The 60948-nt window shown below is 41.5% G+C and overlaps 1 protein-coding gene across 5 annotated transcripts; it reads right to left on the bottom strand.

The window, feature by feature from the left end:
- Positions 1-6366: 6366 nt before the first annotated feature.
- On the bottom strand, positions 6367-60163 carry LOC133135319 (protein FAM53A-like). 5 transcript variants are annotated; one of them, XM_061252236.1, is made up of 6 exons: positions 60076-60163; positions 43127-43224; positions 42874-43011; positions 38597-38648; positions 28512-29383; positions 6367-7811 (listed from the first exon to the last, which is right to left on the bottom strand). In XM_061252236.1, the coding sequence occupies exons 3-6, from the start codon at positions 42988-42990 to the stop codon at positions 7509-7511; spliced, it is 1344 nt and encodes a 447-aa protein (XP_061108220.1). In that variant the 5' UTR covers positions 42991-43011; positions 43127-43224; positions 60076-60163; the 3' UTR covers positions 6367-7508. The 5 variants fall into 5 exon arrangements, with proteins under 5 accessions (XP_061108220.1, XP_061108219.1, XP_061108215.1 ...); XM_061252235.1 differs by having other exon boundaries at positions 42874-43224; XM_061252231.1 differs by having other exon boundaries at positions 42874-43224; positions 60023-60155.
- Positions 60164-60948: the final 785 nt, after the last annotated feature.

A 60948-nucleotide genomic window follows, 5' to 3' on the forward strand; every position in this document is an offset into this window, starting at 1 on the left:
GATCATGAGCAGTTCCTTTCCTTCTCCATACTCTTCTCTTCCCATCATTCTGGTACAAGTCGATCTTTGTCTCATCTGTCCATAGGATGTTGTTCCAGAACTGTAAAGGCTTTTTTAGATGTTGTTTGGCAAACTCTAATCTGGTCTTCCTATTTTTGAGGCTCACCAATGGTTTACATCTTGTGGTGAACCCTTTGTATTCACTCTGGTGAATTCTTCTCTTGATTGTTGACTTTGACCACAGTTGTTTTCCGTGGTCTTCCGGGTCTTTTGGTGTTACTGAGCTCACCGGTGCGTTCTTTCTTTTTAAGAATGTTCCAAACAGTTGATTTGGCCACACCTAATGTTTTTGCTATCTCTCTGATGGGTTTGTTTTGATTTTTCTGCCTAATGATGGCTTGCTTCACTGATAGTGACAGCTCTTTGGATCTCATATTGAGAGTTGACAGCAACAGATTCCAAATGCAAATAGCACACTTGAAATGAACTCTAGACCTTTTATCTGCTCCTTGTAAATGAGATAATGAGGGAATAACACACACCTGGCCATGGAACAGCTGAGCAGCCAATTGTCCCATTACTTTTGGTCCCTTAAAAAGTGGGAGGCACATATAGAAACTGTTGTAATTCCGACACCGTTCACCTGACTTGGTTGTTGTGGTGGTGAATAGAGCCAAAAAGAGGAGAATTGTGTCGATGCCCCAATATTTATGGACCTGACTGTATATATTAAAAAAACATTATATCCTGTAACCAGAGTGATTGAAAATTGTACCATGAAAAAATGCATGAATGCAAAAAAGCCTGAATAGAAATAGACAAAATAGCCAGTGTCAATGTATTGACAGCAGGTACTCCAGTGAATAAGCTAGATATCAAACTGTTCAAATGCCGAAATTGTTATGTTCTGAGTATTTGTCTGTTTGTTTATTTGTTTATTTCTTATTACTGTTCATTGCATTTCTCATCCCGTTGTGTCTGTGTCAGGATGCAATGAACAGTAATGGATAATAAACAGAAAACCAGATATGATGATGAAAAATAATAAATTACAAAAAATAAACAAATCGCTGCAAGTCACTCCCCTGTCTGTGTTTTGCACTATTCGGGTGGTGTCTGGGTGTTACGTCCGAGTGTTTTGGGCTGGGTAGTGCTGTGTTTTTGTGTTTCCCTATACAGGTGGAGGGGAGCATGCATTCCGTTGCTGAGAGACGCACTTGGACGAAGAGGATGCAGCATCTCGTCACGTTGGAGACCGGACCAGATGCAGCCGTTGCTAAGAATGCCGGCGGTCGTCGCGGAGCAACACATGCCAAGAAGAATGCAACTATATAGGAGCTGCACGCTGTCAAGAGCGTGTCTACATCAATTCACATGCAGCTGGAAGCTACGCCGCTTTGACTCCGTTACCAACAAGTTGTCTGTGACTTTAAGAGACCGAACTTTGGAGAAGTTTCACCCCGTTGTAGAACAACTTAGACGGTGAGATTTCCGAATCACGGACCTTTGATTAACAAGGATATTATTAGTATAGGACTCTGTTTAGCGTTGTAATTATTAAACATTCTCTTACTTCCTTATAACGCTGCGTACTGGTTACTTCTTTCTGAAGGGTTTGTGACAGTGAATGTTACGCCGTAATCAACTCTCTTTGTTATTGAAACATCGGGTGAGTACCAGGTCGTAACACCGGGTTTCAACGATTCCTTCTCAGCCTTGCATTTTCTGACTTCCTACTTTCTCGCTAGTTCATGCTGTATAGCACTAAACTTACGAATAATGACTAACATATATAATGTACAGTACTAATTACATTAAAACACTTTCTGTCTTTCTAACTAATTAACTAACAGTCACTCGTTTTGGGTAATTTAGATTTAAGCACGAAACTAACTTACTAACGTATCTCCAGTTTAAATTCTGCTCTGTAACTCTCTCTATTCTATCACTGATCACTTGCTTTGATTCAGCGAAGTGATCTCCTAACTATGCAAATGTCCACTCCCTAACGCAGAGACGTATGTTTTACGTGTGGGTCAATGTGCATCCAGTCCGCATTTTCGTTTCCCCTTTGTTATTGTGTCATTACCCTTTTATGTTCTTCACTCTGTGCCCCACCTAATATGTCACTTCCCCTCTTGTACTTAAACCTCAGTTTCTGCTTTGCTCTTTGTCAGAATGTTGATCAATTTTCAGTAGCCGATAACCAGTTAGCCTGATTATTTGAGATTCTTGAATGAAACCCTTTTGCCTTAGATTTTGAGTTTGCTTTGCCCTTCCTGTTTTGTTTGCCTGTTATTTTTCTTCTGCCTTCATCGACTTTGATTTTGCCTAGCCCTTTTGTACCGCAGCCTTTTGATTTAGCAGATTTTTGACCCCAGCTTTGTCTTTGATTACTCTTTTGCATCTCGATTCTGGCATTGTCTGATCTCTTAATACCTGGCTTTGATATTGGACTGAATAAAAGACAACGTTTTTGCATACTTCCTGGTCTGCATCTGGGTCCTCTGAACAGTACATCACTAAATCATTAAATGGTCTAAAGTGCTCCTGTATTTTACCCAAAAGGACTGCAACGCACATTTGCAATAAACAGATGTTCTTTAATGTCTTCTAATTTTATGAAGCTTCCGTAACTGTCAAGTCTGTGACGTTCAAAAAGATACTGACGATTAGAAAAAAGGACCCAATTATAGACCAATTCTTGTAGTATCTACTGCATATCTGACAGTAACACAGTTGTTTGAGGCTCATTTGATACCTTGGACTCCTAATGATTTAGCCAACATTTAGCCAACAATTATGTTCCATACTGTATCAGCATAATTTACAGCTGAATCTAGTACCACCCCCAGATCCATAAAAAGTTTTAGTATTGCTTGTAGGACAACCTGAAAATAAGATATCCAGACTCTGATAATGTTGATGGGTCACAGACATCAGGAGTGGCATGCAAAGGACATGCAACCAAATACAAAACATGACTTTTATTTGACATTATGTTAATTTGCCTCCTGCACACCTACTTATTCATGCGATTATCTAATCAGCTAATCGTGTGGCAGCAGTGCAATGCATAAAATCATGCAGATACAGGTCAGGAGCTTCAGTTAATGTCCACATTAAACAACAGAATGTGGAAAAAATATGATCTCAGTGGCATGATTGTTGGTGCCAGATGGGCTGGTATCAGTATTTCTGTAACTGCTGATCTCCTGGGATTTTTTGCACACAACAGTCTGTAGAGTTTACTCAGAATGGTGCGCAAAAACAAGAAACAGCGGACAGAAACACCTTGTTGATGAGATGGACAATGGACAATGGCCAGACTGGTCGAAGCTGACAGTAAGGTGACAGTACAACAGCATCTCTGATCACACAGCATGTAAAACCTCCATGTGGATATGCTACAGCAGTAGCTTGTTAGCTAGATGTTTACTTACTCGTCCTGGACCCCTTGGTTGATACTTCTCCCAATTAAACCTCCTCTTGCTGCAGAATACGTCGGCAACTACTGCAGGATGTAGCAAGGGTTCGAAGTTGGCAGTGATGCAAACTCATCTGTACACAACGCATCGAACCAGTGTAGCCTCTTTATTTCTGCAGAGGTGGGTAGTAACGCATTAGGATTACTTAAGTACGTGCTTTTCATTAATTGAACTTCTCAGAGTTCTAAGAGAGCAGGATAGTTTTTACTCTTACTCAAGTAAATTTGTAAACAAAACAATGTACTTGTTACATTCGGCTACATTTCCCACGTTTCATTTTAAACATAGTTTTATCTGGCAAGTTCTGTTCGATTTATTCTCACAGCATTTAAAAAAGCAGGACAATTATGCCATGCCTCTCAAATAGAGACAAACACGCGCAAAATAAAGAATCACTTCCGGAAATAATTCATCTCAATTCATTTCTGCAATGTCTATTTGAGTTTCGAGGCTGAACGTCCCGAGACCCATTTGACCCAGTTTTAGCCATGATCAATTGTTACTAACGTTTAACTTGTCATAAAATGTATTCTTACCAATAAAAGTCCCGACCTGTTTACATTCTGGACTGAGCAAATCACTACCTTCGATACCAGTAGCAACCTGTTCATTTTAGTGGTCAAACAAAGAGGTCAAACTTGGCCTGGACAAGATGGGGTCAATTAAAAAATATAATTAAACGTTAATAAAAGAAGGATATTACAAAAAGATTCAATTTATTAACACTTTGGATCCATACTTAATTCCAAAGCATGAGTGGACATAGGGATGTGAAAATTATTGTATTGGATTATCAGTTATTGTAAACATTTACCATCCTATTTTTAGACGGTTAACCGTCTAACCGATATTGCTTATGACTGCAAGTGGTCGTATCTCAAAAAACTGGAGTAGCCTACTAACAAAAATATAATTGCATTTTCAAACTTTATTTTCAATAGTTCCATTTAAATAGTTCCATTTAAATCTCAACATTGTTGGTCAGAGAATAACCTAATTTCCAAATTAAGGATTTACATTTACATTGACATTCCAAAAATGGGATTTATAAGTACAGATACCACAGTCAAATTTTACTTTTATGGTTTCTCTACAATTAGCCAAGCCCTTATACTCCAGAGGATTTGAAGAGCTAACAAGCCTCCAAGCTTTAAATCAATTTCTGGAAGGATGGGTGAAGGAAGTAAAAAAAAAAAGCGAAGGACAACAGTGCTGTAGTTGCTGTTAGGGTAAGCAGTTATAAGTTATAACTAACTTAGCTATCACCATGAAAAAAAAATGTATTAACAGTCCTTGTAACGTATTGGCTCGCTAAAATTTCTATAAACCTAGGACTTGATTTTCTAATTTAAATGTCAAGATTTTAATAGTAAATCATTAATTCATCAACCCTCTGCGTGCCATTTGTAGGACTGGGTTGCACCAGCTTGGTAACTTAACCATGATGAGAGAATGTCTTGAAAGTTGATAATCCACTTGTAATCCTTTAGTAATGAATTTATGTCCAAATCAGCAGTTAACTACAGTATAACCTAATCACGGTGCCACAACATATATTAGCTGATGTTGGACTTTACACTCGGTGCAACTTCACCTTAGGGGTTTTTTTCAGCTCACTGCCTCATGCAAACTTGAATATGAGGAAGTGATATGATACATTATAAGTTGCTAGCCTACATTTATCAGTGACAAAGTGATCCGAACACATTCTTATACAATAATTGGTGGTGTCACCTTGCCTTCTTATATTCAATATCCATTTTGCTCTTCTTTCCTCTGACAACCTTTGTGTTTCTTCAACCTCATAATCTTTGGCAAACATAAGAATGACTTGTTTATCTCCTGAAATGAACCATGAAATTCAATTATTTCTGGATTATTGCTGTATTTATAATCAGTATAGTTGACCTAAGATTGAATTATTCACAGTATTTATTGGGGAAAAACACATGCAGTTGTACAGACAGGTTGACCTCCAGCATAGTGGATGAGGCAAGGTTGCATGATTTGTGACGTGAATTGAGAACAAAGAATATGCTCTTGTACAATTAATCAAATTAAATTAAAAACAAAATAACCTGCAGACACTTCCTGCTTTCTCCCTACTAAACTTTCGTAAAAGAAGATATTTTTACTGCACAAAACCATAAGGTATTAATTACAAAAGCTTGTTGGATAAAGATTTTATTTATTCTTTTAAATTGTTTTATTATAATGGCAGTTGATTTAGGCCCTGTTTCAGATTTTGGACATTTTAATTATGTTGATCTTGCTCTCGTATGTACAGTAAATCAGGCTGTGATTCAGCAGTTCTGTAGCCATTGCACTGATTGTTCTATTGAATATTAAATCAGTTTTTTGGATGACTTCTTACTCGTACTCTTACTTGAATAATTATTTTAAAGTAAGAGTTCAGTGGTGTAGACATTTCTACACTTAGTAATTTGTAAAGGCAATCACTGTCCCTATGACAAGTCTCACATGGTGCCTTATAAATTGACTAATTCCCAAGCGTGGATGAAGACTTCTTCTTAACTGAACACCAATCCTTTTAAAGAATTGTTTGCAGTGGTTACTGTGAAAAGCATAGCAAATTTAAAGTGGATTGCCAACTATGGTTTAGGTAGGTGCCTTCTGAAAATTGTGCTTGTCACACAGAATGAGACATTCCAATCACTGCCTTCACCTGTCATTCTGTTTGGTGTCAGAAATAAATACTACTGCTCAAACCCATGTACACTGGTCAATATGTTGGAAAACTGCAGTAATCTTCCTAGTTCTCGACCGTATTGTGCTTGGTCCAACGCAGCATACAAACTGAAAAAAGTGGACATACGTTTTGAACAATTCTCCGTAAATAAAACCAGAACATGGAAAATGCAAAGCAGAAAATCAATTTTATTGTTGCCGACAACTCATTGACCATCAGGGCAGCATGAAATGATTCCCTGCCAAGGGTATAGACCGCACACAAGTCCAGTTTGTTCCAAGTGACCGTGACTGTGGGCTCATGGAGGAATCTCAGAATTAATTTCAGTGAAAGGGAATCTGGATAGGTGTAGTAACAGAATAGCCTTAAAGGCACTTTAGAAAAGACAGTCCTCTACCAATTAGGGGAAGTATATAGGGGGTAATGTCAAGGCAGTTTACCAAGGGGCAAGAATGGGAAGGGAAAAACCAGCAGCATTGGTGTTGGGGGAGGGCAGCTATACTGCAACCCCAACCTCAAGTGCTCATCAGGAAACCCCTTAAATATCACCGGGTGTACCAGGCAAAGCCCAGTCAATATGGTGGACAAAAACACCAGAATAGGTCCAAGCAAAGAGGTAATGTATTAAATGTATTAAGTGTTAAATCTGGAGACTGCAATGGAGAGCCCTTTTTGGGCATTTTCAAATTTCAATGGTTACTGCATCTCAAATCATTGCCAATGTAACAGTTTAACTGTCCAAGGCAGTTTTGGGTGCGGTCAGGAATACCCACTGGTCCTTTGATGCACAATGACATTGCCTGAGACAGTGGAGTCACCATGTTGGTGGTCAACTCTCAATTTTTTTCATTGTACAGAATACTGACTCAGAACAAGCATCAATTCTGCTCACACTGGCGCAAAGTATGTTTTTCAACAAATACCCTTTAAAATAGCTTGTGTTAACAAGCCGGTCATTTTATTCCATAACTAAGCTGTAATATACAACCTAAAATGTCTGTGTTTCCACTCTTTTCCAATTTTTTTATTATTTTTTTTTTAGTAACTCAAAATACTCTGTCCTCAAAATTCTGCATTCACTTAAGATCAGAATTTAGAGGCAAATAACAGTCTCTTCCATACTGAAACCTCCTGAGCTGGCCAACGCTCCTCCACCAAACGCTGGGGAGAAAAGGTCTGAAGTTTGGATTGGTGGAAAAGGGAATAGGGTGGGGTTGCATTTTCCATGTAGCTCAACCCAATGTGAAAGTCACCTGTCCCTAGTGTGGATAATAGGTACTGTGTGTGGTATCTGGAAGGCCAGGGTCCTGTCAGTTGTTCTCGATCTGCTCCAGGTCCAGGTCGGCACAGTCGAGCGGGAAGAGGGCCTCCTCCAGGCTCTCACAGTCGCTGGAGTCTGCATCCTCGTCACTCTCGCTCACAGCCGCAGCGCTGCTCAGAGGTCGCTGGTTGGTTCGCGGTGGGCCCAGCCTCAGCAGCACCGGTGCCCGCTCTGCCCCCGTGTCCAACAGGAGGTCCACCGAGTCGCAGGGCGACGACACCATGGTCTGGCCTTGCGGGTCTTCATCATCCTCGTAGTCCAGGGAGCAGAGGCTTTTGGAGTTTTTTAATGTCTGTAGGGAGAGGGAGCAATGAAGACCGCAATCATTACAAATCCAACTTAAAATCTGGTAATCGTTAAAAAATGTACAGCGCAATCCGTATTTGGACAGTGGTATAATTTATGGCCTTTTGGATCTGTTGCACATTAAATGAAACAATGTGAGATTAAGACGTTAGAAAAAATGCATACTGTCACCTTTAATAAGAGAGTATTTACATCCATATCAGGTGATTCCATGCCTTTTTATAAATAGTCTCCCCGTTTTAGGTGACCAAAAGTAATTGGACAGTTGGCTTCTCAGAGCAGTTTCCTTTTAGTCAGGTGGGGTCAGCTTCGGAGTCTATAATCGCCATTTGTCTACAAGACTACCAGATTTGTTCCAATCAAAGTCAAATAAGCCATAATGAGGCTAAGAAATAATCAAACAGTCAGACATAGGCCAAACAATAGGCCTACCAAAATAAAAAAGTTGCAGAACACCCAATACAGATGCAAATAACTTCCAATTTAAAGGTGTATGTCGACACTTAAAAGCTCATGTTCATAATTTCATTTCAAATCCAATGGAGTACAGAGTCAAAAGAACAAGTCATGATTTTAGTGTGTTGTGGAGAACAAAAGGACAGTAAACATTTCTTAGAAATATATAGGTGCATTGGTGGATATTAGGGGTGTTAACCTTTTAAATGTTTAGACAGATTAACCAAGTTGCACATGTTTACCAAAAATTGCTAACCGATAACCAATTATTTTTTTCTGAAGCTGAAATGGTAAGCACAGTTTAATTGAATGCACTTTCACCACCAGTAAAAAACAAAAAAACTAATTGGTCAGACAATTGAAAGAAAGATTGTGGCTGCGTAATAACTTCAGTTGGGCCAGTCCTAGCAAGCAGTCTATTTCAGGATGGTAAAAATGCAAACACCACAGGGAATTGAAAGCTGCAGTATTATAGTTATCAAATAATTTCTGTGTGTTTTAAATCTGTAGCTGTTGGTTCACTTATGGCATATTGTAAGGCGCGTCTTAAGGTTCACAGAGGACTATTCGTTAATAAGCAAATTCAAACAAATTCAAACAATCGGTAAACTATAATGTAAACATTACATATTGAATAAAATAGTTTTTATTATTACAACCTGAATATTTAGTTAAAGGCAAAGTAGTGGAATAAGACCAAGATAAATATTTGATTCACATTTTTTAAAATAAAATTGCACAGGTTTCAACAACAATGTATGAATTTACTTGATCATTTTTTTTCTGTCAAACCAACAACAATTGAACAATATTCAAACAAAAAGTCTTTGATACCAACTCTAAAATATCAACTGATGATTACATCATCAATCAACAAACAAAATAACCAAGGTCGTTTTCTCAGCTACAGTGGTAGGCAAAACGCCAAGTTTTGGATATAAAATGTCATCACGTCATAATTTTATCCTATTAGATGTCTGTGTGAAATTGTCATAATTAGTGTATGAATTATCGAGCCAAAAACCTCTTCTGTGAGGTCACAGCTACCTTGACCTTTGACCACCAAAATCAAATCAGTTCATCCTTGAGTCCAAGTGGACATTTGTGCCAAATTTGAAGAAATTCCCTCAAGGCATTTCTGAGATATTGCACTCACAAGAACGGGACACACAAGGGATAGATGGGCAACCCAAAAACGTAAAGCCTCCAGTTACGGCTGTCACCGGCATGGAGGCATATAAACAAATAAAGCAATGCAAAATTGAACAACAAGGCAAGTTGAAAAATAAAGGCTATTACGTGTAACCACTTTTCATAATTTTATTGAATATTTGTATTTGTATTGAGTCTAAATTACTAAGCCTAATAGTGCAATCACTATCCAACATTTTTTAAAAGTGTTGTGTTCTGTATATCTTTGCCTTAAAATACATGGTCCTGGAAAATGCAGTTGACTATTTCTAAATGAAGTAGAATTGCTGGCATAAAATGAAAATCCTTAGACCAGTAGCCTATCGTATCCATTGGATATTGAAAACGAAAATTCCATACTTTTGAAGGACCACATTAATCTTGTCACCAAAAATCTTGCCCTGCACCATATCAAATCAAATGCATTGACAAAGTTTACGGTTACATAAAAAGCCATATAGAAATCATTGCCATAAAAGTAAAATCATTAGACCAGCCAACTATGGCATCTGTACAAAAAAAGATGCCATTTTTATATTTACACTGTTTCCGTCGGATTCCCTGCCTAAAGTAGACCAGATTTATTGTGTCGCCACCACAACACTGTGTTATCGTGTTACTGTATACCACGCAACTATACACTCACCAAGCACTTTATTAGGAACATTTTTACTTTATTACACCTACTTATTCATGCGATTATCTAATCAGCCAATTGTGTGGCAGCAGTGCAATGCATACAACCATGTAGTTTGACTTAAAATGTTGACATTTAAATTAAACCATTTTAAGATGGGCCAAAATAAAGTTCAAAATTCAATTACATTTTTGTCAGTAGGCTACTCCATACTACATACATACCGTTAACCGTTTTCAAAATGGGATGGTAACAGTTTACAAAAACTGATGATTTGTCACATCTCTAGTGTACCTTATATGTTACTTGTGAACCTTACCACACATTCTCCGGTGGCACCGAATTGGAATGAATCATAACATCCTTTAGACCATGGCCAGCAATTAGGTCACAGGCCTCCCTTTGCAAAGCTGCCTACTTTATACTTTATGTTATGGGCAAAAGAAGTTATTGAGAACAAAACAGTATAAGAATCTGCCCCCCCCCCCCCATCCAATCCTCCGCCTGCCTGCATGGTTTCTTCTTTGACCGAGTGTGAGGGTTTTAGACCACAAAGAGGGGAGGAGGAAAGAGAGAAAAAAAATCACTTCATTAAATGGCATTCCCAGCCTAATTTTCCCATTGTGATTGTGTGAGTGTGGATGAAAGTGAAGCAGGGCGACAGATGCTCTTGCTCTAGCTGCCTCCCTCGGCAAACGTCTTTACAGAGCGAGGAGAAAAGCTCTGGACTCTTTTATTTGGTGAGGGCGCGCCGGCAGGCTCTCCGGGACTGTGGGTTTTTTTTTTTTTTGGGGGGGGGGTTCTGGGTGGGTTGGGCAAATGGACAAAGGCCCGGCTTGTCTGCAGTGGTTGATCATCTCCTGCCCCAGCCCCCCTGCTATCGCGTTCCCCCTCATCCCGGGCTGCCTGGAATCTGTGTTTTTAACTGGCTGCGCTCCTGCCGCACAATGGATAAAAAGGGGCCCTTTGATTGTTCATGTGTCGGTGAGAAGAAAGGCGACCCTGGGACCCGCTCCCCCACTCCCCTTTCCCAGTCTCGCTCGCCACGGGACAGCATAAGCTTCATACTCGCCCCTTTTCAGGTTTCAGGGTCTACATTTCCATAAACCTCCACTGCCAAACTTTAAAAACAAAAAAAAAACTTCACTTCATTCAACAGATTTCTTGTGTTAAAAGAAAACGGACGTCTCTCTTTGCAGATGTTAGGAGGAGTTGGCGTGGGCCCAGTAGCTGAAGAGCTTATTTCAGCTGCTTAGCCTGCTTTTCCACACCATCTTTCTCTTTTAAGAAAACTGCTGAGGGGTCTAACAATTGAATATGCCTGTGTGGAGCAGGCTCTCACTTTGGGTCAGGGTACTCCACTGAAAAAATGGAGTGAAGCACTGTTTTTGGCCGATCCTGGCACAGTGACAGGTGTACTCTATCTGAAACAGAAGGATTGACCCACTCCGCCATGGTCAGTTACAAGGCCAACTGCACTCTTGTATACATGTTTCTTGCTCAAGCCAGTTACCCTGGCTTATTTACCCTGGCTAATTTCCTGTGTCTGGCAACAACTGTTTGTATCCCATAATGTGGCAACATTATTAAGGCATAATGTTTCAGAAGCATGGCCTTGTCATTCAGTTTTATAAAGAAACAAAATGTTAAATCAGGATACTTCTGCAAACTGTCCCAGGGTGCTATATAACAAGATTGCAGAATTTGGAATCAGAATGAGAAGGACCATGTCTTGCTATTATAGCTACACCTCTGATTAGGGATGTTATGGTATGACATTTACACGGTACGATAATCATACTATTCCATATCTCTATTTTTATTATATCATGGTCTCAGGTTTTAAGCTTAAAAAAAAAAAAAAAAAAATGACAAAGTTTACAACTCGATCGGTTTATTTATGGCTGCAGATTTTTTTTTACCGTTTGAAAAAATGCAACTGAATATTTCACTGCTTGTAATTGTATATTTCAAATAATATACAGGTATTGTAGACAACACAATACACAGGCCTACTCTCAATAATTGAAAATGATAACAGAACTGAATGGTCAAATAAAAAGCACTGGTTTCATGTAGGCCTTGCTTGAATTTTTAAGGAAGATTTTCATGCAAGAAGACTACCATGTTCAATTTTTTCAGGTGAATGTGGCCTGAAGCACTGAAAACTCTTGAAGCACTGCAGTGGATCTCTGTTGCTTGGAATGGCCATGAAGTGAGCAACTCCAATGGACATGGCTTATACTTCCGTTGAACTCTGGTCTTCTGTTGCTTTGTTTTTTTTCTTGCCGTGTTCTCATTGTGATGATCTTCAGGAGGCTGTATAAGCCTGTTGGAACTGTGGTGTTCTCTGTTGGGGCTGGAGGGGCAAGAGTCTCCTCTCCAGCTGCTGCTGTGGGTGCATCATCTTATTCTGCAGAAGCCACAAGGGACATAAGGATCTCTCTCTTAGTGGTAGTGGCAATCGAGCTTGCCTCCTCTACAAAATATTCCTGATGAGGCCCTTCATCTTCTTCACTGTCACCATCCTCTTCGTTCAGAATGTATCCAAAATCTAATTTCACACCGCTATTATGTACTGATGTTCTTGAATAAACTTGAAATTATGAAAGCTAATAGATCTCCTACTGAACCACAGGAGGGCATTCCGGTATAAATGAGAAGAATACAGTATCAAGACACTCTAGCACAGTAACATTACTGGTGCCTGTAAATAAGTAGTTTGAAACAAGACTTTGCGAATTAAGCAACGTTTTGCTTTTTCAGCTTATCAGAACTAGTACTATTTTTAGCTAGGACTACTCACTTTTTCCATTGTGGCATAACAGGAAGAATCATGCAGGTGGAATGCAAGGTTTAGCATGTTCCCCGAATCCAAAATGAGCCCACACGGATGAACGAGTTCACTTTTTCAGGGGGGGGGGAAATATCATTCTTCATTACCGGTCTGTATCAAAATCAGCATCAGACTGCAAACAGAAATGCTGTGTAGCTGTATAAGAGCTAGCTAATAACAGCCGCCTACAAGGTTGGGAAATGCGATGGAGCAGTCTAGACCTGCGCCATCTCGTTGTAAACACAACAAAGCAAGAACAACTGTTAGAAGTGAACTGGCTCTCACTTGCATACTGCCGCCAGCTTGACCAAGGTCATTGAAACAGGAGGCAAGTGTTCCATTGATAACGACTGTTTTCATTTTTATTCCAGTTGTTCTTTTAATTGCAAAGTTGCTGTGGAATATATATTGTGCCAAATAAATATACTCCTGCTGTTTGATTGGATCCCCGCAGTTTCCACTTAATGCTGCATGATTATACAGTCATATCCCTACCTCTAATATGGCTCAGGTTTGTGTAAAATGGATGAGCATCCACCACCGTGGGGCCAGGACAGATAGCAGTCATGAGCGAGAAGTGCAGGTGTGGCGAGGGGGAGGCGCCAGACGGCACGAAGAGGCGGAAATGGAGGGGTCTTGCTGGGGTATAGGTCTTGATAAGTGATTGAATATATACAGGGGCTGATCCCTAAACTGCCTGGTACCAAAGCACCAAAGTTTTAAATTTGATGCGAGCCATAACAGGCAGCCAGTGGAGGTTGCTGAGCAGGGGGGTGACATGTGAATGTCTGGGAACATTGAATACCAGATGGGCTGCAGCATTCTGGATCAGTTGTAGGGGTCTGATGGTAGATGCTGGAAGGCCAGCCAGCAGAGAATTGCAATAGTCCAGGCGGGACAGGACCATTGCTTGGACAAGGAGCTGAGTGGAGTAGGTGGTGAGAAAGGGTCGGATTCTCCGGATGTTGTACAGATACAGCCCGCCTTGCCCATCCTTGCCTTAACCTGACACACAAAATTGAAGATATCATATCCCAAGATATGCTACCCTGGCAGTACTGCTGGCCTAAACAGGACTGACTTAAACTGGGACAGCAGGTGAATTAAATCAGTGACACACACACACACACACACACACACAGCCTGCACTGGACCACACAGACACCGAGCCCTCACTAAACCACAGACAGAGTCCTCATGTACAGACACGGAGCCCTCACTAAATCACACAGATAAAGACCCCTCACTAAAGCACACAGACACTGAACCCTCTCTAAACCACAGACAGAGCACTCACTAAATCAAAGACACAGAGCAATCACTAAACCACAAAGATGGAGCCCTCACTAAACCACAAAGACACAGAGCCCTCACAAAACCACAAAGACACAGAGCCCTCACTAAACCACACACACAGAGCACTCACTAAACCAGACAGACACCGAGCCCTCACTAAACCACAAAGACACAGAGCACCTCACTAAACCACACACACACAGCTCTCACTAAACCACACACACAGCTCCCACTAAACCACACACACATCCCTCTCTAAAGACACAGAGCCCTCACTAAACCACAGACACCGAACTCTCACTAAACTACAGACAGAGCCCTCTTGTACAGACACGGAGCCCTCACTAAATCACTGACACAGAGCCCTCAAAAACCACAAAGACACAGAGCCCTCTCGAAACCACACAGACACCGAGCTCTCACTAAACCACAGACAGAGTAAAATGCTACAAGACAAGAATATTTATCAGCTGCTGTTTACATCACGGAATGCGACTAAAAATGACAGATCATGTAAATGATTGGGCTAATTAAATAATTAAGAGCAGAAGCTGGTCTGAAATCCAGAAACAGATAGCCTACAGCCCGCCTTGCCCATCCTTGCCTTAACCTGACACACAAAAGTGAACAAGGCCAAAAGTGGCAATCTAGTGGCTTAAGAGTTGGGATACTCAAATCTGACCGAGTAGGACTGCTGGGCTTTCATTCTTCACCTCTAATCAGGACTGACTTAAACTGGGACAGCAGGTGAGTTAAATCAGTGACATTAATTGATCAATTGACTATCAGCTACCAAAGAAAACCATCAGTACTACTGGCCTCAAGGGCCAGAGTAGCATATCTCTGGCCTAAACTGAGAAACTGTAAAGTACAGGACTACCGGTAACTCATTACTATAGTGTGCCAAGCCACAGAAATGTGTGCACTGAACTTCACCCCTACATAATACTCACCAGACAGCAGTCACTAAACCACGCACACACACACATGCAGAGGTCGCACTAAACCACACATAGCACTCTCTAAACCACACAGACACAGGGCCTTCACTAAACCACACAGACACAAAGCCCTCTCTAAACCACACAGACAGAGCCCGCTCATACGGACACGGAGCCTTCACGAAACCACACTGACACTAAGCCCTCTCTAAACCACACAGACACCGAACTCTCACTAAACCAGACAGACACTGAGCCCACTCTAAACCACAGACACTGAGCTCTCACTAAACCACACAGACACAGAGCACTCACTAAACCACAAAGACACAGAGCACTCACTAAACCACAAAGACACAGAGCACTCACTAAACCACAGACACAGCCCTCACTAAACCACAGACACAGAGCCCTCACTAAACCACACAGACACAGAGCACTCACTAAACCACTAAGACACAGAGCACTCACTAAACCACAGACACAGCCCTCACTAAACCAGACACAGAGCCCTCACTAAACCACACAGACACAGACCACTCACTAAACCACACAGACACAGAGCACTCACTAAACCACAGACAGAGCCCTCACTAAACCACACAGAGCACTCACTAAACCACAAAGACACAGAGCCCACACTAAACCACAGACACAGAGCCCTCACTAAACGGCACACACACAGATCCCTGTCTAAGCCACACAGACAGAGGCCTCACTAAACCACAGACACAGAGCACTCGCTAAACCAGGCAGAACCCTCTCTAAACTACACAGACAAACTCCTCTCTAAACCACACAGACAGAGCCCTCTGTAAACCACAGACACATGGCTGGGCAACCTTCGGCTAACCACATCTAACATATGGAATGGGACCAGCCCAGTTCATCGGGCGCTTGGTGTGGATGTGTGCCTCGCTGTGCTAGGAGAAATGACTCATTTGAACGTTTAGCTGACAATCCGTGCCGTAACAATCGGCAGAGGAACTACAGCGACCTCTCAGCTACCACCACATCCTTACAAGTCATTCTTAAACATTCATCACTTGCCTGATAGAGCGGTCTAAAGTCCTGGCTTTTCCTGTCTGAAAAAAAAGGATTAAGAAGACTGAAAAAATGACCCTCCCAAGTGCTTTGCAAAGAATAAAAATGTTTCTTTCTGAACAAGTACGAGAACATCAGGTTCCACCCACATATATATTTCTGGAAGCTTCCACAGTTTGAGGGATATCGTAGGGCCATTTGATCATCGCCTTCAACAAAGAGGCCCTTCTGTCCGGGCTATGTGGTGTCCAAGGACAGCCCACAGGCAAACTTTCAACAAAGGCAGTCATTTATAAAACCTTCCACAAGAGAAAAGACAAGTCTCCGTTTCCCCCCACCCCCGAACAGGAGTGGCCACCCACAGATAGTCACAGGGACACACGTGCACACATGCAATAAAGTATGATTTATACTCGTTGCACAACCCTTGCGACAAGTGGAGAGTGTTCCCCAAGTGCCGGCTGCTGGCTAGATGGCCTACTACTCTATAAAACATCATTATATATTTAAGAATATATATTCAGTCGTATCTGTATTTAGAAAATCATTAGCCTAATAATATTGTCCGCCGCGGCATTGTCACAAGCGCTAGCTTCATGCATCAATGTAACGTTAATTATTTGCTCTCTTGGGAGAGAGGAAAGCGCCTATACTTGCTCTCTGCACTGACAGCTCATCATTTTCTCTGCGAACGCCATGTAAATACAATCAGCTGTGAGTTTGTAGCATTTTCTGTAGGCTATAGCACATATTAGCTAGCTAGTTAAAACATGAAGTTTTCTCAGCGTTTACCCAGTTAGCAAACTACCCTCAACAGTACAACAGTTTAGAAGAATAAGGAAATCATATTATTGGCCTCACAATCCCTAAGGTTAGCTTGTAGCTACTATCCTATATCATGATCCATTTCATATACAACAAACTTTACAATTGGCTACTCTGACACATTTTGAACAGTTGACTAACTTTGAGTAACGTGATATTAATTAACATTGATAGTAGTAAAAATAACGATTTGCAACAAAACGTCAATTTCACAATTTTCAGTCTACCAGTGGACAGCGACATGCCTCCTAAAAGATCATGTTCTCGGTACCTCTTTTTCAGCTATTTCCAATCTTCATCTCTTCTTTAAAACATAATTCCTGGGTTGAATTTACAGACTTTTTTTAACGGAAGCTAATGTAATCATATCTATATAAACAGCAGTTGCCCTGACCAATGATATCTTGTGTAATCAGATAGTAAACCATTTCAAAATCTGCATTTTACAATATTCCACTTGCGTTCTGAATAAACTCCGCTAATTTTGCCATTATAACTTGATCTATTAATGACTAATATAATTTGTATTTGACCATTTAAAAAGAAAAGAGAACCGTAAGAAGTTTAAGACTGTTACCTATCAAATACATAATGGCCCTTACACGTGAACGTCACAGCAGCAAGAGCTTCAATGAAGTACAACACATGCTTGCTAATGCTGAAAGTTGATCGGCTTAGAAACACATTCAGTTATTACCACAGGGTCAGTCTATGTGTATGTGTGGCAGCAATTATTTCCACAGGGTCAGTTGCTGTAGCTTCTGAAATCAGGACCTTTTAATACGACAAAGTTATCCTGAAAATATCTGTTTGTTTGGAAAGCAAGATAAATTTGAATCTGCATTTTTTTTTTTTTTTTTTTTGCTTATATAATACAGAATACTGCGTTCGTGTGACCACTGATATGAAGACATTAAACCCACCTGCTTAAACCAGTTTTTCATGATTAAAAATGCTTTAAACTGTATAAACTTGTCTATAAACACTTCATATTTCATTATATGTGTACTTATATAAGCAAATAATCATAAGTGAATTGCATTCAAAAGTGACATTTTTTAATGAAAATGGAAAATCTTGTAAGCTCATTGGGCCGGGGGGTGCATTGTTTTGTTAGTTAAATATCTTGGTACATAATGGTATTCATGATCACGTCTTAACAGGTGCTCCAGGACATGTAGAATCTTAAAAATAAAGACGACCGGCCATACTTAAATGCATCCATCTAATCCTACATCAGTTTCACCCTTCTTTCCTCCATTGGAATTACATGGCACTGCATGTGGTGAAACTTCTGTAGGGTTGCGCAAATTTTCCTTTCTAGCTTGCCGTAAGGTTAAAAAAACAAGGATAAAAACAAGAAAGTCAGACTTCTTTTCATTGTGATTGAGGGCTTTTCATTTACGAATGGTTAAGGTTAGGATTTAGCAAGCTCCATCACAAGATCATTTCAATAGCTGCTGACTACACAGGTCAGGCTAAATATATGTTTGCTAGCAAGCCACGTGACCAACCAACCATAGGTGATGAATTTTGGCTAACTTTACTGTTCAAACTAGCTAACGTTACAACATGATCGAAGACAGTTACTAGCTAGCTCTGCCTATATTGCTAGCTATGACAACTATCCTTGTAACTAATGTAGTGGCGGGCAGTGAATGAGAATGAACAGAAAAGATGTCATGCCTCATGCCAGGATGTGCTAGTTGTTGATAGCTGCCAATCTGGAGGTAATATTACATTAAGGCATGGGTGTCAAACTCTGGCCCGCAGGCCAAATTTGGCCCGCAGAGTAATTATATTTGGCCCGCGAGGCAATATCAAATTACTATTAGAGCTGGCCCGCCGGTATTATACAGCGGCGGCGCCACGGTAACAGCGCATTCACCGCTAATACTACAAATCCCATAATGCTCTGCTGTTGTTTTGGCGCGTCAATCAGGACAGGACCCAGACATGCCCTCTCCTCTGTGTCAGTAGCGATCCGTGCTTCGGCAGGAAAGTCCCCGCTCACCCCGCCTCCCCGTGCCTCTCTCCCAGACCACACCGCGACCTCATACTACAACTGTCACCGTGTTACCCCTTCCCAAAAATGTCGAAAAGAAAGGCAGAAAACAGAACTTTTCTGGACAGGTGGGAGGCAGAATATCTGTTTACATCTGTAAAAGACAGACCTGTTTGTCTTGTTTGTGGAGCCAACATGTCTGTAACTAAGGAGTGCAACATTAGACGACACTATGAAACACCAGGGCAAGTACGAGGACCTGGACATGACTCAAAGGAGCCAGAAAGTAGAGGAGATGAAAAGAAGTTTGGTTTCACAACAGAATATGTTCAAAAAAGCCACATCACAAAGTGAGGCTGCTGTAAAGGCTAGTTATATTGTGGCAGAAGAAATCGCAAAATCAGCCCGGCCCTTTAATGAGGGAGAGTTTGTAAAAAAGTGCATGATGAAAGTTTGTGACCAAGTGTGCCCAGAGAAAAAGCAAGCCTTTTCAAACGTGAGCCTGACCAGGAACACAGTAGCTGAGCGCACATGTGATCTTGCCACCAATCTGTATGACCAGCTGATGGAAAAGGGAAAAGATTTTGTTTCTTTCTCCCTTGCTGTGGACGAAAGCACCGACGCGTCTGATACTGCACAGCTGTCAGTGTTCATCCGCGGAGTGGACTCAAATCTGTGTGTTACGGAGGAGCTTTTGGGATTTAAATCCATGCATGGCACAACCACAGGGAAGGAAATCTTTGAGGAGGTTTGCAAATGTGTAAGTGAAATAAAGCTGCCGTGGGATAAACTCGTGGGATTAATCACAGATGGTGCGCCAGCGATGAGCGGTAAAAAGAATGGACTGGTGGGCAGGATTCGGGAAAAGATGCGGGAAGAGAACTGTGCAGGTGAGCTATCTGTTTATCACTGCATCATACATCAAGAATCACTGTGTGGTAAAGCCCTAAAGATGGAACACGTTATGAACACAGTAACACAAGTTGTTAACTTTATAAGAGCCAAAGGTCTGAATCACCGCCAGTTTAAGTCTTTTCTGGACGAGTGTGGTTTTTTGAGCTGCGCAAAGCAAAGGGAAGGACACAGCAGAGCTCCGGGAGCAAAAGTTTCTGTGTGAGCTGGCCTTTCTGTGTGACATCTCAAGGCATCTCGATGCGCTGAACCTGCAGCTGCAGGGGCGGGGACGCATCATCACAGACATGTACGCAGCAGTGAGAGCTTTTAAAACTAAACTGTGCCTGTGGGAGAATGAGATGCTGCAAGGAAACCATTTTCCCTGCTGCCAAACCATAAAAACGCAGATCTCTACCGCCGTGTGCGCAGTTTGCTGAAAAACTCAGTGTACTCGGCGCTGAGTTTAGCCGGCGATTTGCCGACTCTGATGTCCAGAAATGTAGATTTGAACTTCTTAGTAATCCCTTCGCAGTTGATGCGGAAAATGCACCAACCAACCTCCAAATGGAGCTGATTGAACTCCAGTGTAATGACACGCTGAAGTCAAAGTATGATGCTGTTGGCGTCGCACAGTTTCCACAGTTCATCCCTGACACAATGCCTCAGCTCCGCACCCAAGCTGCTCAATTGCTCTCCATGTTCGGCAGCACTTATCTATGTGAGCAACTTTTCTCCTTGATGAAGATGACGAAAACGTCTCACAGGAGACGTCTGACTGATGAACACCTTCGTTCGATACTAAGGGTTTCCTCAGCTCAGAGCCTGAGCCCAGACATTGATGAACTAGCATCCAAGAAAAGATGCCAGGTATCTGGCTTGGGCACATCAGATTAGATCAGTGTGTCGCAAACTGAGCAATAATTAACGTTTTCTTTATGCACTTTTTCTTGCTACTCCAAGGCCTGAATGGTTGATTCATTCATTGTTGTTATTTTATTTTCAAATTTATTAGCCTGTGGAAAAAGTTTATTTTGATATTTATCTCAGAAGGCTGCAAATAGAAAAGAGGCATACAATTTTTATTTAAATTTTATTTAATATGCCATTGATATGTTTTTTTGTTTTGTTTTTGAAATTCGATTTTGCACTATTAAGTTATATAAGTGTTGCTTGTTCTATATTCAGTGTTAAAGCAAATCAGTGTGTAGCAAACTGAGCAATAATTAACGTTTTATTCATGCACTTTTTCTTGCTACTCCAAGGCCTGAATGGTTGATTCATTCATTGTTGTTATTTTATTTTCAAATTTATTAGCCTGTGGAAAAAGTTTATTTTGATATTTACCTCAGAAGGCTGCAAATAGAAAAGAGGCATACAATTTTTATTTAAATTTTATTTAATATGCCATTGATATGTTTTTTTGTTTTGTTTTTGAAATTCGATTTTGCACTATTAAGTTATATAAGTGTTGCTTGTTCCATATTCAGTGTTAAAGCAAATCAGTGTGTAGCAAACTGAGCAATAATTAACGTTTTATTCATGCACTTTTTCTTGCTACTCCAAGGCTTGAATGGTTGATTCATTCATTATTGTTATTTTATTTTCAAATTTATTAGCCTGTGGAAAAAGTTTCTTTTGATATTTACCTCAGAAGGCTGCAAATAGAATTGAGGCATACAATTTTTATTTAAATTTTATTTAATATGCCATTGATATGTTTTTTTTAAAATTTGAAATTCGATTTTGCATGTCTGCACTATTAAGTTATATAAGCGTTGCTTGTTCCATATTCAATGTTAAAGCAAAACTTGTTTTGGTCCATATTAAAAGGTTCATTTGTTCAACGTTGGCCCGCGGCTTTGTTTAATTTTAAATTTTGGCCCACTGTGTATTTGAGTTTGACACCCCTGCATTAAGGCAATGTCATTTTGTAAGCTTGGCGGTGACAATTAGACTGCTGATGTTGGTTTAATGTATATGCTTTACAGGACTTCATAACATAGCTAGCTAGCTAGCTAGAAGTTGCCATCGTAGCTACATTGTCCTATTTAATGTTATATAGCTAGCTAGCCAACGCAAATAGCTTTAGTTATTTCGCAAAATCAGATCCTAGAGAAGCAGGGCAACATAAGCCTGAAGTATAGATGGATAGATTGCTAGGTAAGTAACACATCAGTTCGTGTAAACATTTTTTTTTATATAAGTAGACAAGCTTAATTATAGCTTTGTACAGTAGTATCACTAACTACTAGTAACTAACAAGCTAGCTAGCTGTCAATAGCTAATGTTAGCTGAGCTAACTGCCATCTTGAAAGCGGTCAGAAATAACCTGTCATGACAACGGGTGCGTCCCACATGCTCCTTAACTCCACTACCACCCTCCTCCACTCTGTGCCCCAGAAACCAATCTTTGTGGACTCCCTCCCTCCACTGTCCCATTTTTCGAAGTGTAGGAACGAAACGGCTAAAACTCTGCCCTCCTCCTCTCCCCCAGCATAGTCTACAAAGATGTATGTTTCCGCTGAAGTTTTTTCACGTTCCTGGGTGACTTCATCATGCTCACACCCACATAGGCTACTATGAAAACCCAACCCACAAAATCTGGCACTGTCCAGATCCGAAACAGGGAGATGGCAAGGAACTTTAAATCCCACAATTAGGCCATGCAAAAATATTTAGCCAAATTTTTGTCATTTTTGATGATATGCGTTATCATCCTATCCAGATTGTGAAATGTCAGTTTGTTTTTGTGGGTCATATGCAACGAACAAATTTCCCGATTTAAAACAGGGGAGTGGGCTTATGTATTTGGTTGTAGCCACTGACGTGGCGGACACCCCATCAGCCCCCGCTGTGCAATCATTTTCTTTTTTCTACCTTTATTTAACCAGGAATACCCAACTGAGGTTGAAATCTCTTCTGCAAGGGGACCTGAATTATTATGATGGCCATGCATGAACACCTTAAAAGAAAGCATCCAGGAGCGGTGATGCTAAGTTATCTAGCTTGCTATTGGTATGTATATGTAGCTCTGTAATGTTGTCAACATTGCTATTCTCAGACATGTCATTGATTACATAATTTTAGTGAAATTAACATTAAAACATTAAAATGTCTGAAATCTAGCTAGAGCTCTCATATTAATGTAAATACAGTCATGATATTAGAAGTGGACTGGACTGTTGGAATTGTTATAATGCCACAGTTACACTAACGTTACAAACCCCTATTTCCACTGCCGAGTGATGACGGCTCCAGCCACTTACGTTATGCATGTACCGGTAGTAATATTAGGATACTGTGTAACTACGCAAAAGTTAGACCATGGTTTTACATTCCATTAATGGCATCAGCGATCGAGCTGTTATAATTCTCAATGTAAATATGGATAAGCAAAAATCAAAAAAAGTATTTCAAATATTTGTCTAAATGAACCAGTTGTAAGTTTAGTTTTATAATGACTCTGATATTACTTAGGCTATGTGCCATGGAAATGGCAGACGTTCAAAATCATAACATACGCAAAATGTGTAATCTTAACTAGTGAGCAATGAATGAGTCACATTCAAAATATGAATCACTTCTTAAAATATGTTTATTCAACAAATTAGAATTTCAATGTTTCCATGTCCAAGCACAACGTTTACCATTACCCTAATAAACACGTAGTCATGTGCACACTGTGTAGTGCACAGACGAACACAAATACAACCATCCGCAAGTAATCTGTAGTATCATAGTGCAGCCCCTCCATCGGATAATCTTGTTCATTTTTTCACCATGTAGCTAGAGGCATAGATAAATTCTATATACAATGTCATAGTAACTGGTAGGTGTTATATTGTTTAAATATAATAAAGTAGCTATAATGAGTCAATACATTAAAAGCAGTAAGACATGGCATGTAGGTGACTCGCCCCAACTAGTATACTATACTAGGCATCTACACTACACATCATTTACACGCATAAATAAACTTCATGGCTCGTGATGAATATTATTATCAATATTATGAATATATTCTTACCAATAAGTACAAATCCTAATATAAAATCTAATTTTCTATGTGTAAAATTGTGCAACTGCAAACTAATTCTGACACTGTTACTTCTCACACTTTTTCTCCTAGTAATCATCCTGTGGATGATTTGAGCTTTTTACTCACAGATGGTCTACTCAGGGTCTTCAGCTGGTGGTGTCTGAGAGACAACTACCCAAGTGATCTCAGGATAGTAGTGTCGCACTTCAAAAACGCACCCCAGCAAATTAATAGTTTAGATTAATCGACTAATTGCCATCGATAACAAAATAATCGTTAGTGGGAAATAATTGTTTTTCACTGCAAACACTTGCAATAACTGATGTACATGAAGCGCCATATAGCATAGGCTACGGTTCACTAATCGACAGAAATGTTTCTGAATTAGAGTGTGTGAGATGCAGCCGACAATAGCCAAGAATATAAAATGGTTACAGTACACAGTGTTCAGATCGGACACACTGGGATTCTGGGATTAGCCTATGGAGCTGGTCCAACTGGTCAACCAGCTGTTTCAAAACCTAGCTCAAGGTGTCTTTCAGCAGGGGTTGTTATTGGCTTGCGAAGCTGGATAGGGACGTAATGTTACAAGCAACGAAAAACAGTGATACGGACCAGGTCTTGTTTGGTTGTAGCCTATTGAGATAGCAAAGTATGGTTTTAAATGACACACAAGGTAAATGACACGGAAAACACTGCCCGCTATTCACATTCATGGACGTCAGGAGGCAGCAGAGCAGTTCAGTTCTTTGCTGGAGTGGCGTCACTTCCGTTCTGCTATTTTAGCTCCATATGGCTCTGGCAATGTATAATCGTATGTCCCGTGAGGCATGTAGCTTGCAGTTGCGTCATGCCTTACATTATAGAATCACTGGCAAGCAAACTTTTCACCATTAATTTTCAATGGGCCTCGTTCTGAAAATATCAATTTTAATGACAACCGAACACCTGTTTATAGGAAAAGGCACTAGTCCATTTAAAAATAGGATGTGTTCTAATTGGGTGAGAAACTGTAAAACGCTTAAAAAAAGTTTGTAGAAGAGTGCAAAAAAAAAAAAAACTCTTCCGAAAATGCTAATATTTTCACTCATCTTTTTAATAAAAACTACCAAATGGATTTTCAGCATTAATTGAAGTAGCACATCTGCCTTACCAAAAGATTTTTCATGTATAATGGTCCCTGAACGACGAAAAGATGAGGCTGGCGATTTTAGTTTTGTGTTTTGCAAGTGTGGTCATTACATAGTGTGGACATTATCTAACAGAGGCACGACCGTGTTAATGTATAGTGTCGCACAACGTTTCACATTTATACTTTGCAAAGCTCTGCGAAGACAGTTTAGTTGTCTCTATGGTAACAAGATGCCAGACAGCTGATGTTTATACAGTCCCCTCAAAAAGTATTGGAACACCAAGGCCAATTCCTTTGTCTGTGCAATACACTGAATACATTTGGGGTTGAGATAAAAAGACGAACACGAGTCAAAATGCAGATTTTGTTCACAGGCAAAACCCAAGGTTAAAACCAAGAGTAGACATTCAGAACTATTTACTGTTTAACCAATCAATCTAACAGGATACATCTGGGCAACAGGAAACACCTGTTTCAATACTTTTTCTCACCTAAATATTGGGTGGTCTAATACAAAAGGTGAAATGTTCTAACTTGTTTAACAAATATAGATAAAAATACCAGGAAATAAAAGCTGAAATTCGGAGCCGTCATCTCATGTACATCTTTTGATCTTAAACTCAATTGTCTTCAGTGTATAGCAAAAACAAAGGAATTGACCTTGTTGTTCCAATACTTTTGGAGGGGACTGTATGTTTGAAAATACGGCAGAGCGTGGCGTATCCTATCCATGACAATGAATTTCAGTGTTCCATCTGGGTGTCCAATCAACGCTGTGCAACAAAGTACAACTGTTTGCAAGATAACAAAATTCTACAGGTACGTGACACTGAGGAAAAAGTGTCATACTACTTTTTTTTCCAGTTGGAGATGCATCATACGACACTTGACGAGTACACTTAAAGCAGTGTTTCTCAACTCTAGTCCTCTAGGACCCACTTGCCAGAAGGTTTTTGTTGTAACTAGGAATACACACATGACTTAACTAATAAAGGGCATTTTGGGCGTTTGATCGTTTCAGACACTAAATCAGGAGTGTGAGTTCCCGCTTACAGCAAACACTGCACCAAAGCACACTGACAAAGCTGAGCATATGGTTTGATGCATCTTCACTGTGGTCAGAGGGAATTCAGGGGGAAAATAAAGGAGTTCATACCTGTACAGCCCCACCCATTGGACGCAAAGCACAGGTGAGCATAGATTTAGATAACCACAGCTACATAGAGCTCAGGAAGAGGTAGAGGTGTCTGCGAAGGTGCATATTGCTCTCCTGAGCAGAGCCTTAATGCATCCGGGACTAGACAAGCTTTTTTGACCACAGACCCCTCCTTGGGTGACCCTCAAACAGCAACCTCTGCACCAGGAACAAGACAACTGGGATACAGTAATCTGCCAGTTCAAGGCTGAGAAAAATGTAGACTCCCAAACCTAGGCAAGGGTTCACCAAACAAGAGAACCGGACCATGGGCAGTTCAGCGTGCACACTTTATAATTGGAGTTGAAAAAAGTATGCAGTAAAATTGCTAAATGAAATGGGTTTTTGGTGGATTTATTTGGACTGCTTAACAGTGTTTTTTATCAGATTTTCTCTGTATTGCTCTCGAACAATGAACTTGGTATGAAATAAAGTATTCTATGTAGATGTGTAAATGTTTTACCCTCAGCCGATTTGACTATTGGCAATCATTGGGGGTGGGGGGGGGGGGACAATCGACAGAGGTTTGGGAACGATTTAACCCTATTAACCCTAGTTGGTCACGATGGGCAGAGCGCAGTCTCTTCTATGAAATCTGAATCTACACTACCTAATCTACATGAAATTGTGGTTTTACACTGCCTATTGTGAGTGACCCATATGAAATGCACTGATCTATATTCAAGAATTTGGACATTTTTACAAGTTCTCATCTAGGCACATTCCCTGACTTGCACCCAAAATTCCAATGAATGCAAATGTAAAAATTAGCATCCGTTGGCACGTCAGTCAATGATTCCCATGATGCAAAGGAGCTCTTACAGTGAGTCATTACAGTGTCTGTTACTTCGAACAATTAAAAACCAGGGGTCTGTAAGAAACTGTTGAATCAAATGTATGAAGTGCCTTATGTGAACAAGTGAAGTTCATGTCAGAATCTCAATACTGAGTACTTTTCCAGATGCATCTAACAACTTTTAAAGCTGCTGCTGCTGGGCTAGATGGACATAATATATCGGTTTAAAATCTAGAAATTAGCCGTTAATGAGTGCACTGAAAATGCACACTCAGGTGCACAAGTAATGGAAGTTTGATCATGATAGCAGCATAGTGTCAATATTACTGGCGTGTCACACACATCATGGGTTTAGCATTTAAGGGCTTGCTGTTAACACCCAAGCCCTTTTCCAGGAATTGGGCAGAGTTTTACATTGTACAACAGCCCACTTTGAATTGCAGTCATTACTACCGGAAAGAAAAGGGTTGCTTTCAAGTTTAATGAGCAACTTCTTTACCTTATGCCGTTCTTACTGTTCTTTCACTGAATGGAAGGGAGCAGTTAAACCACATCTATAGTGATCAATCGTTTTCCCTGTACCTAAATGTGTGCAAGCCGCTTTGTGGTAAAAATAGCAAACCACTGTAACAAAACAAAAAAAGGAAGAGTTTGAACTGCCATCACGGTTCTAATGTTAGAAGACATATACGACAACACAACTACGGGGGATGTAAGGTTACAGCCATGGGGCTTTTATGCGACAGCCCACAACAGAGGCCCCTTTTCTTACCATCCATTCATAGAGTTAGACACTAATATTTTTTTCCAAGAGCAGCGCACTAATGCAACCCAATTAGGAAATGTGGTGCAGCGTGTAGGTTAGTGGCTAATGTATTTGACTGGGACCCAGAAAGATGGTGGTTCAAGCCCTGGTATACCTAAGATAAGATCTGCACAGCTTGAGCAAGGCCGTTAACCAAGGGATTGTCCCCTGCTTGGTCGAAAACTGTAAGTCACTTTGGATAAAAGCTTCAGCTAAATAACAAATGATTATTATTATTATTAAAATATTTGGTAGCACTATTTTACAGCCCATTAATTACCTACCATTTAGTGTGCAAATACCAGGTACTTATGTAAATATTTGAATTTCAGATGCAAATACTATGAAACTGGCTGTAAAACATATTTACATAGTAGCTACATATGATACTTACTGACTTTGTTTATAGTTATAATTACCACCGAAATCAAAGTAGTTACATAGTAACAACATAAGTAACTGTACTTACCCAGTGAATACTAGGTCATTAACAGGCTTTAAAATAAATATTTTTCCAAATATTTTCCCAGTTAGCACACAACAATTTAGGTGCAAACTCTCCTGAATTGGGAAGAGAACAGAGCTCTGACTTACTCGGGTCATTTTGAGGAAGTTGAGGGAGGGCCGGCTCCACCGCACGTCCTCCTCTCGGCGGCGCTTGAGGCCGCTCTTGCGCTCCTGCAGGACGCAGGGCTGCGAGCGGCAGCGGAGGAGGCCCTGCCTCCGGCACAGGTCCGGGGTGGAGGAGGGTGTGCTGCTGGCGGAGGGCAGGAGGGCGCCTGCACACCCGCCCACGTCTGCCATGTGCTCCTGGGAGAGTGACAGGCGCCGGGTGTGGTCCGAGTGCCAGAGGGAGGCAGTGGAGAAGGTTGAGGAGGCTCTGCTGCTGCCCTCCCCACCATCCATGAACCCGCTGCTAGCGGAGGAGGGGCGAGGCACGGGGGAAATGGCCACGCGCAAGGCGCTGCCGCGTAGGGCCAGGGCGTGCCCGCATCCGGACAAACAGGAGGAGGAGGAGCAGGTGCAGGAGGCCGAGGGCTGTTGGGGCAAAGCGACTTTCCCATGGCTATGGCAACACTGCAGGGAGGCCGCGCCTCCACTGTTGCACCGGCGCTTAGAGATCGGAGTCCAGATTTTGGAGCTGTTGCCCGGTCTCCACGGCGACCGGCAGCGGGCCAGCTCGTCCGGCTCTGATAGGGAGCGGCAATGACGCTTTGTGGGCGGGGCCAGCGGCGGGCCGCCATTTTCGTTAAGGTTCAGTTCACTGATCCAGCCAGGCAGGGTCGATGGACCGCCAATGGTGTAGCCACCAGGGAGTGGACAGGGGATGGCACTGGTCTGAAGGCCTGGCGCATCTTCGCCCTTGTTCTCACCAAAGGGACACATAGGGAAGGCCACTACATTCTGGGTAGCTGCCTCTCTCTGGAAGGCACAGCCCCCACTGATGACTCTCCATGCGCTCTTTTCTGTGAGAACAACAACAAAAAAAAATGAACATCCGATAAAGAGTTTAATGATGATATAAGCAGCAAACATAATATATCAGAAACCAATACATTATAATGATCACAATTATCAGTAAAATTCCCATTTTGCATTTTGCAGTTAAAAAAAAAGAATACTGCTGTTTGAATGCATTAGTCAGTTATATATAGTCAATAGGCAGGGAGAATTCTTAGGTGGCAATTTCTCTGGGTGGGTAAATATTTATATGGGTAAGTATTTATATTTCATTTATAAATGTATTTTCCACATGCCATAAAACATTGGAACAGTCTAGGCACATACACAAAGGCCAGACAGTTGTTGGTATGGTCAAAGTTATCTGCAGCTCATTTACCAGGGTCTTTGACGATCCACTTAAGCATTTGAAAATGCAAATTTCGCAAAAAGGTTAATTTGTCTCACATTTTTGTGATAAGCAGACTTTGCAGTGTAACAACCCATATCAGCTGCCAGACCTTCTGCAGACAATTTGCAAGTTTCCTCCTTATATATTATAACTGAAGATAGTGTGGTGTGATATTACAGACAGCAAGTTGTGGCTCTCCAATTCCTTAACCCCTTAAGTCTCACAAATCATGATGGTTTCTAATTCCAAAAAGCCACAATAGTCTGTATCCACTAGGGGTGTGAATGGTTAAACGTTTAAATGGTTAAGCAAAACTGAGATGTGCATGTTTACAAAAAATGACTGACCGATTCTTTTTTTCTGAAGCTGAAATTACAAAATGCATTTGGACAATTGAAATAAAGTTTCTGGCTGCGTAATAACTTCCTGTCAGACTGTTTACATTCCAAACTAGCACACGACAAGCTAGTCCTAGCAAGCAATCTTTGGCTTTACCACAGGGAATGGAATGCTACAGTATCAAAGAAATTCTGTGTTGTAAATATTTAGCTGTGGTTCTCTTATGGCTTAGTGTATGGCATTTAAGGTTCATAGAAGATTCTGAGTGTCTATCTGTTGACACGCAAATTCAAACTACCGGCAAACTGAATGTAGCTTTCCACTATGTAGTATATATAAAAATAAATAAAGCAATGCGTCATTGGACAAATGTTGCATGCAGTTTACGGTTACATCAAAATATAAGCCAAACCATTGGCATAAAAGTAAAATCATTAGACTAGTCGACTATGGTATCTGTGCAAAATCCCATTTTCATATTTACACCGTTTTATGTCGGATTCCCTGGTTAGATTTATTGTGTGGCCACCATGACACGGTGACATGCCACTGTATATCACACATGTTGGACAATGGACATTAACGTGACCACAGAATTTGGAGTGCACAAACCTGTCTGTAACAAAGTTCTCAATAGCATAGGTTCTACCATAAGTCAGAGCATCACATCCAGAAACCAGCAAAATACACAGGAAATGCTGTTCTAAACATAGTTGTCATCAGAATTTTTTTTTTTTTTTTTTTTTTTTTTTTTTTTGGGGGGGGGGGGGGGTTAGACAAGGATAGGGATATCAGAAAGGAGGGGCAGGGGAAGTCGGGGGGAGGATTAAGGTAGAGTTTGAAAAGGTGGGTTTTGAGTCTGCGTCGAAATAGGGGGAGGGATTCTGCTGTTCTGACAGTGGTAAGCAGGTCATTCCACCACTGAGGAACCAGAACGGAAAACAGGCGTGAACGTGCAGCTCGACCGCCAGGTGCACGTAGAGAGGGAACCGTAAGGCGACCAGAGCTGGCAGACCGGAGTGGTCTAGCTGGGGAGTAGGGAGTGATCAGGGATTGTATGTAAGGTGGGGCAGTCCCCTTAGCAGCCTGAAATGCCAACACTAGGGCCTTGAAACGGATGCGCGCGGCAATGGGAAGCCAGTGGAGGCCAATGAGAAGCGGGGTGACATGAGCCGACCTGGGCTGATTGGTGATCAGGCGGGCTGCAGCATTCTGGACCAGCTGGAGGGGCTTGATGGCACACGCTGGGAGACCGGCTAGGAGGGAGTTGCAGTAATCCAGGCGGGAAATGACGAGCGCCTGGACTAGGAGCTGGGTGGCTTTCTCAGTCAGGAGATGACGGATACGGCGTATATTATTCAGAAAGAACCTGCAGGTTCTGGCAGTGGAGGATACTTGTGGAGCCAGGGTGAGGCAGTTATCAAGAGTCACCCCAAGATTCTTTGCCGTACGGGAGGAGGAAACTACAAAGTCCTCAACAGTCAATGAGAGGTCGATTGACGGAGAGGACTTAGCAGGGATGTAGAGAAGCTCAGTTTTGGCAAGGTTGAGCTTCAGGTGATGGGAAGTCATCCACGCAGAGATATCAGCCAAGCAGGCAGAGATCCGTGTGGTGATTTGGGTGTCGGGGGGGAAGGAAATGAAGAGTTGGGTGTCATCAGCGTAGGAGTGATAAGAAAAGCCGTGGGAAGAGATAACAGAACCAAGAGACATGGTGTATAGCGAGAAGAGGAGAGGCCCAAGAACCGAGCCCTGCGGGATTCCAGTTCGTAGGGGTTGAGGGTCGGAGACTGCGCCCCTCCAAGTCACCTGGTAGGAGCGACCAGAGAGGTAGGAGGAAAACCAAGCGAGTGCAGAACCTGTGACACTTATCCCAGACAGCGATGAGAGCAGAATCTCATGGTTGACTGTATCGAAGGCGGCTGATAGGTCGAGGAAGATGAGGACAGAGGAGAGGGATTTTGCTTTAGCAGAGTGGAGTGCCTCAGTGACCGCGAGCAGGGCGGTTTCAGTGGAGTGGCCACTCTTGAAGCCAGACTGGTTGGGGTCATGGAGATTGTTGTGGAGAAGATAAGTGGACAGTTGGGAGCAGACCGCCCGTTCTAGGGTTTTAGCGAGAAAGGGAAGAAGAGAGACAGGCCGGTAGTTGTTCAGGGCAGAGGGGTCAAGAGTAGGTTTTTTGAGGAGGGGAGTGACTCTGGCCCTCTTCAGGGAAGAGGGCATGGTGCCGGAAGAGAGGGAGGTGTTGATTAGAGAGGAGAGAAAAGGGAGAATGTCCTCAGATATAGATTGTAGGAGGGGAGAGGGGATGGGGTCAAGAGGACAGGTGGTTGGGCGGTGGGAAGTAAGGAGTTTCAGTGTGTCGGCGTCAGAGAGGGGAGAAAAGGAGGTTAGGGAGTTGGGGAGGGTAGGAGGGTCAGCAGGGGTGGAGGGTTGGGAGAAGGAATTGCGAATAGCATCGACCTTCTTTTCAAAGAAGGAGACGAAGTGAAGAGAAAGTTGAAAACAGTTTGCGGGGATTAGAGGCGGCCGCATTAATTTTCGAGTGAAAGAAGGAAGATTTAGCTAGAGAGACAGAGGAATGGGGCGGCACGGATGGTGCAGTGGGTAGCACTGCCGCCTCACAGTAAGGAGGTCCTGGGTTCGAATCCCCGTCGGCCGGGGCCTCTCTGTGCGGAGTTTGCATGTTCTCCTCGTGTCTGCGTGGGTTTCCTCCGGGTACTCCGGTTTCCTCCCACAGTCCAAAGACATGCACGTTAGGCTGATTGGAGAGTCTAAATTGCCCGTAGGTATGAGTGTGTGAGTGAATGGTGTGTGTGCCCTGTGATGGACTGGCGACCTGTCCAGGGTGTATTCCTGCCTTTCGCCCAATGTATGCTGGGATAGGCTCCAGTCCCCCTGTGACCCTGATCAGGATAAGCGGGTTCAGATAATGGATGGATGGATGGACAGAGGAATGGAAAGATGATAAGAGGGCATGGAAGGAAGCCATATCACTGGGGAGACAGGACCTTTTTCATTTTCTCTCCGCCGCCCGCAGTTCGGTTCGGACAGCTCGTAGAGCATCAGAAAGCCAAGGACTGGGGGGGGAGGCCCGAGTTAGTTCGGTGGTGAGGGGACACAGAGAGTCAAAGGAAGATGAGAGGGAGGACATGAGAGTTGTAGCCGCATCATCGGGAGACAGTCGAGAGAAAGACTCCGCAGATGGTAGGGAGGAGAGGATTGTAGATGAGAGGGTGGAGGAAGACAGGTGGCGTAGGTTCCGTCGACAGGTGACAGTGGATGGTGGGAGAGATGGATGGGTGTTAGAGGAGAGTGGAAGAGAGAAAGAGATGAAGGAGTGGTCAGATATATGGAGTGGTGTTACAGAGAGGTTGGTTGTTGTGCAGCTCCTTGTGAAGATGAGGTCAAGAAGGTTGCCTGCTTTGTGGGTGGGAGGGGAAAGAGTGAGGGTAAGGTCAAAAGAAGAGAGGAGGGAGAGAAAGGTAGACTGGGTGGACTCTGAGTTGAGGTTGAAGTCACCCAGGAGGATCAGGGGGGTGTCATTGACAGGTGAGGAGTTGAGGAGGATGTCCATCTCATCCAAAAAGTTTCCCAGAGGACCCGGGGGGCGATAAACAACAATAACAAACAGTTTTCACGGCAGAGTAACAGAAACCGCATGAAATTCAAAAGAGGAGAAGGAGAGGGATGAGAAGAAGACACTAGATCTCCATGAGGATGAGATTAGGAGACCTGTGCCACCTCCTCTGCCAGAGGATCTGGGTGTGTGGGAAAAAGAGAAGGCAGAGGAAAGGGCAGCCGGGGTGGCCGTGTTCTCTGGTGAGAGCCAAGTTTCAGTTAAAGCAAGAAAGTCAAGGTTGAGGTGGGAGGCATAGGCAGACATGAAGTCTGCTTTCTGGACGGCGGACTGGCAGTTCCAGAGGCCACCAGCCACACAGAGATCAATACCAGGGGATCTGGGAGGGAAGATGAGGTTAGAGATATTCTGCCCATGTTGGCGGGAGGCGAACCTCCTACCTGACTGGGACCTGGGGAGAGGAGAGAGGACAGGAATGGGAAGGAAACACATGGAGGGAACTAGGGAGGACAAGGGGAATACTACACAGTGGAATGAGGGCAGGCAGCGAAAACAAAAACACTCATCAGGCTCTCAGACAGCCTGGATGGACACCCGTAGATAGACACCCCCGACTTTGTACACCTGCGACTTCGTACGCCGAGGCAAGTAGCCGAGGCTGCCGCACACAGCTGCCGCTGGTGATTAGGGGGAAGGCTCTGATTGTGTGTGAACTGTATTTGACTGTATTTGTATTTGACGTTGCACAAATTGTTTGTGTGTGGTTGCATTATAATAACTGGAAGACCGATATTTAGGTTATTTTGCTTTTGGATTGTGCACATTGTTGATCGTTGGTTGGATAATTTGTGAGATTGTAAAATGGGCGTATATGACGACTTTTTGGCTGCTCCATCGGAGCAGCTGGTAAATGTGGCAGATCATTATCTGATTAAATTGACGCTTCTAAAAGGTGCTAAGAAAGACCAGTAAGTAGACTTCATTCGTGATCGTTTGAAGGAAAAGCAGGTGTTGCCTGGGGCTACTCCTGTAGAGCCTACCCCACCAACGCCATTGCGAGACCTTCCTGTTCCAATTGAACTATCGCCAAAAATGAATGAATTAACTTTTGATCAACAAAAACAACTTTTGCAAATGCAATTAGAAATTGGAAATGGAGCAAAAGTTATGCCAGATGGAAAAAGAGAGGGAACAAAAGAAATGGGAGTTGGAACAAAGGAAAATAGAGGCTCTTGAAAGAGAAAAAGATTGAACGCTTGAAATGGAACGACTTAGACATGTGGAGCGTGAGCAAGAACAGGCTCGAGAGCTTGAACGCACCAGGCTAAAGCTGGTAGCTGAGGGTAGAGCCATGGGAGATTCCGCTCAGCGATCAGGTTTAGGGAGTATGATTAAGTTTCTTCCAAAGTTTAACGAACGTGATCCAGACGTTTTTTTCTCTTTATTTGAAAATGTTGCTGCCGATCAAAATTGGAATAATGAGGATAAGACTCTGCTTTTACAGACTGAACTAATTGGCCGCGCACAAGAGGCGTTTGTAGCATTGTCTTTTGCGGATAGAAAAAGTTATGAAAAAGTTAGAGAGGCTGTGTTGAAATGTTATGAACTGGTTCCCGAAGCTTATCGACAACGGAAGTCGGAAAAGCAAACCCACCCTGAGGTGGCCAGAGAGCTCACTAATTATTTCCAACGCTGGCTCACTGCGGAGGGTGTTGAGGTGTTTGATGACTTGTGACACTTGATGACATATTGCCTGAACGCATTACTATGTATCTGAACGAACATAAGGTGAAGACAGCTGCCGAGGCTGCTGTCCTCGCTGATGGTTATGTGTTGACGCATAAAAATCATATAGGCGTAAGAGACTTTTCTCTGCGGTATGACAATCGCAGAGAATACCGCTCTGTTCGTGGAAATACGGGTCCTCCTGGGAGGTGCGATCCGATGCCTCGTAACAAAACTGACAACAACAGTGATGCTGACAATAAATGCAATTATTGTTTTGAAGTGGGCCATTGGAAAAGGGAATGTCCAGCCTTGAGTGCTCGTAAGAAGAATAGCCCTGTAGCTGTTACTAGCAAAGTCAAGGATGTTGGCTGTGCATCTTCGATTCATGCCTCGCTTTTGAAGTCTAATGTGGTTCAGTTAAATGGTGCGAAGACTGATTTCAAGCATTCTAAGCTACCGCACAAAGGCGGAAATGTGATGAAAAGATCAGATGATGAACCTAAGGCAAAACCATGTCTAATTATGCTCCTTTTATAACAGAGGGGTTCGTGTCCATGGTCGGAGATGCTCGTAGGGTACCAGTTAAAATACTGCGTGATACAGGAACATCAGAGAGTTTCGTTTGTCAATCGGCCTTGTCTTTCTCTGCTTTATCTGACACGGGGAGTTTTGTTCTGATTCGGGGAATTGGGCTTCAACCGCTTTCAGTGCTGTTACACAGAATCCAGTTGCAGATCCATGGCAAAGTCACTATTGCTGTACGTCCGACTCTGGCTGTAGACAATATTGACTTGATCATCGGAAATAATTTGGGAGGGGATTGTGTGTGGCCTGAGAGGTAATCTCCGCCTCCTGTGGTCAAGACAGTAGCTACAGCGTCGGCTGAACCGGACAAGTGTCTTGTAGATTTCCCAGAGGTGTTCACTGCCTGTGCTGTGACGCGAGCGATGGCTCGTGCGCAGACGGAGAAACCATCTGAGGTATCTAAGACTAGCGCAGCTAAAATGTTTGTCCCCGATTTACCAGCACCGTTGTCTCCCAATGAGATCATTGATGCTCAAAAGAATGACGGTAGTCTTGAGAAGTATTTTGCATTGACCTCTGGCAATGATAAAGTCAATCATGGTTATTTGATCCAAAATGGATTGTTGGTGCGCAAGTGGTCACCTCATGTAGACACTGATGTGGCAGATCAGGTGTTGCAGGTGGTGGTGCCTGTAGAGTACCGGGAGCTAGTGTTAAGAACTGCGCACGGAGACACGTCTGGACATTTTGGGGTGAGGAAAACCTACAATCGTGTGTTACAGCATTTCTATTGGCCACGTATAAAAAGGTATGTAGCAAGGTTTGTTAAAGCGTGTCATGCTTGTCAGATGGCAGGTAAACAAAATGCTTCGATTAAACCTGCGCCGCTACAACCCATTCAGTCAGTGGGCACGCCGTTTGAACATCTGGTCATCGATTGTGTGGGTCCTTTGCCACAGTCTGGAAATGTCTATCTTTTCACGGTGATGTGCCAAGCCACGCGTTACCCTGCGGCCTATGCTTTAAGGACGATAACGACGAGATCAGTTGTTAAGTCTTTATCTCAGTTTATATCCATTTTTGGCCTACCCAAAATAATTCAAAGTGATCGAGGTTCAAACTTTACTCCCAAGACATTTGCAGCGGCATTAAAACAACTGCGAATAAAGCACAATCTGAGCAGCGCCTATCATGCTCAGAGCCAGGAGGTTCTGGAACGTTTCCATGGCACTTTGAAGGCGTTGTTGCGCGCTTATTGTGTTGAACTAAGACGAGATTGGGAGGATGGCTTGCCATGGCTGTTACTGGCGGCACATGCGGTCGTACAGGACAGCACGGGGTTTAGCCCCAACGATTTAGTTTTTGAACACAAAGTGCGCACATTTTTGTCAGTGTTGAGCAGTGATTTGGATGGTGGTGCGGAGCCACCTGGAAATTTGGCCAACTATGTGTATGGTTTTCGCCGAAGATTGTTCTTAGCCTGGAAATTGGCTACTGAAAATTTGTGTGAAGCTCAAACAAAAATGAAAGGATTGTACGACGATCGTAAGGCAGAGGCTACAGTATTGCATTGCTTTTGATTGCATTGCTGCCCATTCCGGGTTCGCCATTTGGGGCTAAATATGCTGGTCCTTTTACTGTTCTGCGCAAAATACAGTTTTATCAGTCCCAGCGCTTTGTATGGCTACTTCTGACTTTCACCTTTACAAAGAATAGTTTCGTTTTTTTCTTCTGAAGTATACAGTCAGCAACAGAATTACTGGCAACCTTTATAAAAATGAAAAGAATAAGAATTAACACAGATAATCGTATGCTCAGATATTTTATTTATTAAACGTACTAAAGGTCCTGCCATCAAGTCGTGTTGCACATTTAATGTGTAAATGGCCTTTGAGCTCATGTGCCCGGTACCTTTACTTTTTTATTTTGCAAACTAAAATTCATTTTATCAATTAGGCTTGTTCCCAGTTGAACCTCTGAACCTTAATTCTTTCTCGTTGAATATTATTAGCTTCAATTCTAAGATAAATATAGGCTAATGTATTATCGGGAGCTAGCAAAATGGCAACATGAGCCAGAGTTGTTTGAATGCTATGACCTAATGTACAGTGGGCTACTATGACTTTCACTATTGCAGAATGCTGGGACATTACCTACCTGGTTAATGCACACAAACTACAAAATAAAAAATAAAAAATTTATGTAGAACTTACAGTAAAGCGACAAGTGCCATAGGCTTCCATGATTAAACAAATACCTCCCTGTTATTTGTATTTGATGTTAAAATTCCATAATATCCCCAGGTTTGTTTTGCCTCCTCTCCTCCAAACGCCAGCTCAGGGAGGACTTGGCAGAATAATTATTTAAAAGGACCTAGTGATTAATTTCAAGAAATGACTGGGCAGCTGTGTTGACAGTGATTTCTGCCGGGTGGATTGTGACAATTTCTTTCTTTCATTTAAATTTACTGCGATCGGCTTCAACAAGATATTCACTCAGTGTAACACCAAAAACCAACCCACATCTAATGAATCCATACAAATAGTCATTAATTCTGTACAACTGTTGCTTGAGGTTTGGTTGCCCAAAGAGGATAGACAGCAGTCTAATTGTTGTTCTTGTATCCTGGCGGCACAGCAGGACATGTACACTTACCATGGAGTTCGTAAGGGAATAGGCTGACTGTTTGGCTCAGCTTCTCAGAATGCTAAAAGGAAACAGAGAAGACTCAGTGTCACACAGGAAGCTGACACAAGAGGACAAACACACTCACTCTCCTGGGACAGGTATGACAACTGGACTGTGACAGCCATGCCTGCTTTACAGGCAGCAGCCCAACTCTATTTATTTTGTTATTTCCTTTCTTTTAATTTATAAATGTTTTAATTTATAAAAGTCCACCCTGTCATGGAAAGCCAGGAATACTGCAGAAATCCTGCAGAAAAATAACTGAACAGTGCCCGGAGATGAGAAAGTAGCTTCTATTTTAGACTGTGCTTCTGAGATGTGTAATCAACACCAAATACACAGTGAAGCAATTTAAAAAAGGAAGGGCTTGTAACTTTGTAAATTGGAAATCTTTTTTTTATTTATATCAGCAACTGCACAATTACATGCTCAACTGTTTTAGTATACAAATTGCACAACAAAGCAGATAATGGTTTTATATTTTTAGAGGCCACAACGGCCACCCAACACCACAACAGATGCAATCTTTTTTTTCTTTTCTTTTTTTCAATGAGCAGCTTTGAAGGTGGACATGGACATGACGGACATTATTGTACATTAGCCCAATTTATTTATCTGAAACTAACTTTATTTTACACTTCACTGCCATTCCATAGTTCACATCACAAGAACAGAACAGGCAATGACAGCAATGAATAACAAACGTTTCATCTTTAAATCAATCCTTCCAAAAGATGGATCATTTTATTTCTGAGAGGCTTCTATTTTAGACTGTGCTTCTGAGATGTGTAATCAACACCAAATACACAGTGAAGCAATTTAAAAAAGGAAGGGCTTGTAACTTTGTAAATTGGAAATCTTTTTTTTATTTATATCAGCAACTGCACAATTACATGCTCAACTGTTTTAGTATACAAATTGCACAACAAAGCAGATAATGGTTTTATATTTTTAGAGGCCACAACGGCCACCCAACACCACAACAGATGCAATCTTTTTTTTCTTTTCTTTTTTTCAATGAGCAGCTTTGAAGGTGGACATGGACATGACGGACATTATTGTACATTAGCCCAATTTATTTATCTGAAACTAACTTTATTTTACACTTCACTGCCATTCCATAGTTCACATCACAAGAACAGAACAGGCAATGACAGCAATGAATAACAAACGTTTCATCTTTAAATCAATCCTTCCAAAAGATGGATCATTTTATTTCTGAGAGGCCTAAAGGCATCTCACACTAGTGACGTCACTGTCAATATTGGGCCGCACTATGCACTATGACGTGTTCTTATAATTAAAGAGTTAAATTAGCACTGTCACACTTTTTTCACTTATTTGAAAAAACAGAAAACAGAACAAACCTGAAAAACCCTGAATTAAATAAATCGGGCAGTTGTGTGGAGAATATTGGGTGCCAGCCCTTTCCAGCCCCTCAAAACTGTGTGCTGATTATATTAGACCTTCTCCTGGGATATCATAACTGAACATGCCACAATTAAAGGCACCTTCATTAGCACTAGGAGAGAAAATCTTTGGCTGAACAGTGATTTGTGAGTAAGATAAACAGAACAGTACAGGATTTCTCCAATTCTTTCTTCTAACATTCTAACCCTAGAAATAATCATGGACAACCTATTGAAGTCCAGCAGCAGGCAATTGGAAAAGAAGTAGCAGCTTGGTTAACTTGAGACTGAATAAGTGCTTCAAGTAGACTAGACTTGGTAAGCTCTCAGTGGCTTGGCTGGCTAGTAACTCACATTTTTACTCTGTCCGGGAAATGGCTTGGTGCACGTTTCCAGCGCTAACCATATTTCTGTTCAGCAATACACAGAATTGATATTAAAACATGTTTTTAAGTCAAATATAGAATAGCAATAAATGAGCAGTTTGTTGGAATCAGTATAACTGATACTAGTCACACCTGATACAAGTCAAGCATTGTAACATCAAATATGCTGTTTACAGATCGATGCAATACCACACTGTCTGAACAGGCCAGGGAAAATGAAAGCTGTACAGTACACCAACCTAACCTAGGCAAAGTATCCAAGCCCAGCCAAGGCAGAGTCACTGAGCCCTGCCTGGGAAGAGAAGTCCCTTCTTAAAGTCATCCAAGTGCCATTTTTCTTCAGCTATACAAAGCATTAGCCTACCACATGGATACAAACCAGCCAGGAATAGGGGTGGTTCAGAGCTCAGAGAGTGAAGTGACAATACACCAATTTAAATTTTAATCATTTATTGGAACAGTTACTTCTTATTTTTAAGCAGGCTCTTATTCTGTACCTATAAACCTTTTTTCTTGTGTTGGCTTTCCAAAACATTCAGCACAGTAAGACAGCAGTTGAAAGCTTATGCTATTAAAACGTGTTATTGTAAACCGTTGTTTTTGTTTCATAATGCAACGCTCTTAGAAACCTGTTCTTAAGTTGCTGAATTTAACATGCAGTTAAGGAAGAAAAGCCTTTCTCAGGAAAGAGTGAATCTCTTGCAGCTTTTTGCATCAGTGACAATAGCAAAGCAGAGCTTGAAAATACATCACAGCCAATGCCACTGCCAGTTTTATATCATATATTTTTGACATTTGGTCAGCTAACAACTGTGAAATTGTCACATTGCACAGGAAACTAACCATTCAAACATTTTTAACAGCATCCTGCCAGTCTATATCTAGCCTCAGATATAGAAATCATACACTATCCAAAAGTGAAGGGACAGCACACTATCAGCTTAAAAAGTACTGTCCATTTCCATAATCACCGTAGCCCTGCCTGAAGAAGCACAAATAGGAAGAAGGACCATCTATCGTTAAAGTTATGAGCAAGCCCAGATTATGCCTCCCAAACAATATTACATCAAATACTGGAGTGTGACAGAGCAGTCATACTCCAGTATGACTACTCCAGTATGGACATAATACCCCGAAAAGTAGGGCACCCTCACCCTTACCACTTAATAGGAGTGAAAATGTAGACACCAAAAAAAGACACCAGTTCTTTCAAAATAGTAAATAAAATGCTAATGTTGCAAATTTCTGTTTTGAGTGGGTCTAGAGCAGGGGTCACCAACCCTGTTCCTGGAGATCTACTGTCCTGTTGGTTTTGACCCCAACCTCAGCAAAGCACATTTCATTCAGCCGCTAAAGATCCTGTTGAGCTGCTAATTAGTAGAATCAGGTGTGCCAAATTTGGGTTGCAATGAAAACCTACAGGATGGTAAATCTACAGGAACAGGGTTGGTGACCACTGGTCTAGAGTATTAGACCAGAGATGAGTAACCTCATCTAGTAGGTAGGCTCAGCAGGCTCAAAACACTCAAAATATTCTCAAACACATTTGCAAACAACACATATTAAGGGTAACACAAAAGAAAATAACTACAGTTAAGCATTACATTACATTAATGGCATTTGGCAGATGCTCTTATCCAGAGCGACAAAAAAGTTCAAAGTGCATACACATAACCAGGGATACGTGCGCTGAAAGACCCTAGAGGGAAATATACAGCATAAAATATACAGTACTGTGCAAAAGTCTTAGTCTTTTTTGATAGGATGTCAGATATTTTAATGTATTTTTTTCTGCAGTGTGTCAGGAGAAAAGAGAAAATTTGAGATTTTCAAAATTAAATGCTACAGTGAAGGTTTTGCATTTCACAAAATGAAGTAACATTAAGAAAAAGACCACATTTCTGATAAGAACTTGATCAAGGCTGTCTGAGTGTACCTCCATAGCCAGAAAGAATCGAGACGGCCAAAGTCTGCAGAAGAACTGTGGCAAGTTCTCCAATTTGTTTGGTACAACCTACCAGCCGACTTTGATATAAAACTGCAGGACAATTTACCCAAGAGAATTCATGCAGTTTTAAAGACGAAGGGTGGTCACAACAAATGATGATTGAATGATGGAAATTAAGCTTTTAATTGTTCACTGCTCTTTATAGTAAATTCGATATTTAAAACTTGGATTTCATTATTTTTGAAAGCATCTCTGCTTTACTTATTTTTTTTTTTTAAACATGTACCTAATATTTCTACATTAGGACCATTTGGAATGTGTCCACTTAAGAGTGCTGTCGGAAACAGAGCATGAGACTATTCATTTACAGACATATTAAACATTTATACACAGCAATTATGTAAAAACGGCGTAGTCATTTGCTTGTCTCGACAGAAAGTCTTGGAAAACTGCAGCATCATTAAAATCTTAGCAGAAATGTTGTGAGAAAATGGCACTCACCAGGTTGATGCTGTAAGCCGTGCAGGGCAAGTCACTGAGGCTCTGATCCTGCAGCTTCTCGGTGAGCAGTGTCACCATGGTGGCAGTCCCCTTCTCTCCGTTCACGCTGACCAGCATCGGGGCTCCCAAGTACTCACACTACATTGCAGGAGCCATTGTGTTGGTTATGGGGATGGGGGGTTAGGTACAAGAAGGGAAGGGTGGGGCAGGGCGGGGCTGGGGGATGGGGAAAAAGAAGCAGGCTTCGTCTCACTTCGAGGCTGCCATCAGAGACTGTATCAAAATCCGTTTGCCATGGGACTGGCTTCACCTCCAACTTCAGGTCTGTCAGTCATGTATCATCTTGACACCCTTAATGAAGGAGAGGGGCATTAGAACTTTGCTCATGTTCCGGAGGGCCACTATTCCACAGACTCCAGAGAGGCCTAAATCCATGGCTCCAGACTGTGACTAAATGGTCGCATTTTGCTTGGTGATCTGACGGATTGTTTTAAAAGGTCTCACCCGGGTGACTAGTTACAGAATTTACAGATTTCATCCCTTGCCCTATCAGAACACATAGCTGGAATTTTGTTTGCCATGAATGAGTTCCTCAGAACCTCTAGTAAGAGAATTGTGACACATCACAGTTCTTGAAGGAAGTCTTTGCAGCAAAATAAATTAATGTTTTTTGTGACTGACATTACACGTGTAATAGAGCTACTGTGTCTTTGGGACCATGTGATGGGAAAAGTAAAAGAAGCTTTGTATATTATCTTTGTATATTTGTAACAACTGTAGTGTTTCCAAGGAGCAATCAAACATAGGGAAATTTGAATTTACCCTTTATATTTGTCATTTGGCAGACGCTTTTAATCCAAAGCATTACATTACATTACATTATTGGCATTTGGCAGACGCTCTTATCCAGAGCGACGTACAACAAAGTGCATACCCATAACCAGGGATAAGTTCGCTGAAAGACCCTAGAGGTAAGTACAATTTCAACTGCTACCTGTACAACAAAGATAAGGACAAGGGCCATTTTTTTTTTTTTTTTTTTTTTTTGAACAAACAAACAAACAAGAGCAAAAGTGACCAAAGTTAACTATCCAAACACTGCTTACCTAGCCAACTAAAAATACCGATACACAAAGCAAGTCACAGAGACAACAATTAAGGTTCACAGGGAGGTAGGGAGGGATGGGGAGAGGTACTGCTTGAAGAGGTGCGTCTTCAGCTTGCGCTTGAAGGTGGGGAGAGATTCTATAGTTCTGACCTCAACGGGGAGTTCGTTCCACCACCGTGGAGCCAGAACAGACAGTAGTCGTGAGCGTGAGGTGGAGGTTCTGAGAGGGGGAGGTGCCAAGCGGCCTGTGGAGGCTGAACGAAGAGGTCTGGCAGGGGTGTAGGGTCTGATGATTTTTTGCAGATAAGCTGGGGAAGACCCTTTAACTGCTTGGAAGGCTAGCACCAATGTTTTGAATTTGATGCGAGCCATGACAGGCAGCCAGTGGAGGGAAGTAAGCAGGGGGGTGACGTGTGAGTATTTGGGAAGGTTGAAGACCAGACGAGCTGCTGCATTCTGGATGAGTTGGAGGGGTCGGATGGCGGACGCTGGGAGGCCAGCCAAGAGGGAATTGCAGTAGTCCAGGCGGGACAGAACCATCGCTTGGACCAGGAGCTGGGTCGAGTAGGGGATGAGAAAGGGGCGGATTCTCCGTATGTTGTAGAGGAAGAACCTGCAAGACCGGGTCACCGCGGCAATGTTCTCGGAAAGGGACAGTCTGCTGTCCATCACCACGCCGAGGTTCCTTGCACTGGGTGACGGCGTGAGTGTGGTATCCCCGAGAGAAATGGAGAGATCCAGATGGGGAGAGGTATTAGCAGGGATGAATATCATTTCAGTTTTACCTGGGTTGAGCTTTAGATGGTCGATTTACAAGTGCATAGGTTCTTCCATAGGTTAAAGCATCAAATCCACAACTAGTAAAATACGCATGAATGGCTGTTCTAAACAAAAAGGCATTTTTTTTGGGTTAGACAAGAGGGATATCGAAGGGATCAGGAGGGAGGACTACAGTATAGTTTGAAAAGGTGTGTGGGGAGGGATTCTGCTGTCCTGTCCAGTGGCAGGCAAGTCATTCCACCACAGGAACCAGAACAGAAAACAGGCATGAACATGCAGCTCGACTGCCAGGTTGCCTGGTGCTGGAACCACAAGGCGACCAGAGAGGTCTTGCTGGGGAGTAAGGAGAAATTAAAGATTGTATGTAAAGTGGGGCAGTCCCCATAGCAGCCTGAAATGCCAACTCTAGGGCCTGGAAGCGGATGCGTGCGGCAATTGGAAGCCAGTGGAGACCAATGAGGGGTGGGGTGACATGAGCCAACCTGGGCTGACTGGTGGTCAGGCGGGCTGCAGCATTCTGGACCAGCTGGAGGGGCTTGATGTCACCGACCAGTAGGGAGTTGCAGTAACAGTAATGACATTTTTAATGACATTTGTAATTGTTGAGTTAAGTGGTGCAAATCTGAAATTTCCAGTAACTATCAGGCCTCATAAAATAACTGCACCTCTTGCTTTCTACAGTTTTTTCAACCTACTCATGGATTAGGTTGGTCAAAAAATGACTCATGGTCATTTGTTGATGTTCATGAAAATGATTATTAAGCTTTGTTGAATCATGCCAACACAACCTATGTAGGGTACAACCTTAAACTTAATTTCTGCAAATTAAGGCAAACGACTATCTATCTGCAGAATTTAACAGTGTAGGTCTGAAAGCTTGACTCGTTAGGCCTTCAGTTAAGCCAAGTGAAGACAATTCCAGAGCGTAGTAAATATGATTTCTCTCAGCAACCATGGGCTCACCTAAGCAACCGCCTGAGGATGTGAACATAAAGATAATCAACTCTTACAAAGCAGGGGAACACTAGAATAACTTTTTTTCTGAGCAGTATTATGAAAGTCTGAATTAATCTGAATTTACACAGAAAATTCTACCAGCGTACACTTCTTCAGGTTTTTCCCCTGCTTACAGTTACCAAAGATGAGGGTCCAAACCACAAACCACAATTTCCAATAGTTAGGGAATTGTTGGGTGCCACCACCCTCACCCCCTATATATAGAGCCAATATCTCTAGAATGAGAAATCCAAAGAGTATTTGAATATATAAATAACATTTACACAAAGTTTGAGGAAAATTGGGAGTGGTCACCCTCTACACCACTGGTTGATTTTTCACAGAATGACCCCAAAGCAGATTGCACATATCACTGTAAAGGACCATCAGAAAGATTTAGTTGACACTGGACCACAGTGTAGTATTGTGAATACAAAAATGAAGTGCATGGAATAGTTATCAGAAAGAAACCTCTCTTAAGACTTCATCCGTAAGTCAAAATTTTAAGCATTTCAACACAACAGTCATACTTTTTGGGACAAAGTGCTGTGGACTAATTCAATTTTAACTAATTGGCCACAACCACCAAAAATACATTTGAATAAAAACAGGGGAAGCATTTGAAGGAAAGAACACATTGACAATAGTTAAGCAAGGGGAAAAATGCTTTGGGGTTGTCTTACAGCACAGGCAATATTGTACAGGTGGAAGGAAGAATGGATTCAACCAAACATCAGCATATACTAGATTTCCCACAGTCAGTGACTCTAAAAATATGTTAGATATTTCAACAAGACAATGGTACAAAACCTACCTCAAACTGAATCTTAAGAGTAAGATATTTTAGAAGGTATGGTAGGTTTAAGAATGGCTTTCACAGCCCACAGACATGAATACCATTGAAAATCTGAAGGAGGATCTTATAGTGTATGAAAAAGACAGGAATTGTGAACTAATAAAAGTTTAGTTTATTTGCACAGCCAAAGGTTTGCCCAAACATTTGCATATTTACAGTTTTATTCATTTACAGTTTTATTTATTTCAATCTGTAAAATTTTGCAAATAATAAACAATTGTGCTATAAAATCTACAGAAATATGCAATTAGGTTTGTTCCCTAGAGGTTCTTTTCAATTTTCACTTAAACAAAAAATTTAAAATAAATAAACTGACCAAGGGTTCCCAAACGTTTATATACCACTTTAAAGCTAAATGATACCAACAATCTCTGTGAAAGAGTTCCAGCCAAAGGCTGCTTCAAACTGCACATTCCCCAGAACAGCATTCTGAACAGAGACCATAGCATATCTAAATTACGTCAGATGGTTACACACTCCAGTTTCCAAAAAAACATCACTTGCTTTCAGAAGGAAGCATCAGAGTGGGTGTCCTAAGAACTCTGGCAACGGTCCCCGAAACAGGCCTATCTTCCGTTCCAAACATCACTGTAGGCGGCCGGCAGTCGCTGCCTTTATTTAGAGGCCATTGAGAAACTGAGGACACAGAGCAGAAAAAGGAGGCTTGTTTCTGATCAGCAACAGACGGCCAGCTGAATATCACCCCCAAGGGGGAGGGGTGGTGGCGGGAAGCCTTTATTATTCAGAGACCTAAACCGCTCTCATGACTAACAGCAGCATGACTAATGGCATCACTGATGATTGTGTCTCAAATATCAGGGACTTTCTTCTGCTGGGTTCTCACAGGGAAATATGATGCCATCAATTCAAGGGAACATTGTAGCTGCAACTCGCACCCTGTGGACACCACTGTTGTGAAGGACCCATTAACCACTTCTACCATTAACCACTTATCAAAGAAATGTGTACGGATGTGGTCATCTAGAAGACCTAGAGCAACTTCCAGGTGTCTGTTGGGTAGCAGATGTTATATATGCTGCTTGACCATATGTTACACCACAGACAACTTGTCATTCAGGTTTCCATACATTCTTTTGGCGCATTAATGGTATTGATATACAGATACAGGGTCAGCCAATATTTGTTTACAGTACTGGCACAAATTGTGGAAAAACTGCATTTATAAACACAAGTTTGACAACCAATTAAATAATTTGCAACAGTATCTCTTACTGGCAAAAGAAAGTAATGTAATTAATTCATTAGCATTTGTTAAAAAATTCATACTCATTACATTCCTATACAGTGCAGTCTTTGGACAGTTTGAACAATTTCTGTTCTTTTGGCCCTGTACTCCAGCACATGAATTACATGAAATAATGAATATGATGTTAAAGTACAGATTGTCAGACTGTCTTCTTTAATTTGAGAGTATCTACATGCATATGGGGTGATCTGTGTAGGAATTATATCGCTTTTTATACAGTCCCCCCATTTTAGGGGACCAAAAGTAATCGGACAGTTCGCTTTTCAGCTGTTTCTGATCAGTTAGGGGGTCTTGATTGTAGGCTTTTGATTGCTTTGGAGTGTTATTGGCATGGTGGTGGGGTGTTAAGAGTAAGTATGACTGCCATAGGTGCTGGCCCACTTGCCTTCACTGATAATGTAGCTGCAGATAGGAGCAGCAGAATCAAATACCTCTAAACCCATTGGACAGTGCTTCATCCCACAGCAAGGTAGTGATCCCAAACATATACCAGTGCTCTCTTCTTTATGACATTCCAAACAGCATGTTTCAGCAAGCCAATTGCATTGCCTCTGTCTCTGACTTTTTTTTTTTCTCAGCCTCATAATGGCTTCCGTGACTTTCATTGGCACAACTCTGGTCCTCATGTTGACAAATATGAATAACAGACTCAAAAAGCAATCAAAAGCCTAGAATCAAGACTAGATACTGAAAGCCTTCTTATACCTACATATATAACTTATACACCCAACTATTCAGAAACAGCCAAAAGGGCAACTGTCCAATTACTTTTAGTCCCCTAAAATGGGTGGACTATGTATAAAAAGGGATGTAATTCCAATATCGATCATCCAAAATGTATGCAAGTACCCTTACATTGAAGGTGACAGTAATCTCAAGTTATCTTTTCACTTCAAATCCAATCTGCCTTGAGTCAAAAACAGAAATTGTACCACTGTCAAAATACAGACTGCACTGTACATATACTACTCAGTGACCACTTTATTATGTACATCTTTCTTGTACTGGGTAGGGCTGAACTGAATTATTTTTTGGGGAGATTTTTCAGAGCAATATTGTGATATTGCGATCCCTTCCCTTTTGTATTCACAGTGCATAACAAAACTAATTCTATAGTAACACAACATTAGATGCTGTCAACATAAACGGCTGTAATAACTTAAATGTAATGGAGAAATTTAATGAACTGATATGCAAACATATTGATATAAAGAAAATTCTTCAATTAACTTTTTAATTGAAAAACCAAAAGGTTCACAATAAAAATCTTTTGATAACCTAGCCTTCTTTCAGTAATCAAAACAGACAAAATGAGTAGGCTATAAATAGCCGAATGAAAGCCAAAGATCACCGGCTACAAGAAGAGTTTGGCTATTCCTCACCTAGCTTTAACCCTCCTACACAGTGGTTTCTTTTTCAGTTAATGATTGTTTCAACCTACATATTCAATTGATGATCATTAGCTCCTGTTTGATATAATTGGTTAATCACACACCTGACTATATGCCTACAAAATACCTTTGTGCAAGTGTACCTAGAAGAACCGATGCAGGTTTGAAGGCAAAGTGTGGTCACACCAAATATGTTCACTCACTTTGCATTTTGTTAATTGGTAAAAATAAACTATTAGCATTTCTATTTTTGAAAGCATTCTTATTTTACATAATTTTTTTCACACCTGCCTAAAACTTTTCCACAGTACAGTAGATGCATTGTTCAGGCTGGGTAAGATCTGTTTGCCCCCAGACAGCCCGAGTTCTTTATGGCAGATTTTACAAGGCGCTAGAAACATTCCTTAGAGAGTCTGGTCCATGTTCACATGTTCACATCACACAGTTGCAGCAGGTATGTCGGCTACACATTCATGCTGTGAATCACCACAGGGGCTATATTGGATTCAGATATTGGATGGTGACAGTGGAGGCCACTGGAGCATAATGAACTCATCGGCATGTTCATGGAACCAGCTTGAGATGACGTGTTCCATAGTGTTGTGATGTGTAGACAATGGCAATAAAGCATGCACATAGCTATAAACAATACTCAGGTAGACTGTGGCATTTAAACAATGCAATATTTATTGATTTGCCAAGAAAACATTACCCACACCATTACACACACAAAATGACTGGCAGGAAAATGACTGACCGCAAATAAATTGAAGTTTTTTGTTATTTATTTTTATTTTTTTATCTGCCCAAAGCAGACCGTGTTCACTTTTTCAGATTTGCTTTTAGCTGCGATTATTTTTCCACCAAGCAGTAGCTGATTAGCTAGCTATTAAAGGGTAGGCACCAGATAATTACAATAATCAAATACACCAGCCAAATAGAAGTAGCCCTATTTTCTGATTCCCTATGTTTAAAAACCTAATTTTATTGACATAAAGGCAAGAAATAGAGCCCTAAATGCTGTAATCGCTTACCCTTTCTGCCCCGTCTCACAATGCCTGTAATCTGCACCCTGTCATATTTTGCGATGCATTAGCATTAGCACTTCTTCCATTTAAGAATTAAAGCGTTACAACTTGATGTGCTTTTAAGAACTTTATTGTGACAACACTAATGGAAAAGGAGTTAAATAGACAAATTTGCTCACTACAGCTGGATTAGAGTAGATCCTAATTCATTCATTTTATTTTCCCTCACTTGGTTGGTAGCTTCATGCATGGCACAGTAGTGCTATTGTTTTCATTTTGACAGCACAAGATACTATGAATCAGATGAGATTGGCCAGAGAAGTGGACTTTTTATACTTCGCTAAATTACAATGGCACGAAACCAGGGATAATCACATACGACCTTGTGCAAAAGTCTTAGGCACCATAGAATTTTTTTACATTTGGTCTTGGATGTTTCTACATTAGTGTGTCATTTGAAAAGAGCACATTTCAGATTAATAATCGGCCTGGTCTCGAATGGTGTGCTTGTTCATAGCTTTTTATTCCCATTAATTTCTCAAATATTCAAGGTTTTCCAGGCAAAAAAGTCCCACAGGATTGAATGGTGGAATGTTTCTATCGTTATGAATTCAATTAAGAAATGTTGTCATTTTTTTATTTTTTTTAAATGCCATTACTCACTCAACACCAATAAAGGCTCACTGTCCTAGCACCAGCAGCTGGCATTAGGGCTGCAATCTATTCGGATTATGATTCGCACCGCTTATTTAGCAAATGGTTGTTTTAGGCATGTCCTAACTAACAATAAAGACAAAGATGAATACTTCATTCAAAAATACTTCCCGCTGATAGAAAAGAAATACAAATTCCAATATGCATTTTTTTTGTGAACAGGATCATTGTGAATAATAGGTTATTATACCACGGCTTGGTTAACACTAATTTCTAATTGGCTGGAGGGGGGTGCATTATTTCCCAGTAAATACACGGTAATAATCCATGGCTATGAAGTAGTTGCAGTGAAAGTGGCCTTACCACTGTTCTAAATCAATATGCAAGCTCATTCAACACGACTGAAGATTCCATTCACAACTGAACATAATGGCATCAATTCTGTCAACGTTATCTAAGCCATCAAAAATGAAAGGATTCTTCAAAACCTTTGGTCTTTTCAGCATGTATGGATACTAGGCTATAGGCTAATTATTATGACAAATAATCTGCTGGACAGTCCAGTAAAAAGTGGTCCGTCTGTCAAAACGCCTGTCTTGATGAGACCAAGGGCTATGACTGGAGAATGTTTTCCCTTTAAAGAAATTCTCGCCCATAACAAGAACAGAAATGTAAATGGCCGGTTCCCCATATCGCTTGTTTCAGATGCTGTTTTCAATTAGTTTTTTTCCGCTATTTCGCTATAGAAACGGTTTGGTTTCAACAAATGAATACGATGTGGTCTAGTCATGGTTTCCACATACATAGGCTACATTAAAGAAGACCGACAGTGTAGCTAATTAACATTGATGTTAACATTAGGTAAATTGCACCATCACTACTTTGGGAAACGGCTGAAAGCGGTACTAAGAGGTAAAATCATATCATATTCCACACACAAAAAAAAGAAAGACAATGAACAGGAATAAAATACTTAGAATAAAAGATTAAAGAACTTGAAAACAACAACGCAACTAATCCCACAGCACAGATCCAAAATGATTTACAGAAATAGGAATTACAATTGAATGAACACATTAATAGGAAAACTCAATTCTGCCTTGACACAAAAGTTTTGAATATAGCAATAAATCTGATTAATACCTGGCCAACCAAATCAAGTGAAATAAAAAATAAAAAAATAAAAAAATTACAACGATTTTGAAAGAAAGGAAGATTGTACAGACACCTAAGGAAATACTTTTATACCAATCTGTATTCGTCAATACGTAAACCAAGCCAAGAAAACATTGACACATTCCTATGCAATATTGATTTCCTACAACTTACTGAAGACCAAGCAAATACACTTGAAAAACCGTTTACAATAACATAAATCCACAATGCACTAAAACTCCTGCCTAACAAAACAGTCACTCCATCTATCATCCACCCAGACCAAACTGACTATATGAAAGGAAGACACTCATCTAATAACCTACATAGACTATTTAACTTAATTCATTACACAACTCACACAAACTGACCAAAAGCTATAGACTCACTGGATGCAGAAAATTGGGAAATTTACTTTCTACACTAAAGAAATTTGGTTTCGGTGGATCATTTATCAACTGGGTGCGAATTTTCTACACATCACCAACCAATGCAACCACAACACTTCACTTAGCACAGTGGTATTAAGCAAGGATGCCCGCTCTCTCCATCTTTATTTGCAATATTCATTGAACCACTTGCAGCAGCCATCCGTCAAAAAATCAAACATTACTGGAATCCAAAAAAAAAATAAAAAAATACACCAAACACACCAAATAATTAATACTACAATCTCACTGACCAAACACACTCCCATCTAAAACAATCTTAACGAACAGAAAATAATTAAATATTTCATCATGGATTAGAAAAGGTATCGCACACTTCAAACATATCTTCCATAGCGACACTTTGGCCTCTTTTCCTCATTTGGTCCAGAATTACAGCATTCACTACAATCACTTTTTAGAATTCCTCCTCTATTCAGACCAAAATGAACATTAAATCATCCAACTTCAATCTTCCCCCACTAACATCAGATGTGATCAACATCACAACTAGAAAAAACTACTATCCCAAATCTACAAGATCATTTCCATGTCTGATTTAACAATATCCATCCCTTCAAAAAAATGGGAGCAAGACCTACAAATTACTCCCGGTGTTGACTTCTGGACCGAAATCTGCAAAAACATCTTCTCTTTATCATCTTCTATTCATAGAGTACACTACATGGGGGAAAGGATGTTTAAAATGGGTTTTATAGGCCCTGAGATTTGTCCACACTGCACGCAAAACACCACGGACAGATACAGTGCATCCGGAAAGTATTCACAGCACTTCACTTTTCCCACATTTTGTTATGTTACAGCCTTATTCCAAAATGGAATAAATTAATTTTTTTCCTCAAAATTCTACACACAAACACCACATAATGACAACATGTAAGAAGTTTTAAACATTTTTGCAAATTTATTAAAAATAAAAAACTAAGAAATCACATGTGCATAAGTATTCAAGAGCCTTTGCTCAATACTTTGTTGATGCACCTTTGGCAGCAATTACAGCCTCAAGTCTTTTTGAATATGATCCCACAAGCTTGGCACACCCATCTTTGGGCAGTTTCGCCCATTCCTCTTTGCAGCACCTCTCAAGCTCCATCAGGTTGGATGGGGAGCGTCGGTGCACAGCCATTTTCAGATCTCTCCAGAGATGTTCAATCGGATTCAAGTCTGGGCTCTGGCTGGGCCACTCAAGGACATTCACAGAGTTGTCCTGAAGCCACTCCTTTGATATCTTGGCTGTGTGCTTAGGGTCGTTGTCCTGCCGAAAGATGAACCGTCGCCCCAGTCTGAGGTCAAGAGCGCTCTGGAGCAGGTTTTCATCCAGGAAGTCTCTGTACATTGGGGCATTCATCTTTCCCTCAATCCTGACTAGTCTCCCAGTCCCTGCCGCTGAAAAACATCCCCACAGCATGATGCTGCCACCACCATGCTTCACTGTAGGGATGGTTTGGCCAGGTGATGAGCAGTGCCTGGTTTCCTCCAAATATGACGCCTGGCATTCACACCAAAGAGTTCAATCTTTGTCTCATCAGACCAGAGAATTTTGTTCTCATGGTCTGAGAGTCCTTCAGGTGCCTTTTGGCAAACTCCAGGCAGGCTGCCAAGTGCCTTTTACTAAGGAGTGGCTTCCATCTGGCCACTCTACCATACAGGCCTGATTGGTGGATTGCTGCAGAAATGGTTGTCCTTCTGGAAGGTTCCCCTCTCTCCACAGAGGACCACTGGAGCTCTGACAGAGTGACCATTGGGCTCTTGGTCACCTCCCTGACTAAGGCCCTTCTCCCCCGATTGCTCAGTTTAGATGGGCAGCCAGCTCTGGTGGTTCCAAACTTCTTCCATTTATGGATGATGGAGGCCACTGTGCTCATTGGGACCTTCAAAGCAGCAGAGATTTTTCTGTACCCTTCACCAGATTTGTGCCTCGAGACAATCCTGTCTCGGAGGTCTACAGACAATTCCTTTGACTTCATGCTTGGTTTGTGCTCTGACATGCACTGTCAACTGTGGGACCTTATATAGACAGGTGTGTGCCTTTCCAAATCATGTCCAATCAACTGAATTTACCACAGGTGGACTCCAATTAAGCTGTAGAAACATCTCAAGGTTGATCAGTGGAAACAGGATGCACCCGAGTTCAATTTTGAGCTTCATGGCAAAGGCTGTGAATACTTATGTACATATAACAAGTTTTTTATTTTTAATAAATTTGCAAAAATTTCAAAAACAACTTCTTTCATGTTGTCATTATGGGGTGTTGTGTGTAGAATTTTGAGGAAAAAAATGAATTTATTCCATTTTAGAATAAGGCTGTAAGATAACAAAATCTGGGAAAAGTGAAGCGCTGTGAATACTTTCCGGATGCACTGTATATATGCGTGCCACATGGGATTGCACATCAATTAAACAATTCTGGTGGGACATCACAGACCACATCCCACTCTCCCCTCCACTCTGCTTACATAGACATATTCATTACATTACATTATTGGCATTTGGCAGACGCTCTTATCCAGAGCGACGTACAACAAAGTGCATATCCATAACCAGGGATAAGTTCGCTGAAAGACCCTAGAGGGAAGTACAATTTGAACTGCTACCTGTACAACAAAGATAAGGACGAGGGCCAATGTTTTTTTTTTTTTTTTTTTTTAAACAAGAAACAAAGAGCAAAAGTGACCAAAGTTAACTATCAAAACACTGCTTACCTAGCCAACTAAAAAATACCGATACACAAAGCAAGTCACAGAGACAACAATTAAGGTTCACAGGGAGGTAGGGAGGGATGGGGAGAGGTGCTGCTTGAAGAGGTGTGTCTTCAGCTTGCGTTTGAAGGTGGGGAGAGATTCTACAGTTCTGACCTCAACGGGGAGTTCGTTCCACCACCGTGGAGCCAGAACAGACAGCAGTCGTGAGTGTGAGGTGGAGGTTCGGAGAGGGGGAGGTGCCAAGCGGCTTGTGGAGGCTGAACGAAGAGGTCTGGCAGGGGTGTAGGGTCTGATGATTTTTTGTAGATGAGCTGGGGAAGACCCCTTAACTGCTTGGAAGGCTAGCACCAATGTTTTGAATTTGATGCGAGCCATGACAGGCAGCCAGTGGAGGGTAGTAAGCAGGGGGGTGACGTGCGAGTATTTGGGAAGGTTGAAGACCAGACGAGCTGCTGCATTCTGGATATTCAACATAAACGTAAACAAAACATCCAGTAGAATACTCTCCATAGCCCTAACTATCGCCCAGAAAATCATCCTCATGAATTGGAAATCAAGGAACACAATCAATATAACACTTTGGAATCGAATACATAAATAAATGGAAAAACTATCTGCCTCAATTAAAAAACAAAGCACCGACTTCGACATAATCTTTTTTTTTGCCTGTCCACCATCCATAATAAACATGCACACCATTATTCACACCCATTGTTATCATTATCTTTATTATTATTGACCTCTGATTGTCGTCATAATATATCGCCCTCTCAAGATTTAAACTGCATTCATTTCTGAGCTCTCTTCACTATTGACCAGTGCCCATGCAATGTCTCCTAATGTACTTCTGTTGGGTGATCGTAATATTAACCTTGACTCATCCTACTGTAATGTCACTACTGATTTTATGTCTCTGCTGAATTGTTGTGATATTATACAACATGCTAACATTAAATTCCCCACTCACAACAAAGGTCATATACTGGACCTTGTCTGTTCCTCTGGTGTAACCCCCTCCAACATTACCAGCAAAGAGCTTCCTAAGAAAATGTTATGTTTTAAATTTCTGTCTCAATGTCTTTCGAAAAATGTAAACGCACCATCTGCTTCAGAAATGTGAAAAACATTGACCCTGATTACTGCTTGTCCACAACTGATTACTGCTTGTCCTATCCCTGACCATATCTGCACCTCCTCTGAAGAGTTAGCAAGCCTCTCACTACAATAACTTCCTCTCAAAGTCACTAGACACTAGCCCCCCAGAAAAAATGCAGTCTCCTTCACGGACGGACGCACGCACATGCACACACACCGCTCCGTTACACCCCTGAAGTCCACCAATTAAAATCTATTGGGCGTGCCTAGAGCATCTCTCCAAGAGTACAGGACTTGTTCATACCAATAAATAAATGAATGAATGACCTTTTTTAACCAATGTTTAATTGTTTTTTACCATCATAGTGGGTTATGGCAGTCACTGCTTCTGGATTAACTGATTACCAGCACAATCATACACAAATCCACAGCACTATGACACTCCACAGTGGGTGCCTGATCCCATTTAAGCCACAAAGCTTGAAAACCTGCATGTGCTGAGCCTCCTTTGTTGCCGTATGGCTATAGCTTGCGGAATCCATTCCATGTCAGCAGGCAGAAATTATGGCAGGAACAGGTAATTGGGGCAGGAAAGGTTTCGATGCAAGCCATTCTAGGAGAGGTAATCCATCAGGTGTTAGGTGGTGTCAAACGGCTGTCACATCTCTGAGCACATAGGAATGCAGTCGAGAAAAACAATAGCTGCCGCAAAGGCAAGGGAGGCCTCAGGAGAATGCTCCTCTTATCAGACCCATTAGACCCATATTAGACCCAGGACCCCTGTTGCCTCACCAACATATTCACACAAAGTAATGAAACGTGGGACAAAATGTCACTAGCCCACCTGAAATGCCATACAGGTCAACTATAAGCATGAAACAGAGGATTTGACCAGCAGTATTCAATCCTACATTTTGTAGGGGACTACCCCATTCTGCCAAAAACCAAATGACAAACATTTTTCCATTTTCTTTTTTTTACCCCCGACATCTTATAAAACAACCAGAAGATACATGAGCCTGTTTTTTGCAGTATAAAATTAACCAGAACAGGTATCGAGTTTTGGTCATATTTTAGGTTCCTGTTCATACAAATATAGTTTAAATGGTAAAACCACAGGCTACTAGGTAACACGTATTGGGTGATACCAAGCAGCCTGCGGCCCTATGTCTACAGTCTCCTAGCCAGAGCCTGCACACACTGTCTATGAAGGTCAATCCATGGACCTGATGAGGTTGCACAGGGAACATGCAACAGGAGCATGTGTGTGTCATGGGCCAGAGGACAATGTTTTGATAATGGTACTGCAACTTCAAAGGCCATTATATCACTCACCCTACTATACCACATTAGATAAGTCAACTACAACATTAGCTGCTCCTCTGCATTTCAATTGTAATATAATCTATTATTTTGTGTGTTCACTGGATATTTAAGACTACGTAATATATTGGCAGAGAGCTTGCAAGTCAGAATGGCTCATAGGACATCAGTATTAGGAGAGATCCAGGTCAGAAAGTTCCCTTTCACCAGACACACTCCTGCCATTCAAAAAACACCTAGCCTATTTTCTGAATCATTAATCACAACTTTCCAGGTTTAAGCATACCTTGCATGATGGTGGAACTCCCATAAGAAACTTCAAAATACATTTGGGGCATTAATTTGCATTATCGTAATGCCTTGCAACTGTGCTCTATCATTTGCAGAGCTTAAATAACTTACCTTTATCAGTCTTCATCTATGCAGTTGCCTTGATATTAAGCACATACTGCATGCAATATACGAAATGTACTTTATGAATAAAGTGGATTGATTGAGTGATTGAACATGAATTCATAAGAAAATCTACCTACCACTATGACTGAGGGATGGGTGGTTAATAAACTTGAACCGTGAGGCATACATCTTCCACTGCACGCACAAACACGGACTGAGCACAAGCATGATAGGAATGGAAAATAGAAATGACATGCTGACCAGACTCAACCTGAGGCCCGTGATCTGTAGCTACACACAATAGCGCAAGTGATGACCACACATCTCGTCGCACCGAGGAAAACGGACCCAAAAATACGCCATACTAGCTATTACGTCAAAACCCTCTGACGGAAAGCAAATGTTGGTGGGGCATACCACTACCACATACCCCTTCAATCTCTAACACCCTCTCAATTTTACAGAAACCAAGCTGTATATTTCGTGGCAACCATATTTGTGCCACGTTTTCGCTTTCCGATTTGCAGTAATATAATCACACTTTTCCGACTATTGCCGCATTTGACATCGTAATGGTTAGAAAGGTGGCTACATTCATTTACGGTCATCTGAACAACACAACCATGTCCCTTGTTCGCAAGCTATGGCAATAATGCGGACTAGTACTGCCTTTGCTAGCAAAGATGGTTTAACCAAATAACCGTTTAGAATATATATTGTATAATGTTATAAAATACCGGGATTTAGTGTCGACATTTTCATATTACCAGTTTGGTGAGCGTCTGGCTTACCTTGCTTGGTTATCGTGATACACTGTTTACAACGCTGTCTCTCCAGCCGACGCATCCCCCCTCCCTCCCCCCAATATGCGCATTTTAACAACCCCTTATCCTTGCAGCAAAGCATAAACAAGCCCAACGCCGGAGCCATCTAAACGGCTGGCTAGCTGGCCTGGTAAGATTTTCTGCCCCTCGCATAACGTTAGACAATTCAACGCCTGCGTGGTGTAAACTGGAAAGCTATATGGGAATCATTCGCGTAACGTTACCTGGATGCAGCTAGCCAACAAGTCAGAATCACACCTTTGCTAACCAACAAAAACCTTCATGTTTTCAGAAATTAATAATCATTTCCAATTATAGCTAGCAGTAACTAGACTTACGCTTCCAAATGTCAATGGTTTTCTGGACAAGAAAATGGGAGAAAAATAACTTCGGAAAACGCAGGATCAGCCTAGGGGAATAGCAGCCATGCCACACTGACTGCCTGTAACATTATGTCGGATCATGTCGATAAAAGACCGTCTGTGACTGGCTACAGCACCTGGGAAATGTAGTCATCATTATCACTATATCTACCCACAGCTGCTGGTTATTTGAATTAAGCACGCTATTTTAATCAGTGCACTTTCTCAAACGCGTATTAGTCATTTAAACCGCTAAAATAGTTTGCAACAATTAGAGGTGTGTACTAGCCTACAATAGCTAGTACGGATCAAACCCGAATGGCATCGAACGCTTGTTGACCGCATTCCTATAAATATAGGCCTCGATCCACACTCGGCTGAAATTAAACCCACGACAAGCGTCGACCCCGTTGGTTCGCAAACGAGCTCTCGGCTACTTATTCATAGGCTACACAAATGCGTGCCGATTTATTAATCAAGTGGGCTAACGTCATCTAGCTACTGGCTGCTAGTAAACTGAACTCGTTTCAAATTCTATGGCCTTAAAGTTATTGGACAGCAAATTCTTTAGCAGATAGCACTCAAATATGTAAACAGCTAATATATTAACAAGATATTATATCCACGAGTTTTCAAGGCAAGCCTCATGAAAACGTAAAGCTCAGCTCTGGTCAAAATGAAGCACTTAGTGTTAATCATTGTAGTTGACGATAGTTGCTTACTCCAACACCCGAGACAAAACAATTTGTAAAGTTTATTTTACCTTAAAACGGTATCAAGATCCCCACAACATATACTTCAACTTCTTACATTCACCTTCAGCAAAAATCTGGAGGATTATCAATAAACCAAATAGCGAGTGAATCCGAAAAGCATTGTCAGTGCTATGAGCTGCCAGTCGTGAATTTCTCCGTTGAGTTATGCTACAGTTTATAATACTTCTGACGATACCAATTGTATGTCATATACGGGTAACACAGTTTGCCTGAAAATCACAAGGATCATTACTCTCAGCAAGAAAATAAACGAGCAGCTATATAATTACTATGTACACAATATATTTATATATGAAACACGGTAATATACAAATCTTCATTAATAAATAAACTAAATACGTAGTGTGTAATCATTATCCCCTATTATGAACATTTTTGAACAACCTTCGTTGGGTGAGCCAATCAGCGTTCTTACCGTGAGCCGCTGGAAATAAACAAAGTAACCTCGTGGGAACCTCTGAAATTTTGGGAGAAGGAAGGAATGGATAGGTGCTGCAATACATGAAGCTATTCATGTCTATGTTGCAATATAACCAAAGATATTAGAAGAGAGAAAGAGGGCAACCTACAGCAAAAATTAATGGAAGGCGACCAACATCGCTCTGCTTTTGTAGGCTATATCTCGATGGTTTCTCCGCATCTGTTTTTTTGGTTTGGACAGGACGCAGCTGCTGGCAACTGAAGTTGTGACGGTCGGTTTAATTTTTATTTTATTTATTTATATGTAACTTCATCTTTTATCTTGCTTTAAGCGAATTAAACCCGTATTTTTGCTAGATAGCAATGACTAGCTAAATGTTAATAGCAAGAGCAAAGTTCTTTCCTTTCCCTAACCTTTTCTCCTTTTTACAGGTCGTGGTGGGGGACAGAGGGAAGAAAGGATATACAGTGCAAAAAAAAAAATGAATTTGAA

The sequence above is a fragment of the Conger conger genome, chromosome 8 (assembly GCF_963514075.1).
Source record: "Conger conger chromosome 8, fConCon1.1, whole genome shotgun sequence".
NCBI classification, from domain to species: Eukaryota; Metazoa; Chordata; class Actinopteri; order Anguilliformes; family Congridae; genus Conger; species Conger conger.

Bases quoted from the DNA above. Each gene is read 5' to 3' on its own strand.
- LOC133135319 (XM_061252236.1), bottom strand. From the start codon at position 42,990: ATGCTGGTCAGCGTGAACGGAGAGAAGGGGACTGCCACCATGGTGACA. The intron at 38,649-42,873 runs GTGAGTGCCATT...GTTTCCTTTTAG, and splicing joins CGGCTTACAGCATCAACCTG to CATTCTGAGAAGCTGAGCCA. The intron at 7,812-28,511 runs GTAAGTCAGAGC...CTCTCCCTACAG, and splicing joins ACTTCCTCAAAATGACCCGA to ACATTAAAAAACTCCAAAAG.